Below are 72,089 nucleotides of genomic sequence, written 5' to 3'. Positions count from 1 at the left end.
TGCCTTCTTGAGCAAAGGTTTGGTGGTCAGAGGAGACACATATTGAGCTATTTGGCCAATTTGAAGCTTTTAAACAAAGTAACTTGTATCAGCTATGATGCATGGCAGGGAAATATCATACTGTGGGACTGCTTTGCTGCCAGTGGTACTGGTACATTGCATCAAATGAATTTAATAATACAGGAGGACTGGCTCCAAATTATTCAACTTTTTCTTAAATCACCAGTAGATGGCTAATATCTGGACATAGTTAGGTATTTCAGTTGGATAATGAGCCCTAAACACATCAAAACTCATTTTGAATTAGAGAAAGATGGCCAACAAGACTTTGAGTATTTTTAAGGAATATGCTTAAAAATAGAGCGGGTGCCAGGAAACAGACCAATTTCAATGAACTCGATTTCGCTAAGACGTATGGTCAGATATCGCTGGATCGCAAAAACAAAATAAATAAAAACTGTGTGGTTGAGATACAACTTCCTAATGGACTTTTATTCAAATACTAGTGGAGTTGTGAGTACATATTTTGACCACTGTGTGGATTAGTGATGATTAACAGTAAACACATAAAAACCTGTGAAACCATCTTTTATTCTTAAATTTCTTTGAACATGTGTGTTGTTTCATTATTCCACCCTTTAAAAAAGAAAACAAAAGTCCAAAATGAATGACATCCATAGCCATGATGAGTGTATGTAAACCATTTAGCTCTTTAAAACAAAACTTCGTGTGTGTCCTGATTAATGTCACATGAATGACTTCTTAGTGTCTTATAGATTGAGTATTTTGAGCAGTTGTATAGACATTGTAGCTGATAAACACATCATTCTTAAACTAAATCGTCATCATTAAATTTAAAATGATGATTTATTCATTTAAAGCAGGTAAAACTGTTGAGTTGTGTTAGTATTTTCAAATGCTGTAAATCTAAGCAGCAGACTCTGCTGGCCAAATTTTAATCTATTTGTCCTTTATCTCTCCGTCTAGTACTCGCTGTGTAATGAGCCACTGATTGAGTTGAGCAACCCGGGAGCGAGCGGCTCCATATTCTATGTGACCAGTGACGATGAGTTTATCATCAAAACTGTTCTGCACAAGGAGGCTGAATTTCTGCAGAAATTGCTCCCTGGATATTATATGGTAAGAAAATAAGAATTCTTTAAAAGCATTTTCTGTAGAGGTTTTCTAATATTTGGCTTTGGTACAATGCTTTAAAAAAGTATTTCTCCCCTTGCTGATTTTTTTTGTTCTTCCTGCTTTTTTGTCCCAGTTGAATGTTTATATCATCAAAGACATTTCAATATCAGAAAGTGTAAATATAAAAAGCAGTTTTCAAATGAACAATTCATTTATTTTGGGAAAAAGGTTATTCAGACCAATCTGAAAATATATGAAGATCTACCCCAATGTATGAATTAACTGATCAACCACTTTTTTTGGTTCAATTTCATTAGCCACACCTATGCCTTAATACTTCCTGACTTGTAGAATAAAGGCATGGCTTATAGAGTACCTATCTGACAACATGAAGGAGGTTAAAGATCAACATGCCAGACATCATGCCCCAAATCAAGGTCATTCAAGAACAGATAAGAAATGAAGTCAATGACATTTGTCAGTCTGGAAGGGGTTGTAATCCAATGAACCACAGCAGGAGCCATTATCTACCAATGGAGAAAAAATGAAACAGTGCTGAATATTCCAATGAATGGCCAGCCTACCAAACGTCATCCAAAGGTTCCTCTATGACTTATCTGGAAAGTCATAAAAGAACCCAAATAAATATCTGAAGTACTACAGGCCTCACTTGCCTCAGTTAGGGTCAGTGTTCATAATCCAACAATGAAAAACAGGAACCTTCCAAGACAACAATCACTGCTGGCCATCAATTTGTTACTTTAATTTCAACAACAATTGCAACAGGCATGTCTACCTCTAAATGGTTCTAAAAAAACTCATGGAGGTTTTGGAGATGCCTAGTCCAAGGCTGAACTTTTATTCTGTGGCTTGACCTTAAATAGGCCATTCATGCTCAACAAACATCCAATGTAGCTGAATTACAACAATTTTGCTAAGAGGAGTGGGAACAAATTCCTCCACAGCGATGTAACTCATTGCCAGTTATCACAAATGCATGATGGGAGTTTTTGTCCGCCAAAGGTGGCACATCCAGTTATTCCATTTAGTGGTTGAGTATCTTTTACGTAGGGCCTGGTTGGTTTACATAGATTTTTTCACCTAATAAATGAATTAATCATTTGTAAAGTGCATTTTGCGTTTACTTTGGTTATCTTACTCTGATCTTAAAGTTTGTTTCACGATCCATAACATTTAGGTGTGACAAGCAAGCAAAAAACTGAAGAAATCTGTAACTTGACAAATACTTTTTCAAAGCCCTGTAGAAATTTACCGTTGAATGTTTAAGAGCAGTAGTGATAGTGAGCTGTTTGTGTACATGCCTTATACTTAAGCGGTGCAGTGCAACAGAATCTTCTAGTCATGTTTATCCTCTTATCCACCCCCTGGTGCTGGCCCTCTGTCAGCTGTGACGTGAGAAGGTGACTTTGGGGTAGGTCAAAGCTCACAGACGTGCCCAGTTCTCTGTGAGGATTTCAGCATGCACACAGGCTTGTGGCCTGATGAAGTCATGCTCACTGGCAGGTGCAAACTCCAATGGGACACAAATCCATTTACCACTAATATGCTTTGTCTCCTTTTTTGTCTGTCTGTGTTCTTCAACTCGTCAACCAGAACTTGAACCAGAACCCCCGCACTTTGCTGCCCAAGTTTTTTGGTCTTTACTGTGTCCAATGTGGAGGCAAGAACATTCGAATGATTGTGATGAACAATATATTACCACGCTCGGTTCGCATGCACCTCAAGTTTGACCTGAAGGGCTCAACGTACAAGAGGCAAGCATCCAAGAACGAAAGAGAGAAGTCTAAACCCACGTTTAAAGACTTGGATTTTCTGAGTGACGTTCCTGAGGGCCTCACTCTGGATCAGGAAACGTTCAACGCATTGGTCAAAACACTGCAAAGAGATTGCCTGGTGAGAAAGAATGCAAAGAGGGCAAATGCATAAAGGGTTCCTAGATAAAGTAGAAAAAACAAAAAATGTGAGACAGAGAAGGTTATGTTTAAATTCACGCTGAACATTTTATCTATGTTGTCAGCAAAACATGTTGTAACACAATTTGTTTCATGGTAGGTTCTGGAGAGTTTTAAGATTATGGATTACAGTTTGCTGCTTGGCATCCATAATAAAAGCCTAGCAGAGAAAGAACAGCTATCCCAAGATTCACCACCAGGAGGCGGTGATGAGAAGAAGCCCACAGGACAGAGGGCTTTGTATTCCACTGCTATGGAGTCCATACAAGGGGGGTCCACATGCAGGGACACGCTGGAACATGATGACACGTAGGTCCCTATTTCATAATATTCATTGTCATCCTCATATAGTATTTAAATCTGATAGCAAGTTGTTTTTCCTGTCTAGAATGGGAGGTATCCCAGCAGTGGGAAGTAAGGGAGAGAGCCTCCTGCTGTTCATTGGGATTATTGACATTCTGCAGTCCTACAGGTAGGAAACGATCTTATTTGTTGCATTTTAATTTACTATGCTACTCAAGAAAAGAGAAACAAAATCTACCAGCTAGAATCATACATTGCACTTTGCTTTTTAATCACTCTGCTTACAATACAGAAACAAAACTGGTTTTAAGGGGCAAAATCATGGTCTGGTGTTTATTATGTAACCCAGTTGTGTCTAAAGTAAGTCCTCTAGAACCAGTACCCTGTATGGTTTATTTTTCTCTGGTTCAACACACCTGAATCCAATGAATGAATCATTAGCAGGCAGAACTTGAATTGGTTTTGTTGGAGAAGGAACACATCCAATACATACTGGATACTGATCCTTGAGGACTGGAGTTGAAACCCCCCTGATGTAACCTTTACCTTCACTGCATCATCATTCTGAGGAGTAATATACAGTTTTGACTGTGACCTTCATCTCATCTCCCTAAATGATTAACAAAAAACTATTATGAACAATTATGAAATTAGTTTAAATCTACATCTAAATGTAAATTACCAATTGATCCTTTGTGTATGAGTACTTGAGTTAAAGGGGGCAGTAATTATGGCATGACACATACTCAAACAAATTTAAGAAACTGCTAAAAATGGTCATGATTAACTCTGATACCTCTAAATTAAATCCAGTTTAACTGATTGCCTTTAAAGTTCACCTCTGTATGTTATACAATCTCTGATATATCCAGCTGTTCTGTGAAGGCTTTAGAGGTTCATGAAGACCAAGGAACATAGCAGACATGCCAGGGAAGAAACTAAAAACCATGCATCATTTCTGTTGACCTACAATGAAGTTCTTGGTTGCAACGTGACAAAACAGTGGGAATAATTTTCCAATGCACTGTAAATAGCAATGTGATGATTCAATGAGATGGAAGGGACCAAATAATAAAACCACTCTTTAACTATGATTTAAAATGCACATCAATGCAGCTATGGAAGTCGATGATTAAGTTTAATTGTCTTGTCTGACAGACTGATTAAAAAACTGGAACACTCTTGGAAGTCTCTCATCCATGATGGAGTAAGTAGTTTTCATGTGGCTGCTTTTAATTCTCTTTATTTAAGTACATCAATATAAATTAAGGTGTATATTTATCCAAACTAATTAACTGTGTTAAGTCTATCAATTGTCATTGTTTTTGGAAAGCGGGACTTAATTATAAACACTGTTGTTTTTTATTGAATCACAGGACACAGTGTCGGTCCACAGGCCTAGTTTCTACGCAGAGAGGTTCTTCAAGTTCTGTAGCACAGTTGTCTTCAGGAAAAGCTGCTGTGAGTTCAGCATTTTAAAATATTTAGATATTTTTCTTTTTGATGACTTATATGAGCATCTAACATTCTGAGAAAGTTTCAAGGTAATTCATATTCTTCTTGTCCAGCATTACGACCATCTCCATCCAAGAGAGGTCGAGGGGCTCTCTCTGCATCCAAGTACAGTGCTGGAGCCGGATCAGCTGGACAGCGTCCCTCTCTGACTGATGAAAGGCAGGAAAACCTGGAGAACCTAAGAGGAGCCCTCAGGTTTTCTATACTGGAAGAGAATGGTATGCTATCCTGGAGACTCCTCAGAATCAGAGACAGGAGCCATGACATCATGGCTCCTGTCTCAAAACTCTTGTGGTCAGACGAGACAGACATTGAGGTGTTTGGCCACAATGACCAAAAGTATGTTTGGATGAGTCCAGGTGAGGCTTTAAACTAGTGGGGGCAGAATCATGATGTGTGACTGTTTTAGTCAGAACAAAAAAAAAAAAAAAGAAGGAATGTGAAGAAATATCTTATCTTATCTTGCATGTGCATTAATGTTGTACTTTTGTGGCTTTCAGGTAAAGAACCCCCCTGCACTCCCCCATCATTTGAAGATGCAACGACAGCATCTATTGCAACCACTCTGTCATCTAACAACTCTCTACCAACCACCCCGTTTGATACTCCAGAACATCCACGCTCCAGAAGACCAATGCATTCACCAAACATAGTCAGGTCAGAAATATTGTGCTTACGTGTAATCAGTTGTATGATATGAGATCTGTTCACTGTATATGTGCTCTCATACATTCTGTTTTCTTCTGTCAAAAAAAGATCACAAAAAGAGTTTGTTGAGGTTCATGGTGAACGTCAGGACACTATAACTGTGGAAGTGGAGCTGAGGTATGCACATAACCACAATGATAACATTACAGTGTAAAGCATTCAGTTATGTTTGTAGTATTTCATCTGTTTAATTTGTGTTTTCTTATACAGCAAGATCCCACTGAGCACAGAGCTCACGCAGAGGACAGAAATCACATCTTCTAGCCAACAGTCACTCAGTCATCAGACTTGTACAGTTGCTTCATCCACCCCCAGTTCTACATGTGCGTCCTCTGCATATTCCTCTGCTACCCTTCCTCCTTCCTTTGCGTCATCCTCCTCCTCTGCTCAGCGTGTTGCCCAGTCATCCTCTACACTCTCTTCATGGATCCGTCCATCCACCAAACCACTCACCTCTCCAGGAGCTGCTCAGTCTTTAACTCTCTCCTCTCCAATCTCAAATTCAGCTGCACAATCTGTTCAGCTTTCTGGTTTGTCTCCAAATGCTTCCACTCTCACTCCTTCCTCAGCGTTCACTCCCATTCACCCCGCATCCACTAGCTCCTCTCAGCATCTTCCATCAACACCTCCCTCCTCTGCCCCTTCAAGCCCCCAGTTGCCTCAGGAAGCACCGCATACGTCGCAAAAGCAACTTTCGGTGTCCAGTAGCCACAGCTCATTGGATGGGGAGGTCCAGGTTTCTGACATTTACTTCGTAAGTTCCTATCAGTTATTTCTATTTTTCTCTAACAATGAAAGAGAAACAGATCAGGAAGTAAAGTTATACAAAATTAGCTGACAGATCACAATCATATATAGTTCTAAATAAATTAAGACCATGTAGTGAAGATGACCTGCTCTCTGTTTCTTTATGATCTACTGGATCTTTTGCAGTGGTCCAGTCAGGATAGTGTGGTAGAGTTATGATGGTGAGAAGGTCTCTGTGTGCACGCACAATGGTAGCTGTTCTTCCTGCTTTATTTCTAAAGCCTGATGCTTGAAAAAAGGCGTGTGTCCTACTTTTAACTGATGTCCCCAAAAAATAAGCTGCACAGCATGACCTCTATCCATCAATCTGCTTTTTTTCGTTCAGTCATTATCACTGGCTTGTCTTGACCTGACTTTTTTTCACATTCATTTTGCATTTCCTCCTGTTTTGTCTGTTTAATCTTGTAACCATTTCACATCCCTCATGTGTTCATCTGTGTGTCCAACCATCAGTATGCAGATGGAAGATACTGGGTGTACTCTCCAGTTCTTGGCCGTCGTAAGCTTAACTCTAGTTCAAGTTACAATGTAAGTTACTAGCTAGGTAGCAATAGTAGCCTGAAAAACTGGGAGATGTAGCATTGATGCTAGCCATTCCAGTGAGACTATCATAGTCATTGCTCTTATGATTCTGCAGAAAATATCGTTAAAACAATGCACATTTTCATGAGTTATTTGTGCTGCAATGCATGTGCAAAACTCAATTTCCACCACCAGCAGTAAAAATGTCCATTTATTTTCATGTAAAATAGGCTATATCCACTGAAATCTAGTTGGTTTACTGTGGCTTGTGACTCCTTAGTGACCCCTTAATACCTTTGTTTGTAGCCAAGAGGCTGGAATGATTTCTATGTTGCCAGTGTTGGAAATTGCCTGATTAATAAAGTTGCACTTTGTATATTTTAAAGCCCCTGAAAGTAGGGTTAACAAATATTTAGAAAAATACTATCAATTTAAACAAGTAGTTCAGGATTTTTTAAAGTCAGATTCTGTTAAAAGGTCATAGGCAGTAGATAACTCTTTTGGTGCTTTTGGTCCCAGGGGTTGAAGCTGACCGCTAGTCCAAGACCAAAGTGGACTTCTACCTTTTTAAAACAACTCCAGTCTCATAAACATCATAGATGTTTATGTCCACATTATTTCATGAACCTTTAAACCATCTTTATGTTTGCTGTTTATGTAATCGTAATCATTATTAAGATGGAATATGCAAGTAGGAAGCGGTACGTCACCAGTAATCATCCTGTGTGCAAAGTGTACTCATAAAACACTGCTGGTGAGAGTAACTGTTTATTATAAAAGTACAGAAGTGTAAAACGCATAAAATATAACAGTGGTTTGAGTGAGCAAAATTTTATTGATTTTTACACTGCCTTACCTTTGTGTTAGACAGTTTTTCAGAGCAAAAATGTCTTACATGCTCTTTTCTTAGTTCATGTTTCATACAGGATGGCCCCAATGATTTTCCTGTAAATTAGGATTTATCTTAAATGAAGATACCAAGAGAGAAATTAACCTTTTATCAGAACCTGCCATTAAAAACCCTGAACTATTCTTTTAAAATAATGTTATAGTTTTTAAGTAACTAAACTAATGTAAGTGGACTGATCTGGTTGAATGTCATATGTAAACAAGAAAGTGAAATCACTGTTGACTCCATCTTACAAACTTTCACTGTGCAGCTTTATTGAATTACATGTTGTGTTTTCTGATTGGTTTTTCCCAATAAGTCACCTGTTCTTTTTTTCTTGTTCTGCTGCCACCTGCTGGCTATTTTTATAACCGCAGACTCAGGAGGACCAGAGCTGTGTTTTCTCTCCTTTACACTGCAGCTCAGAGTCCAGAAGAGGCTCAGATGGGGATAGTGAAACAGTAAGTCAACACTCCATTCATGATTTATTGCAAACTCTAAAAATACCGGATTAATTGATTTATGTATCTATTTTCTCACTCCTGTTTCTGAAATTAATCATCTCCATTTCTCCTTCAGTAATTTCAGTCGAAGACAGCAGTAGTGGGTGGAGCCAGAGGCTTTTTCCACACACACAAAGGCTGGGGGGATTTAATGATAAAGGCAGCAGGACACTGATGATTTACTGCGGGCCACTGAAGCTGCATGTAAGAGTCTGCTTTGCTTACAGCAAATCTTATCAGGCATTCAGCTGAAAGAGTGTGGCTTTGCATTATGCATTCAAACCGATGTTCAGAGAGATTTACTGCTAATATGGTGAAAGACTACATTGTAGCCTCAATCAGGACAATTTGTCCATACTGAAGTGAAGAAACATAAATTCTGAGGTACAATCAGATTAGTGGCACTGTAAACGATTTTGGTGTTTGCGATGAAGCTCAGTCTTATAACATTATAATCATGCTCTTGGTTCAATCATCGATTTAACTCCCACAACATAAATACAGTATCAATGAACCTAAATTGAAACCCCATATTTTTGAAAATGCCAAAAATCTGTGCATAAATCACAGTTTGGTTGCAGAGGGAACAGCCTAAGAAAGGTGCATCAAACATTCCTTTTCCCAGCTCTGCCTATGCAATACGTGTTATTGATTCCCCCCTGTTGACTTTCTAGTAATTAGCCCAGACTTATTTGTGCATTTGTTCTTAACTAGAGGGTAGTCTGCTCTGTATAATTTAATTTTAGCACTTTAACAATGAATATGGTTGATAAAAAAAAAAAACACTCAGACGCAGTGTATATCATTTGCATACACAGTGGTCTTACACCTCTTGTGGTTCAGTTAAAAAAATTATCTGAACGCAAATGGTTTTGTTCAAAATGCCTTATCAATTAACTCATCAGCTTATGTTTTTTCTGATGAAATCATGGAAAAATAGGACTTAAAATATAATATATCTATTTATTGGTAAGTAAAAACCAAATATTAGTAGCTGGGTCAAGAAGAAAAATTAAACAAGTCAAAATATCTTTTGTTAATCATCAGTTTTCATGTGCTTAGGTACATGCATGTAAGTGTGTACTTGCTATGTTGTGTTGTGTGTGCATGTGTTTGCATGTCTACAATGTACGACTGGGAGAGATATGTCAGATTTTCCTGTGTTCTCTTTTTGTCAAATTGTCAAAAGGTGTTGTAACAAGTCATGGAGTACAGCAGCATCTAAGTAAATTAGAAAATCGGCAAAAAGTCAACTTATTTCAGGAATTCAGCACTAAAAGTAAAAATCCTAAATATTTAGTGCATTCCGAATAATTTATTTGATCAGTGTTAACTTTGATGACTATGGCTTAAGGCTTATAAAACCTCAAATGATTTTTTTTTTAAAGCTGAATGCTACTTAAGACCAATAGAAATTATTTTTAATAGAAAAATGTCATGTTATGCTTAGACAGTTATGGAGTATCTAGGCCATGGGGGGTAAGCCACAAGCGGTCATTATACCTTACATTATATAAGAATATTTGTGGAAAATTGAGTGGAAGGAAAAGGTTTGGAGAAGCTGAATTTTGGGCTTTCATAGTCATCCATCCATTTTCTATACCCGCTTGTCCATCCAGGGTTGTAGGGGGGCTGGTCACTATCTCAAGTGGTCATTGGGCAAAAGGTGGGCTGTAACTGGCAACCCTCCTGTGATAAACTGATGAACTCTTGCCTGGGCAGGTCGTCATTCCATCACAGGGCAACAAATAATGGTTATTTGTCTGGCACATCAGACAAATAACCATGGATGTGCATATACACTTCTAAGGGCCATTTAGAAGTGTGAGAGAGAGCATTAAACCTAACATCCATGTTTTTTGGTTTGTGAGAGGATGAGAGAAGAGAGAACCCATGTATGCAAAGGAGAACATGTAAACTCCATGCAGAAAGGCTCCCGGTCAAGATTTGAACCGAGGACATTTTTTCTGCTAACTGCACCCACCACCAAGCAGCATGTTTTCATAATCATCAAAATTAAAATAGAAATAGCCAATTTCACTCTGTATGTATAAAATATGAGTTTCACATTTTGAATTGAAATACTGACATGAAACAACTTTACATTCGAATTTACTGAGATCCTCCTACTTTAGCTGTTTGAGTGTTTAATGGAGCATGATAGAGCATAACATATGCAGAAGATCCTCAGTTTTCTGAACAGTTTACTTGGCAATACATCTTTGAACTGTGACCTGCTGAAATAACAGAATTAGTCCCTGTCTGAGATGCTTTTGTACTATATTGTTTTCAAGACTGCTGATGTTAACCTGCCTGTTTGTGGGCAACAGTGTTTGTTGATTATCACTGTGAACAAAAAATAAAATTATGTTGTGTATTTATTGTCGATCAGTTTCTTATTAGTGTGGTGCATTTTTAAAATTGTATTTAAGTTAAATAGATCAATCCACCAGATGGCACTGTAGTGCATAAAAAGAGACGGATTTCAGTGCTGCTGCATCTTAAATATGATACATCTATTCACTGCTTTATCGAAAATTGACCTCTCTTTGTTACCTTTTAAGATTAAATTTCTCAATATAATATACTGAATACAAGCCACCTGTAGGACACATTTCTCTTTATTATGTTTCTGGTAGATCATTAAAATGAGACCTGTATTTAAAGCCCTCAGCCCTCCTTATAACACTGACATTTTAATGTATATAAACACAATGATATGAAATCTTTATTGCTTCAGTGCGTAAGGCATTTTTTATTTTTTATTTTACAGGCACAGGCTGTAATGCCTACAAATAAGATGACAGATACAAAAAGATTCAATAATGCTTTCTCACTACCAGACTATTTGTATTTTCCCTGCAATGCCTTGCAAAATATTCATACGTCTTAAACCTTTTCACATTTTGTCATGTCACCACCAAGTACAAAATATTCTATTGGTATTTTTTGTGACCAACACGAGGTAGTGCACAGTTGTGACATGGACAAGTAAGAAATGGATTTTAAATTAGTCTTCAAAACTGAAATCTGGAAAGTGTGAAATCCATATGTATTCTGAGACGCTATTTTATAGATCAGTTTTTTGCTTTAATTACTGCTTTAGATAAGCACTCCCACAGTACGACGCAGCCACTATCATCTTTCATGAGGGGACATTATGTGTTCACACGTAACGTTTTACATTTAGGAAAAGTCTCATCTGAGCAGCACGTTTCCTGTGTCTCCCCGTATGGCTTACGGCAAAGTGTGGAGGGAAATCATTCTGCTCTCTTTCAGCAATTCAACAATCTGACCACTCTTACTTAATGACTGGATTTTTAGAGTGCATGAATAGTAGTTGTTCTGTCAGCAGATTCCTCCAACTGAGCTGCTGATCTCTGCAGCTCCTACAGAGTTACCATGGATATCTTGGTAATTTTCTGACTATTAATCTCAGTCATCAATCTGCATGTCAGTTTTTTTTTAATGGCCGAGTCTTGACAATCTTTATGTCTTTGGCTGTTGGATTGAATAGTGCTCTGTGTGATATCCAAGTGTTGAATGTTATTTCAAAACTTAACTCTGCTTTAAACTTCTCCACAACTTTCTCCCGGACCTGTGTATTGTGTTCACTGGACTACACAATGCCGTTTGTTCATTAGGGTTCTCAACCAACCCTCTAAGGCCTTCACTCATCAGCTGGATTTAAACCAGGATTTAATTACTCACTGTTGGACTGTATTTGCTAATTACTCAAATTTTATAGACATTTGTTGATTTGAATTTTTTTCAAGAGTAGGAGAGTAAAAGGGGGATGAGTACAAATGCACAACATACTTTATTAGTTTTAATTTAAAAAGGAATTGTAAAGAACTTAGCAACTTTATTTAGTTTTTCTTCCGTTTTGTTATCATGCACTACTTTGTGTTAGTTTAACACATAAAATTACAGTCAATTACAATGAGGTCTGGGGTTGTAACGCAAAAATAATGTGGATAAGTTCGGCAGAATAAGTACTTTTGCAAGTTACTGTAAATCCATGAAAATAGTTTAAATTCACATAAAGGTTCCTTTAAAAAATACTTTCATGGAATACAATCAATTGAGCACATGCCACCTTTAGTATGCCCCGTTTGTGTCCAAACATTTTCATGTGCACATCTATTACTCTGTGGATGTGTGTGCTTTATTTATAAGCTGGAGTGGTGAATGTCTCTCATGGTGACAAGTCAGCCATGTCTGGTTATGATAGAATGTGTGATGGACAAGGATCAGCAGCCACCTGACCAACACACACACACACACACACACACACACGCACGCACACTCATCCCTACAAGCACATAATCCTTTTTCTCCTACCTCTGCCTGTTCAATCACCTCTCCCGGATATCTCTCTGCAGGGGTTTCCTGTTCCACAATTGGAAACTGAGCAGAGATATTGATATTACAAAACTATTCAGCCAGATGATGTCACAAATAACTGGTTAAAAGTTTGGTGTGAAGAGTATTAGTTCTGTTTGTCTAGTTTATCTGATTTTGTTTTTAATGAAAACAATAACCTATTTGTACAACCCAAAATGATTCTTCCTGATGATAAACAAAGACTATTTTAATATACAATAACCACACTAATACATTGTCCCAAAGGCACAGTCTCACTAGATAACAGGAAGGGGTATATATACTCATGAACATATACCTTACAAGAACAGTTTGGGTTGGGAAGTTTCGATGTGAGGTTGTGTTTAAAGGTTATAAGCAGTTAATATCTTACTTGCAGTAACAACTCTCTTGGTGTCTTTATTTAGTACAAATTAGAGATGGACAGAGACCTTATCAGACTTCTACTACCTTCAAACAACTCGAGTCTTATTTCTCAAAATCCATTAGTTTATGCAAAGGCTATTTTATGACAAGTATAAATATTTTAAAAGTATTTTCTTAACATGAGTGTTTGTTTCAACTCTAACACATGAGAAAAATGATAAACACTGGACATACCTTTTCATTCATTGTTTGTCCTAACTGGCTGACAAAATTTGAGAACAGCATATAAGCTGGGCATTATATTTTATTAATATTATTTTTATTTATATCTATGAGCCTGTTTCAGGACTATGTCAAGTTTTCCAGCCTATGTCCCTATTAAGCTAAAAAATATGGTGAAATCTTTATTTATTAGCCCATATATTTGAATTTAGCCTTAAAAAGGTTTTGAAAGTCAGACGTGTTCAGCCCATTTGATCAATCTTAACAATTTCCCAATAAAATTTAAAAACCCACAGTACTGCTTTTAACTTTAATGCAGTTTAAATACAGCTAACATTTTACTTGCTTTTGCTCGCTAACTTTATTAGTGTCTTAAATTATTATGAATCCAGATTAGATGGCTGTAAAGGCAGAAGGCAACGGCTAGTCTGACTGGGGACAAGACCACTTCTACGGAATTAAAGCAACTCCAGTCTCAAAAAGACTATAGCGGCTTCTGGTCACAATATTAAGTTAACCTTTAAGTCCTTGTCACATTTGCATTGAGATGTTATGTAGATTAAAAGTGGAGGTAGGAGGTGGTGCTACAAATAATCTTCTTGTATGAAACATGAACTGAGATTCCAGTCAGAGTAACTGGAATAAAAATAAATTGGGTTTAAAAAGAACAAAAAACGCTGTTGTAGAATTGAATTGAATTGAATTGTTGTGGTATAAATGGTTTTAGATGTTTTTTTTAAAATTGATTTTTAAAGTGCCTATTAGATAGTTACTGTGACTAGAAACACTTTACATGTTTCAATCTCAGTTATCGTTTCTGACAGGAAGCATGCCATGATGGCACACTGTCTCCATGTAAACTGTCATTGGCTTCTCTGCAAATCATCACCCAATGCAAATGTGAATGACCATTGAAAGGTTCCTAAGGCATCAACCTTCTATAAAGCTTTTAAGAATGGAGTTATTTTAAGTCTGTTTTGGTCTTGACCTCTTAGACTAGCTGTTAGCCTGAGCCTCAAGGACCAACCAAACTACTCATAATAGATGAAAACGATGAGAGTTATCTATTGCAAGTTAGATATTATAACCTGTTGGCAGAACCTCGTTTCATCAATTCAGCATTATCCTTTGAACAAATGCCCTATTCACTCTTTCTCGATATTTGTAGCAATGTTATATGTTATAAAACTGATACGTTGTTCTTTTAACATAAAAACTATTCATTCAGTACAAAGGGATTTAACCCATGGAGGAAAAAAAACAGTGCTGTGAAATGATGGTGCAACAGTAGCATCAGACCTTAATGTTGCCTTCACTTGTGGTCGACCTTGTTATCTGCCTAAACCCAATTTCATGCATGTCAGTTGAACTGAAGATAGGATAAATACCTTTCTTTGTCAGCTCTCCTTTGCTCCTCATCTCTGCTGCATGCTCCCGTCCACACATCAGACACCTGTGACTCTGAATGGGAATAATAGGCTTCTGATCATCATGACATCTTCATTACAAAACAGTGACAAATAAACGTAACAATATGAAAAATAATATGTTAAATAAATAAATAAATAAATTGGAGTGGCAGCACCTGTACCAAAGGTGAATGGGTCATCTCAAAGCTGGGCTTTCATCTGCAGGGAACACAGACAAATGCCTTTGTTCCTTCAAAGAAGAGAGGGGCGAAAGCCACAACAAACAGGGTGAGTGTGCACTGCGTGTGTTTGTGCATGTGTGTATGTGTGTGTGCGTCTGCACGTGAAAAGGAAAGAAAGAGAGAGAGAATACATAGACAGATCAAAGCAGGGGGTATGTTTTGAAACCCTGTGTAGGAGGTGAAGCCTCACCTACCCAGAATGCCTTGCCTCACTCCTTCCAGCCCACTCAGGTTTTTAGGAGCATCACTTTTCCTTTTCAGCCTTTGCAGCGTGTTGTGCCACCTCTTCATCAGTCATCTCAAGCTATTCTCAGAGAGTCTTGAAAAGGCGATTAGATGCGAACCAGCAATCACTCTCTGATCTGAGCTGTATAACCTGGATCTCACACAAATACTTTTGCAATTCACTTTCAGTGGCATGAAGTGAGTTTTATGTATAATGCAGACAAAAGCCCACAGAACATCAATACTTGGTGTCTTAGTTGAACATCTCTGTGTAACATACATTCTAAACTGGATCAGAGCCCATCCCCCATTTTCCCAGTATGATGGAGGGATCGAAACATCTCTTTTAACTCAGCGTGAGAAGCTGCAACTAGATGTATATCTGTCCACACAGAGGGGATGTCGTGGCCTCTCTGAAGCATGAAAAGCTGTAAAAGACTCTCCGTTGTGTTGTCAGTATCTTAAGGCGGTGTTTATCTTAGGCAGACCGAAGAAAACAAAGCCATCGATTTCTAATCCTAATCCCCTTCCACTGCTTCTCCCCTATTGATCATCTATCCTTCTTTAATTAGATGGAGGATAGAAGGATACTGAGATGTAGGGCTGGTGAAGGACGAAACTTTCCATGACAGAGTGTGGCTGCCTTTTTGCCTTTATCCATCGTTTTTTACTCTGTCACTCTCAATCAGGAAGCTACCACAAAGTTGATGGTGGACTGGAAGACAAATGCAGCTAGCCTGGTGAGTTTCAAATCAAAGGTCTGCAGAGATGCCCTGCAGATAAGATTTACAGAGATGCTGAAATGCCATGACTGATAAAATCACGCTGAAATGTGTACTTAAGCAGATCAGGGTTGAATTTCAGGCTAAACACCACTAAGTGCATTTCTGTCTCTTTGGTTCGATACATAGGCTATCTTAGAAATAGACACAGTCAGTGTAATGTTACCCTTTAGTTAATGAACTACTCGTCTAAACGAGGTTATCGCCTCTGTTCAAAAAATGTGAACCTCACCGTCTTTGTTTTGTGAGATGAAAGTCTAATCGGATAGAGCTGAAGGGCAAAATGGAGACTATTTGAGGTGCATCCGTTTGGTAGCAGTCTTGGCACAAATGTCTCTGCCATAGGTGCCAAGTTTACATACAATACATGCATCATAAATAGGGTTGAACTTTGGACTTCAACCATTTTGAAAAACAAAAATTGGGTGCACAAGTTTGAATTAATTCTGTATTTTATCTAATGCACATAGGATCAAAATTGTACATACAGATTCAAATATATACATTAATCCAATCTAATTCTGATAAATGTCAGTTACCAAAGTTGCAGAGAAACCACGTGTAATTTTGACTGGATGTATAACTATTTTTATAAAATGTTTGGTAGAGTCCAGATTCTTAATGTTAACTTCTGTTAATTATTGATGGATATTGATGGATTACAGATGGATAAATCAAATGCCATCTTGAAAAGAGTTTTAAGGTCAGAGTTTGATGAGAAAAAGATTTGGCTACTTGGCCACAGTTAAAAACAATATGTGCACAATGAGGCTTTCAAACCTAAGAACTAACTGTCAAGTGTGGTGGTGGCAGCATTTGTGCTGAGGGTCTGTTTTTCTACCAGTGACGCTGGTGCATTTAAAAAGCAAGATGGCCTAATGAAAATAGGTGACTACCTCCAAATTCTTCAGTGTAGATTAACAACAAAATCCTGGTCTTGTCTTGCTCTCAAATACATTTTTAGTAGTCAGTCTTGTCTTGGGATTTGTTTTCTTAAGATCAGTCACGAACACAGCAGTTTAGTGTAAAACTCTTAGCTGCATTGAAATGCACCCAAGCCTTTAACTTTGAAAAGTTTGTGTTTGTTTTTTTCTTTTACATTTGAAGCAACACTAAGTTATTATGATTACAGCAATGGTCTTGAAAATAGCTCGGTCTTGGACTTGATTTCACTTCCTTCAAAGTCTTGATCTCAGGTTTCGGTGGTCTTTACTACAGCACTGAAATAAAGCAGACTAACACTCAGGTTCATCTATTGCACCAACCATAACCCTATTGAAAATTTGTAGACTAAGCTTAATACCTCAGCAGTCAAGAATCGGAAGTGTCTTGTCACAACATGTATACATTATAGTGCCACATAATGTCATGATTTGTAGGTGTTTTTGGGTTCTTCTTCTTCTTATTATTCTTGATAGGTTTTGAATAATGCCTCTGTTATTTTCCTGATCATGCTTTAGTTTTTGTCTTCTAGTTCATGTTTTGTCAAGTTAGGTTTTTGGATCTAGTTATGCTTTAGTTTCATGATTTACTAGTTGTGTTTAAGTTTGTATTCAAGAGTCTCTGTTTTGCTCCAGTCATGTTTTGTTCTCTCCTGTCTTCAATCATCTTCATTCGGTTCACCTGCACTTAGCATTTAGTCTCCTCGATTCACCTGGTTCTTGGTCCATATATACACATCTGTTCTGTTCATTCCTCGCGGAAAGATTTTGGATCACCGTCTCTGTTCATGTCTGTCCTTTTTGATCATGCCAAGCTTGTCTTGCCAGCCTGCCCATGTCTGTTTTTGCCTTCACCGTCTGTAGTACGTTTTGTTAATTAAATAATTTCACTTACGGTCATGCTGCCTGGTCGTCTGCATTCCGGGGTCCTCCGCTACAAAAACCCTTAATTTAAAAAACACATAATTTAAATCTTCCTGTTTGTCTCTCTATCCAACACTGACAAGAACAGTGCTGTGGCTCTAGCTCATGGCATTCCTCCGCGGAACATTACCTGTCAATAAAATAGAATAGAAATATCCTTTACTTTCCCACAGTGGGTAAATTCAGGTGTGTCAGCGGCAAAGTAATAAAAGTGAATGGAAGCATACAGGCGCAAAAATCACTTAAAAACATCACACTAAAAAAATGTTAAAAAGTTATAAAACTAAAAGAATAGTAAAAAGCAGAACAGGAATCAATAGTTAGAATAGACTGTACAATAAAGGAAAAACCGACATCACAAAAAAGAAGTCCAGGTACCAAAATGACACCCTCAGATTACATTAAATTAGATGTGTAACATGGATGTTGTAGCAGAAAAGAGTCAGCTGCTGCAGAGGTTAATCACACAATGAACAATGTAGGTTTACAAATACAGTAGCTTTCCGTTTTCTTCCCCTCTATCTTGTCAGGTTCAAGTTGTTAATTTTAAAGATATTTTGTTGAAAGGTAAGAAACTATGTGGCTTTGTTTTAGTTCACCTTGTAAGAATTATGATTATTGATTAATTAATATTGATCAAGAATTATATTTTAAAATCATAATTTGGAATTCTTTTTATTTCTTAACCAAAAATCATTACTTACGAATCGAAATCAGAGATGACCTCTGGTGTTGTAATTATAGCTCAAGGCCTTTGATAATTACAATTATTAAATTCTCAGTAATAATTGATAACTATTACTAGATGTCACTCTTTAATCAACCGCTTCACCGAGGGTGGGGGAACTTTGTTACGCGTCTGTAACAAACTCAAAGGAAAAACAGTCGGTCTTCATTCTTTCGTCTCCTTTGGTGAAGGGGAAAAATACGACGGACCGTCAGCAGCTGACTGTAACAAAACAAGGATGAAAATTTCGTATCCTTGAAACCTCCGTGGGCTTTTTGGTCACGTGTTAAATCCACGTCTTCAATCGGTAAAGTAAAGTTTCCTGGTCTTCTTATCCCAGGAACTTCTTTCATGAATTTGGCCAGTGGGGAGAATGAATGAAAACCCATGTGTGAGTTTCTTCTCCAGAAGAATGCGTGCCTCAGTTGCGTGGTTAACCGGTCTCGGTTTCCAGCATGAAAAGCAATGGTGGGCGTCTCCGGTGCCCTTATATAGTCCACTGTGACATCAGAGCTGCGACGGCCCTTCCTATCAGCTGCAATCCCTGCTGGGAGTTGTGGTAGCAGACCATACTGGGGTATTTAGTAGCAGATGACACTGGGATGTATAGTAGCGAACAAATGGTCCAACATTCCCCCCTAGGTTCAAAGGGTGAGATGCATTGCAGTCTGTGAAGCTACTGGGACCAGTCTGCCCTTCGCTGAAAAATCAGTTATCCGTGGCGAAGCAAAAACAAACAGCAAAACTGTCTCTGTGTTCCCTGTTGGCAGGAATGGAGGTTCACAGCTTAGTTCGTTCTTTAAAAGTCTATGATTGGGCAGGATAGAAGTTAGCCTGGGCAGGACTAAACTCTGACTAACTCATACCTGTTTATGTCATTCAATGAGAAAATACGAAACAATACATTCACATCATCCTCACATTCTTTGGTCGTTAGCTTTGGTAACCTTGAGGCAAAGTAAAACAACAATAAAAGGAAACCCAAAAAAAATTTAATAAAAACAAGATAACCAAATGATGGGGTCATAGCTTAGCCATCCAATTCCAGTCAGGCATGGGAATCAGCCTGTGTCATTGGCATAGGTGGTGCTATGAATAATGGAAAAATAAATGTGAGGGAGTCAGTCCTGGTTTGTAACCTACTATAGAATGTGTTATCTTCAAACATGCAACTATTTAAACTGGTCCTACGCACTGCTCTCTCCTTTCCTGGACATGGAGACAAGCTCTGTTCTTGGGGAGGAGAGTTCGATGTAGAACTTCATCTGGTTCAGCAAAAGAGCAGCAGCTGGGATGACAGTGTCATTTGGTACTGACTTAATGAAGCTGCATGTCACAGTTAGGAGGAATTTGTTACCTCCTGCTAATTTTGGAGCTGGTTCAACCCAGTTGGTCTGAAGGTGGAACCAAAGTAATGTAACCCCCCTTCGCTGAAGCGGAGGTTGACTGAATGGCTGGGATGGTTGAAACTGGCAGCAGGTTAAGCATCCTTGGATGTAGACTTGAGTGTCGTGTGACGTTGGAGGCCAGTACGCCATCTGTTGGAGGGTGTGGAGTGTGGTTTTGTAGCTCCTATGGCCCCCTACAGGAGAGTAATGGGCATAGGATGATGTGACCCCACACGAAGAGTGAAGACAAAGGAATAGTGAGTATATAGCCCACTGTGACATCAGAGCTGCGACGCCCCTTCCTATCAGCTCCAATCCCTGCTGGGAGTTGTGGTAGGAGACCATACTGGGGTATTTAGTAGCAGATGACACTGGGAGGTATAGTAGCGAACAAATGGTCCAACAACCTTATAGATAAATATGTATACATACAGGGGTTGGACAATGAAACTGAAACACCTGTCTTTTTAGTCTGGAAGGTTTCATGGCTAAATTGGACCAGCCTGGTAGCCAGTCTTCATTGATTGCACATTGCACCAGTAAGAGCAGAGTGTGAAGGTTCAATTAGCAGAGTGAGAGCACAGTTTTGCTCAAAATATCGAAATGCACACAACATTATGGGTGACATACCAGAGTTCAAAAGAGGACAAATTGTTGGTGCGCGTCTTGCTGGCGCATCTGTGACCAAGACAGCAAGTCTTTGTGATGTATCAAGAGCCACGGTATCCGGGGTAATGTCAGCATACCACCAAGAAGGACGAACCACATCCAACAGGATTAACTGTGGATGCAAGAGGAAGCCGTCTGAAAGGGATGTTCGAGTGCTAACCCGGATTGTATCCAAAAAACGTAAAACCACGGCTGAATTAAATGTGCACCTCAACTCTCCTTTTTCCTCCAGAACTGTCCGTCGGGAGCTCCACAGGGTCAATATACACGGCCGGGCTGCTACAGCCAAACCTTTGGTCACTCACGCCAATGCCAAACGTCGGTTTCAATGGTGCAAGGAGCGCAAATCTTGGGCTGTGGACAATGTGAAACATGTATTGTTCTCTGATGAGTCCACCTTTACTGTTTTACCCACATCCAGGAGAGTTACGGTGTGGAGAAGCCCCGGAGAAGCGTACCACCCAGACTGTTGCATGCCCAGAGTGAAGCATGGGGGTGGATCAGTGATGGTTTGGGCTGCCATATCATGGCATTCCCTTGGCCCAATACTTGTGCTAGATGGGCGCATCACTGCCAAAGACTACCGAACCATTCTTGAGGACCATGTGCCTCCAATGGTTCAAACATTGTATCCTGAAGGCGGTGCCTTGTATCAGGATGACAATGCACCAATACACACAGCAAGACTGGTGAAAGATTGGTTTGATGAACATGAAAGTGAAGTTGAACATCTCCCATGGCCTGCACAGTCACCAGATCTTAATATTATTGAGCCACTTTGGGATGTTTTGGAGGAGCGAGTCAGGAAACGTTTTCCTCCACCAGTATCACGTAGTGACCTGGCCACTATCCTGCAAGAAGAATGGCTTAAAATCCCTTTGACCATTGTGCAGGACTTGTATATGTCATTCCCAAGACGAATTGATGCTGTATTGGCCGCAAAAGGAGGCCCTACAACATACTAATAAATTATTGTGGTCTAAAACCAGGTGTTTCAGTTTCATTGTCCAACCCCTGTATATGATCTTCTATATGATCGACTTCTGACATTGCCTGTAAATATCACTTTAAGTTGGGTGTCCTAAATACTATTATGCTACCAAGCAGTATTTTATCAGTCTGTTTGATGATTGTCACTTTACCACTGAAGACTTCAGACAGTGACTTGATTTTGGAGCAAACACAGAAGGATCCCTAAGGCAACTCCTGGCTATCCTACATTGGCTTCAATCTCCTCATGGAAGATTGTGACTTGGTGAGTGTATTTTAATCTTTTAATTTACAATTTTACTTCTTTAAAATGGTAATACACCTTGAATGAATTATGGGTTGATTTAAATATGAGCTGTACAAAACATCGCAATCAGTGTGCAACCACAAAGACTGCTTGAATGCAATATTTATTAAGCCTTTGTAATTTAAATGCTTAAGTCAACAAAAAGGTGACATATAATGGATTTTAGTACCAGAGATGTAAAACCTGTTGAAGAATGTTGGGGACAATGTGATGATGGAAAAGAAACAGTATTCTCTGTCTTGAACATTCATTTGCAAAACCTTTCAGTCACTGTTAAAACAAAAAACATTTAATTCTAACCCATATTGCTTTTAAACCATAAATACCAAAATGGGCGGTGCTGGAGATTAAATTAAACACTAAACAATTCACATAGAAGCAGATTGAAGGGACTGGAACTCCTTGATATTTTTAAATGCTGTTGGTCTTGTTTGAAAACAATTTGTATGAATGAGCTCCATGACAATGATATTCCCTATCTGATAATAGAGGTCCATGAGGCACATAGTCCTGAAGTCCTCCTCTCCAAATCACCTCTGACAGGCAGAAAGTGGAAGACATTTTTGGTCAGTTACCAGTGAATGTCAGTGCTGCAGTGCAGCCTTCACAAAACGAAAATCAAGGCTCGTCAACAAAGGACATTAACAATAATTTCATAGAGTATAATATTTTTCACAGCACAAAAATGTTCCTCTGGGGAAGTTTCCATGTAAATATTTCACAATGGCCTCAAAAAAAGTCATCAATAGCAGGCTAATGTCAATCAGATGCTACATGTCCAGCAGACGCAGCAGAGGCAGAAGGAGGGGAAACTGAGCCAAGACACGAGTGAGTGGCCAGCATAATGAGGGGTACATGGCCTGCCAGCTTGGGCAGCTGCTTCTCTAGTGGGGCTAAAGTGGTGTGTGTTAGTGTGAGTGTGTTTGAGGTCTCAATATTAGCAGGTTGCAGGACACCAAATCTGCTTAAGCATTCACATTATTTGCATGTTTATGTCTTATAGAAACAAAAGCAAATACCCAAATTGCTAATAAAATAAAATAAAATAAAGAAGTTAATGTAAGGTATTATTTTGGAGTTATGGTCAGATAAAAGTCTCAACTAAATGAATGAACTGTCCTTGAACTTCATAAATACACACAGCTGTTTCAAAGATTGTGGACAGATTTGTCTCTGTTTGTTGGCTTGAGCTTCTTCTGCTTCTCTCATCAGAAGCATCTGAAAATATCTCCACACACAACACGCGTACACACAGACATGTGCTCAGCATTCACAGCTATCAAACAGGCACCCTCATCAGACTTACCGTGGGAATGCCTGTGGCATTATATGAGTCATTGAGGTGATGCTTTTAATCCTGAAACAAACCTAGACTTTGTGCAGCGCGCCTCTGTCTGTGTGTGAGTGAATATGGTCCCGTATAAAGCTCAATCTCGCAACCATTAGATTACGGCTGGTCGCACAGCAAAGACACCCCACTGCCACTCCCACATGGAAGCGCTGGCAGGATTAACCAGCTCTATACCCACCCTAATCTGGGAACAAAAACACACAATTGCCTCCCACTGAGAGACGAAGACAGAAAGATCCAATTTGATCTGGCCTCTCTTAATTTAACGAGAGAGGCTTTTAGGGTTAAAATGACTACTGCTCACTCTACCATCAGTCAGTGTGGCTTTTCTGTCCTTTCATGAAAACAATTAATACTTTATATGACACCTTCAGGCAACTCTTTTTGACAGTATATGCATTTGGTTATATTAAGTTGACAATTATATCATTTGTCCTCTACACCAAATTACTTTTGTAGGAATTCTATACAAATCTGCCATAGTATTATTCTGAGGACTGTGGGTTACAGCCAATGAAACCCTAAAACTGTCTTTCTAAAATTTGAGGGTTAGACCAATAATAGTTTGAATACAGAAATATTATATTATGGCCTCCACAATCAAGGACATTGCTGAAGAAGCTGGCTATTCACAGAGTGGTATGTTAAAGTATTTTAATAAAAAGTTAGCAGGAAGGAAAGAAAACTGGTAATGGTAATCCATTCAAGAGTTTAAGGGAGTTTCACAAGGCGTGGACTACAGCTAGAGTCAGTGCCTTAAGAGACATCACATACAGACGTATCTAGGACATGGGCAACAGCATTTGCATTCCTTTCATCACCCTTAACACCTTTTTAGAGCCACGCGCTGATTGCTGTGCCACGCTGCATTGATGCAGTAATTCATGCAAAAGGAGGCAACGTCCAAGTGTTAAGTACAGGGGTTGGACAATTAAACTGAAACACCTGTCATTTTAGTGTGGGAGGTTTCATGGCTAAATTGGACCAGCCTGGTAGTCAGTCTTCATTGATTGCACATTGCACCAGTAAGAGCAGAGTGTGAAGGTTCAATTAGCAGGGTAAGAGCACAGTTTTGCTCATAATATTGAAATGCACACAACATTATGGGTGACATACCAGAGTTCAAAAGAGAACAAATTGTTGGTGCACGTCTTGCTGGCGCATCTGTGACCAAGACAGCAAGTCTTTGTGATGTATCAAGAGCCACGGTATCCAGGGTAATGTCAGCATACCACCAAGAAGGACGAACCACATCCAACAGGATTAACTGTGGACGCAAGAGGAAGCTGTCTGAAAGGGGTGTTCGGATGCTAACCCGGATTGGATCCAAAAAACATAAAACCACGGCTGCCCAAATCACAGCAGAATTAAATGTGCACCTCAACTCTCCTTTTTCCACCAGAAGTGTCCGTCGGGAGCTCCACAGGGTCAATATACACAGCTGGGCTGCTATAGCCAAACCTTTGGTCACTCATGCCAATGCCAAATGTCGGTTTCAATGGTGCAAGGAGCGCAAATCTTGGGCTGTGGACAATGTGAAACATGTATTGTTCTCTGATGAGTCCACTTTTACTGTTTTACCCACATCCGGGAGAGTTACGTGTGGAGAAGCCCCAAAGAAGCGTACCGCCCAGACTGTTGCATGCCCAGAGTGAAGCATGGGGGAGGATCAGGGATGGTTTGGGCTGCCATATCATGGCATTACCTTGGCCCAATACTTGTGGTAGATGGGCCAAGGACTACCGAACCATTCTTGAGGACCATGTGCATCCAATGGTTCAAACATTGTATCCTGAAGGCGGTGCCGTGTATCAGGATGACAATGCACCAATACACACAGCAAGACTGGTGAAAAATTGGTTTGATGAACATGAAAGTGAAGTTGAACATCTCCCATGGCCTGCACAGTCACCAGATCTAAATATTATTGAGCCACTTTGGGGTGTTTTGGAGGAGCGAGTCAGGAAACGTTTTCGTCCACCAGTATCACGTAGTGACCTGGCCACTATCCTGCAAGAAGAATGGCTTAAAATCCCTCTGACCACTGTGCAGGACTTGTATATGTCATTCCCAAGATGAATTGACGCTGTATTGGCTGCAAAAGGAGGCCCTACACCATACTAATAAATTATTGTGGTCTAAAACCAGGTGTTTCAGTTTCATTGTCCAACCCCTGTATATGTACTGTTCAGTACATGGGCATGCTATATATTAGGCCTACATTTCTGCACTAAAAATTATTTTTGTTAAATGCAAATTTTCCAAGGGAGGAATTTGAGGGTTGCATTAGCTGTGAGCCATAACCAAAATTATTAAACAAAATAAATGCCTGAAATACACCATATTGACAAAGGTATTTGTCTACTTTTACATGTACATAAACTTTGACAACATCCTATTCTTAATCCATAAGGTCCAATTTATTGATAGACTCACCACTGCCAGCAATAGCTGCTCTAACTATTCTGTAAACACTCCTACAAGGTTTAGGAGTGTGTGTTCATAGTTAGAAGAAAAAAACAGAATTGCCGCCTCTCCTCTAATTCATATCAAAGATGTTTGATAAGGTTGAGGTCAGGACCGTCTGTTTCTCCACAGCAAACTTTATACACCTGCAGCCATGGAAGTGATTGGAACACCATATTTAATTGATTTCATGGTGTATCCCAAAACGTTTGGTAATACAGTAGACATGTCCTTCTGTGTATAGCACAAAGTGATATATTTATTGTGTTATTTTTTTTATTATTTCTAGTGGACTTTTGGTTTCTGTGTTTTAAATTCCTTTTTGTGTTTGGTTATTTGTGCCTGCTTCCTCAGAGCTGGATTGCAGCATTTAATCTATTGCAGAAAGGATGTTAGCTTGTAAAGTTGTTAGCCTGATCACTGAGCTATTTCCTGTCTGTAAAGGTGCCAGTAAGCCTGTTGTCAACCAGGGTTCAGTGTGTCGCATCACCACATTCAGCTACCTCAATTACAAGATCCAAGATTTTTTTGAAGCTGGAACTAAGACCCAAACAAGTTTGGCTTGATGTCATTCCTAAATGCAAGTTCTGACTTCAGACAATGGAACACAGAAGTAGTAACCAGTATTTCTTCTTCCATTCACTGTTGACCACTGCATCAAAGTTAATTTGTTCCTGTTATTCTTGAAAGTATGAGAAGCGTATGGCTTTAAACTAGATAGACATGTCTGGTCTGATCTGGTCATCAGTGAAAATAGCCTAGCCTCCAGTCTAAGGATTTGCATAGGGTGACTTTAGTGCATCTCCTCAAGCTTACAACTTTTTTTTAAATATCTGAACTAAGGAAGCTAATACAGATGAGCTAATACAACCAACACTATCCATGTTCTCATCATACCAGTTTGGACAAAACTTAGATGAAGTTAGAAACAGCCAATGGGGATAACCTGCTCTACACATACAGCTCTTTACTGTCTGCAAAGGTGCTAATATGCCTGTTTTCAACCAGGGTTCAGTGTGTCATATCACCACATTCAGCTACCTGCATAATGTGGTGTCAGTATCTCATTAAGTGACAGAAGCTTTATGTTTCACAGGCTTGAGGCAAGACTCTATCCCTCCATCTCTCTTCCTCTGTCTCTTACTCAGAGGCTTCTGCCTCATTAACCACCATCAGCATTTCGTTTGCAGAGTGTTATTTGGATGTAAGGGGGAAGCAGGGGTCTGTAAGTGTGTGAGTGTATGTTTGTGTGTGTCCACTTGTGTGGAAGCCAGCAACTCTCATTAGGCTGAAAAAACATTGACAATGTTGCCAGAAACCAGATCGTATCCTCTCACTCTTTAAATATCAAAGACTTCCTCCAATCAACTCCCTGGAGTGTGCATGTGTGTGTATTATATATTTATATGTATGCTGTGAATATATCTGTATGTGGTTGGCAGTGGGAGACAGATGTTTGCTGATTCGACAGGTTTGAACTGCAGACTCAGCCCGATTTAGCTGACAAAAATGTGATGCCATACAGACGTTTGTGGTGACATCTCACTCTTATTTTCCCCCCTTTTCAATTCAAGTTCTTCATTTTTTCTCACTTTTTTCCCTCCTTTTATTTTTCTCTCTTTTCTCTTTGTGTTTGTTGTCTCCTCCTCAAACACCAACCCAACTCTGTGTCATTACACCAGCGGCACCTCAGCAGGGTGTCCTTCCAGGGTGGTTTTCCTCGTTGCAGGAACCTCTTACTCAGTCTCGGCTTTCACAGTGGACATTTATATTGCCAGGATTAAAAATGGAAAGCACCTCAAATTACTATGTGTACAATTCACAGTGCCTGCCTCGTTTGTTGACACCAATAGTGAAGATTTGCAAAAATTAGCTTTTATTGCAGTAGCACCATCTCACAGATTTTGCTGTAAATCCAGCTTTTACTTCGAGTTTATTTATGGAGTGTGAAAAAAAATCCTATATTAAGATATTAAGCACAGTCATTGCTACCCCTAACAATACCCCTAACGATCCCTCTAATATAAATTTAACTGAGGAATGTTTTTAAACAAATAATGTATCCTTTTTTCAGGTTGATCAGACTTTCTTCAAACTCCTAATTATTAATGCAGTTTTCAAATTTAGAGGTTTGCATATACTAAAATGACTACTATTTTAAACTGTTAGGGATGATGTCACGACTTTGTAAGCTTGTAATTTATTATGTTAATTCACAACATTTGAAGTAAATGGACGCACCCATGTGAATGTATTTTAAGGCAACACCTTAAAAACTGGACTGGCGACCTGTCCAGAGTGTACCCCGCCTCTCGCCCATAGACTGCTGGAGATAGGCACCAGCTCCCCCGCGACCCACTATGGAATAAGCGGTAGAAAATGACTGACTGACCTTAAAAACACTGCTTCCCTGTGTGACCTCATTAAAAAATATATAAGGCAAGATATCAAGAAGAGAACTGTGGATCTCTACAAGTCTGGTTGGTACTTAGTACAATTTGTAGATGCCTGAAGATGCAATGTCCATCTATTCCAGAACTATATGCAACTATGAACAGCATCAGAATGTCCAACCATCGCACTGTTCAGGAGGGAGACGGGTTCTGTATCACATAAATGAACATGGCTTGGTGTGATACATGCACATTTATCCCAGAACAAAAGCAAAACACCTTATGAAAATATTGGCTGAAGATGATATGAAAGTGTTATTATCTACAGTGAAACAAGTCCTATAATGACATGGGTGAAAGGCCACTTGGACAGGAAGAGGCCATTACTCCAAAAGCAACATATAAAACTAGATTAAGGTTTGCAAATACTCATATGGAAAAAGAAGACACTTAATTTTTAGAGACAATGAATCTAATGGAACTAAAATCAAAGTGTTGGACCATAATGGCCATCCTTACATTAGGAGGAAGGTTAAGGCTGAGCTGTTCAGCAATAAACACTTCACGGTAGGTTTAGCATGAGTCTAAGGATGAAGATGCTGGAAGAAAGCAGCTCATTCCCACAGCTGATGCTATATGTTGAGGGATGTGTAATGCTGTGGGCCTGTTTCCCTTCCAAAGGTCTTGTGAACTTTGTCAGAATATATGGTACTATAGACCTTCTGGAAGTTCATGTTAAATACAAATCTGGTAGACTCTACCTAAAAAAGGAGTCGACATTGGTCCTTTCAACAGGAAAATTGTACAAATATATGGCCAAATCATTACATAAAAAGTTCACACAGAAAATCAACCATGTTCCATTACCATGTCAGTCCACATGGCTAAATCTTACAGAAAATTGGTGGGCTAAGCTGAAAAAAAGACAGAATAAGAGAATAATCAGAAGAGATTGTGCCAGGGAGAATGGTTAAAGATCCCTCGCTCTATGTGCTCCAACCTTGTGAAATATTATAGATGAAGACCAATGAGAAAATCTATTGACAAAAGGGGGATGTAAAAAGTTCCACTACTGCTTTTGGAAAAAAAAAAAATTCTCAAAATGGTATTTTTTGCTCCCTAACTAAACGTACTTTTACTAGAAGTTGAATTATTCTAAACGTTTTAGTGTGAGAATAGGCTTGTGTAATTAAAGATTAATTTATGAATAAGGCTTTTTGCACTGCATTGTTGTTCAGACAATGAAAATGACATACACCATTGAGTTTGGCATTTATTGCAATGCAATATGGCACTCATTACAATATCTCCTCAGCGTTTCTATTTTACAATGTACAAACTTGATAAAAAAGGACCATAAATAAACAAAATTGTTTAAGTAGCTAATCCTCAGCATCAAAGAAACATATATAGACACAGATGAAGAACATTCTAAGCTAAAGGTCAACAAAAGCAATAGTTCGTAGAATCCGAAATCTTAAAATGATAAAAAAATAACAATCAAGTCAGGCTGTTTGTTAGAACAATCCACTGGTATGAAATCAGTAAGAGCTCGAAGTGATACATTCTGTCTGAGTCCTTTCGCTATCTCTTAAACTTTGCATATTAAGATTACATAAAGACAGCTGATTCATGTTGAATGGTTTCATGCTACACATTGCACAGACACAAACACACACACACACACACACACACACACACACACACACACACACACACACACACATGCATTCATCAGAACAAATAAGAAAAATTAATTTAATTCAAGTGAAGCGCAAAAGAAAATAACTCGGAAGCCATTTTGCTTATGCACATGTCAGCCTTCACCAAAATTACAAGAAAAAAGAGGAGAAATCGGAGCTCAAAAAACAGGATGAGGCATCAGTCTAAGCTCTCCGAAGTTTAGTGCTATCTGTGGCCACATCCAGATCAGGGTTTGTAGAAAGCTCCACAGGATGGAAGTTCACTCAGGTGCTCCTCATTGTAGGTTTCTTCTTACTTGCCTTCACGTCTTGTACTTCCACTGGTGAACAGTTCCTCTAAAGTGCACAAATGAGGTAAATGAAATTCTTCTCAATACAGGTTTGTAACTGATCACCAGCTCAGACCGGGACCATAGAGTGTTGCAAGTGTTGCATTTGGGACAACATTTCCTGCTGCACACTTGCGATTAGTATGTCCTGATGTGACGGTGTGATTATTCCAAGTCTGTCCATCTCCCTGTGGGAAAACAAACAGGCATATTTGCAAAAAGTCCTGTTTGAAATTTGCCACAAAGCATGCAGGGGACACAGCAAACATGTAATAGAAGGTGCTCCGGTCAAATTAGATCAAAACTGAACTCTGTCCAAAATGCAAAACACTATGTGTAATGGAAAATGAATGCTGCTCATCCCCATGGACACACCATCCTGACCATGACACGTGGTGGTGGCAACATCGTGCTGTGAGAATGTTAAATTGTGGTTCGGTAAAGGACCCAAGCGCAGACAGGATCTTCGGAGTGGCATGATGAATTGAAAGATTTAATGAAAACACAAGGCAAATATTTAACAGCATGTCATGAGGATAACAGGACATGGAGCACTGATGCAGAAACAGGCAGTGACACAGGGAAATAACAGGCAAAATACCAGTGATGGAGATAGGCAATCAAACAGAAGAATCCAATGACCTACAGGGAGCTTATATGGGTGAAGGAACAGGTGGAGGCTATGAGAAAAATTAGTTGGGTGTCTACCTGATCTACTTGATTGCATGGTGATTGTGGCTGAGGGTGGGAGACTAATTACTATGAATGGAGCTGAACAGAGATACGAATAATTGACAAAACATGGGGAAAGTCAAACAGAGATCTGTGAGAAATAAATCTGATGGCACCAAAAGGCAGGAAACAAGGATGAGAAAAGCATGACAACACCTTAATAGCAGAAATGAACTCAGAGAAATGCAATGAAAACGGCAAGACCTAATGAACATGACAAGGAAACAATAAAATATAAAAACACAAAAGAATATCAAAACCCAAACACCTTTAGATCATGACAGTTGATGCTTTTCTTCAGCAGGGTCTGGGAATCTGGTCAAATTTCTTTGAAAGATAGACAGAACTAAATGATTTTTGTACTGGGGCAGAGATTTACCCTTCAGCAGCACAATGACACTAAATATACAGCCAGAGCTACAATGGAATGGGTTACATCAAGTCATATTAATTTCTTAGAACAGCCTAGTCAAGTCCAAACCTCACCCTCAAGCCAGGGTTTCTCCACCCTGGTCCTCAAGACACACCGCCCTACGTGTTTAGATATTTCCCTGCTTCAGCACACCTGATGTTAATAGATGGATGATTCCATCAATTAATCAGACAATCGGAATCAGGTTTACTTAAGCAGACAAATTTCTAAAACATGCAGGGCCGGGCAGTGTTGAAAAACACTTCCTTAAGACATAGCCCAAAAGACTTGTGGTTTGACAAGGTATTGATTTTATAGGGATGCGTGCAAATGCATGGCACACTTGTAATCTATATATTAATTTGCTTTCACTTTGCAATTATATCCTAAATTTTGTTGATCCTAATAAAATACAATGAAGTTGTGGTTGTAACGTGACAAAATGTAGTTATATTTCAAGTTGCATAAGGCAAGGCACTGTACCTATAAGATGTATCAGGTTGTTTTGGTTAGGTAGCAGCTCTCACATCAGGACTACATCTTTGTGTAATGCAGATTAAGCAAGTTTACAATAGGCTGCACTCACTTGTGTGTGACAGCCAGAAGGCTGTCATGGCTGGAGTATCCTGCAGCTGCAAGGACGTCTCCGTATCTTTCTAACCCAATGGACTGCAGCCAATCATACAGCGACCACTGTGGCACACACACCTCTGGTACAACAGAGACACACACTTCTGATCCCACACTGGACTCCAGGATCATGCCAGGAGGTCTGTAGAAGGAGAGGGATATTCATATTTTGGGAAGAAACAAAGCATTATTAGTAATAGTGATACATTGCATGTGGGGTTTATGCATAGTTATGCAAGTATCTACCTAAGTGCATGCATATTTACATCTGTGTATCTTGATGTGCACTATGTACCTGTCCCCTCCTGTGCGGCGCAGGGTGCCGGGGTTGCGTATAAGTTTATCCAACATGTTGAGAATCTGGCTGAAGGAGGGTCTGTCTGCTCTCTCTCTCTCCCAACAGTCCAACATGAGTTGGTGGAGCACCACAGGGCAGTCCATTGGGGCAGGCAGTCGGTATCCCTCTTCTATTGCTTTAATCACCTTTATAAAAGAACAGGGATGAGGGATGAAGTTTGTTATCTTATTTCTATTCAATAATTTTAAAACTTAAGCCATCTTTAAAATGATTGAGCCAAACACAAGTAGCCTACTTTGAAAACAGTCACTAAACATACCAACAGTTCTGTTAGGTAGCAGTTTGGTGTAGCTGTGCTTTGAGCTAAATGTTATGCAAAGATCTGCCAAATGGCAATGGAAACATGTAGATGTTTAACATGTTCAGTATGTTCAGCTTTGCTTTAAATGATAAACTAATTGCACAAGTCACCATTGCTTTGACCTTTGGCTGCCACCTAAAAGCTTTCCAGAAATTTCATAAAAAGTGTTGCAGATAAAAGTGAATTAAAGGCGACACATCGTTAGATCACTTAATTTGTATTAAAGCATATACAGGGGTTGGACAATGAAATTGAAACACCTGTCATTTTAGTGTGGGAGGTTTCATGGCTAAATTGGACCAGCCTGGTAGCCAGTCTTCATTGATTGCACATTGCACCAGTAAGAGCAGAGTGTGAAGGTTCAATTAGCAGGGTAAGAGCACAGTTTTGCTCAAAATATTGAAATGCACACAACATTATGGGTGACATACCAGAGTTCAAAAGAGGACAAATTGTTGGTGCACGTCTTGCTGGCGCATCTGTGACCAAGACAGCAAGTCTTTGTGATGTATCAAGAGCCACGGTATCCAGGGTAATGTCAGCATACCACCAAGAAGGACGAACCACATCCAACAGGATTAACTGTGTGGACGCAAGAGGAAGCTGTCTGAAAGGGATGTTCAGGTGCTAACCCGGATTGTATCCAAAGAACATAAAACCATGGCTGCCCAAATCACAGCAGAATTAAATGTGCACCTCAACTCTCCTGTTTCCACCAGAACTGTCTGTCGGGAGCTCCACAGGGTCAATATACACGGCCGGGCTGCTATAGCCAGACTTTTGGTCACTCACGCCAATGCCAAACGTCAGTTTCAATGGTGCAAGGAGCGCAAATCTTGGGCTGTGGACAATATGAAACATGTATTGTTCTCTGATGAGTCCACCTTTACTGTTTTACCCACATCCAGGAGAGTTACGGTGTGGAGAAGCCCCGGAGAAGCGTACCACCCAGACTGTTGCATGCCCAGAGTGAAGCATAGGGGTGGATCAGTGTTGGTTTGGGCTGCCATATCATGGCATTCCCTTGGCCCAATACTTGTGCTAGATGGGCGCGTCACTGCCAAGGACTACCGAACCATTCTTGAGGACCATGTGCCTCCAATGGTTCAAACATTGTATCCTGAAGGCGGTGCCTTGTATCAGGATGACAATGCACCAATACACACAGCAAGACTGGTGAAAGATTGGTTTGATGAACATGAAAGTGAAGTTGAACATCTCCCATGGCCTGCACAGTCACCAGATCTAAATATTATTGAGCCACTTTGGGGTGTTTTGGAGGAGCGAGTCAGGAAACGTTTTCCTCCACTAGTATCACGCAGTGACCTGGCCACTATCCTGCAAGGAGAATGGCTTAAAATCCCTCTGACCACTGTGCAGGACTTGTATATGTCATTCCCAAGATGAATTGATGTTGTATTGGCTGCAAATGGAGGCCCTACACCATACTAATAAATTATTGTGGTCTAAAACCAGGTGTTTCAGTTTCATTGTCCAACCCCTGTACGTGTGCTAGAGACAATAAGACAATTAGACAATAAGATCATGTAGTCCATAACCTACTTTGTGCTTCTTCACACACAAAAGCTGTGTTTCTTGTTGCTGGTTAAGAACAGTGTAAAATAAAAAATACCACATAGAATAGAATACATAAAATAAAATGCAGAAAATGAAGAAACAAACAAATATAAAATAATATCATACAGGCAAAAAAAAAAAAACAGCAATTACTATAAAACAAATATTCAACATAAATTAAAATGAAATGAAAGAAGGACTTAACACACATTTTAGAGAATAGAAAATATAATAAAATACTAAATAAGACAAAATGAAAAATTTGTAACATAAACAAACTAATTACGGTAAATTGAATTATACTGCATTACATCAAAATAAATTACATAAAATTAAATCAAATAAAAAAACCAGGTACTCCAATAAATAATTATTTTAAAGCCATAAAGTTTTTTATTGCTAAGTTTTATTTAGTTGAGCCAAGCAGCAACTAAATTTAAATTTATATGTAATATAGTTCAGTACTTTTTCAATCTTAAACTGCTTCTTAGATCTGAGGAACAATCTTAGTAGCTTTACTATACAGTCAAGTGTTTTCAGTTGGTAAAAAAAAAATCTTTCATGATTTAAAGACATTATATTTACAATGTTGTCTTTTGGGAATGTTCCATAATTCCTTTACACTGTTTGTCCTAAGTGAGACTGCGGCAGAGTTGCTCATTATATCAACTTGTCATGCCTCATCAGTCTCTGATCTGAGAACATGAGCAAACTGTCTGAAATCACCCACTGGGAAGCCACTGAAGAGTTTGTTTGATTCATTGTTCCCTACTGCAGCAGATTTAATGAAGGGAACCTTTATGTGTAATAGTTTGCACTAGAGTATACATTTTTCTTACTAGTAGACGGAAGTCAAGTAGCCTTAGCCCTGTTTGGAGACCATTTCAAAGTAATTTTTTGTAAGTGCAGTGTTCAAAGACAGCGACCATAATGCAGTGGATTGGGTGATAGTTATTTGTCCCTCCAATATGCTAAAGAAGCAGCATCTGTTTAATTTAATTCCCTACTTAAATTGGCTCAGGCTAAATGCCTTTTGATGAGCGAGGATAGGTCAAAATTTAATTGGAATACCACAGAAAGTCACAAGACTTAAATCATGTTTAGAAAATAGTTCATTTCAACATTAATCCTCAAGTGCCCAACGAAGGAGCAATTAACAGTTGCTAAAAAGCAGAAAGTAATAAGTTGTTTTTTTTCCCCAAACTAGCATCATATTTGTATATTTATTGAACATGACACGTAGGTTAATTGTATTTGCATGAGGTCGAATCATACAGTGCTATCTGACCACATCATATAAACGTTTATGTCAGAGCAAAGGTGAAGCTGAGACACTGTAAACAAAAGTCAATGCTTTAAGTAAAACCAGTTCATTGTCTTGTCTCTTAGGTTACTCACATCCTGGTTGTTCATGTCCCAGTAAGGTCTCTCTCCATATGAAACAACCTCCCACATGACTATCCCATAACCCCACACGTCACTGGCCGTGGTGAACTTCCTGTAGCTGATAGCCTCTGGAGCTGTCCATCTGATGGGGATCTTCCCTCCAGGGGACAGATAGGACCCAGTTGCCTCCTAAAACAGTCGTATAAATGATTCACTGAGTGATGGAATTCCTGTGTTTTATAATTTAATTATTATGACTCACTTTTTTGTTTTAATCCACCACAGAATAAATAGATCTATTCCATTAATATAAAATCTATTGTTGCACAGATGTCCATGCATTTGGAAAAATGTAATTGTTAATTAGACATCTTTTGCCACATGCAAGTATGTGTGATCTTGTAAGTGAAAATGTGACAGCAGAGTCTGTAAATATTTGCTCAATAATTAATAGTTGACTTGCAACTAGGTTTATAATGAAAATAAAGATACCGTGTCTTGCAAAAGTATTCCTATCCTTTGAACATTTTTACATTTTGTCATATTTTACCACAACTCTCAATTTGTTATGTAATATTTTGCAATTTTATGTGATAGGCCAACACACAGTATTGCATAATTGCAAAGATGAAGGGAAAGGATGTATTGTTTTCATATTTTTTAAATAAAAAATAGTGTTAACTCACTTTAAAAACAAATCTAGTGCAGCCAGTTGCTGCAGTGAATTCCACCTGTGTCAAGTTAAGGTTTGGGGTAGGACCCAAGAGCAGACAGGAACGTGGAATGAAGCACAAGGATAACATGACATGGAGCATGGGAAGAATAACAAGCAAGATATGTGAGGAAACAGTCAGGCCCATGGAAGGTAACAAGGAACATGGGAGACGAATGGAAGAATCCAAGTAGAATCAACGAGCTTATATACTGAGGGAGGTGGGGAGAATGACGTTGGATACAGGTGTGTCAATCAGGAGATATGTGGGCCAGCTGAGGCAGAAGATAAGCAGGGAGACTGAGGAAAAGAGACTATTTGACACAAAGAAGTTGAACTAACACACAAAGAAGCACTTCACCAGTGAGAAGGACAAATACTAACCTAAGGGGAATAAACTACATACACAGGAATAAACTAAGAAACTAAATACAAAGAAATTGATTAATAAGGCAAAAACTAACTTTACACAGAGAAATTAATAGAATGCAGCAAGACCTTAAATAATAATAAAGAAAAAAAAAGACATGATCAAAACACAAACACAAATGAAAACCAAAACCTAAACCTGTTTCTGTATAAAAGCAGCTGTTCTATAAAGACCTCAGAGTTTTTTAGAGAGCATGGGTATAAAAAAACAGCATCATAAAGAACAATACAAAGCCTTTACACACCCTGAGGACACCATCTTAATTATGAAACACGGAGGTGGTGGCATCATCATGCTGTAGAAATGCTTTTCTTTAACATCTTCAGAGATCCCGGACAGAGTTGATGGTTTTATGGATAAAGCTAAAAACAGGACATTGAGTCTTATAGGAAAACTTGTTATAGATTGCAAAAGAGTTGAGACGGAGGTTCACCAGCATACTAAATATACATCCAGAGCTGCAATGGAATGGTTTAGAACAAAGCATATTTATGTATTGGAATGGTCTAAGTAGAGACCTAAATCCAACTGAGAATCTGTTGCAAGACTTGAAAATTGATGTTCATATAAGCTCTCCATTCAATCATAGATCTATTTTGAAAGAAAGAATGGACAAAAAAATAGCCTTTTGTAGATGGGTTAACCCTCTGTAGTCGAAACAGAAAACACAGGTTCAGATTTGTAAACATTTTTGAAATCCATATAATGATTCCTGTCCACTTCACAATTATATACCACTTTGTGTTGGTCTCTCACATTAAAAGCACACTAAAATACATGGAGGAAAACTACAGTTTGTTGTTGTAATGTAGAAAACATGAAAAAGTTAAAGGGATTTGAATACTTTAGCAAGGCACTGTATTTTTTTGCCTATATTCTAAACAGCTTTGCCTTACGTCTTACCCTTGTAGTGTAAGCGGCTTCGGGGTCGTCCTCCAGAACCCGGCTCAGGCCGAAGTCAGACACTTTACACACCAAGTTGCTGTTGACCAGGATGTTTCGAGCTGCTAGGTCTCTGTGAACGTAGCTCATGTCTGACAGGTACTTCATACCTGAGGCAATGCCGCGCAGCATACCAACCAGCTGAATCACTGTGAATTGGCCGTCGTGTTTCTGAATCATTAATATAAGTTTGGTTAACTCACAGAAGATGACAATAGTTTATTAACCCTTAAAAACTAGGTTTGTATTCATTTTATAGAGGAAAACAGGTCAACATACTCTCAGAAAGGCATCCAGGGATCCATTTTCCATATATTCTGTGATTATCATCAGTGGCTTGCCTGAACAGAGGAAAAAGTTCAAAATATTAGACAAACAAAACTTCACAGTGTCATACAAAACCAGAACAATAGCACAACTTACACCTCGTGACGACACCTTCCAGTCTGATGATGTTGGGGTGCTCAAACTGTCCCATGATGGATGCCTCAGACAGGAAGTCTCTCCTCTGTTTGTCAGAGTATCCCGCCTTCAGGCTCTTGATGGCCACGTAGATCTCCCTCTTCCCCTGCACACGCAGCCGACCGCTGCATACCTCCCCAAACTCTCCTACACGTGCACAGCACACAACAGCATCAGTGCCAAGCAAGCATGTGTGTGTGGGTTTTTGTGTAAGCCTTACCTATGCCAATAACCTTCTCGATATGGATATTACTAACATCTATCTCTTTGGCAAACTCGTGGATGGCCAGATCCGGGTCCTCGTAGGTAAACGGGTCCACGTATATTTTGATTCCTGGAGTGGAGGAGAGGCGGGTGTGGACAGGAGACGAGGGAGGAGATGGATCAATGCAGAGGAGGGTGAGAAAAATTTGTTGTATAACTGCATATGTTACGTAAGAGTCTTTAGGAAAGTGTGCACAAGATGTGTGAAGCAGAAACTGAGAAAATAAGGAAAACAGCATCTGCAGCGCTTTGCAAAGGTATTTACACCACTTGAAGTGGCACTTGAGGGGTAGGCATACTTTTACGAACCACTGTATCTGTTTCTCTGTGTGTTCAGTACCTGGGTTCAGATGTTTCACTTCTTCAGCATCCTGCTTGGCTTTACTGTACTTGGTCCTCCTAAAGAGACAGAAACAACACATAGTCACATAAAGAAGACCAGCAGCTAAGACTAAAACTCTGTTCAATTCCAAAATGACGTTAATTGACAAAAGTATGCATGTATTAGATTTGTTTTTAACTTTGTTCCATTTATCAGGGCTTTTCCTTTGTTGTTGTTTTTTTTTTAAGGATTTACAGCAAACAGAAGGCCACAACAATATAAGGAAGGAGCCACGAGCTGCGTGCAAGCACCAGATGAAAGCATTTCAGGAACGAGGGAGGAGGAGCAATGCCTCAGGTAGCGGCAGATAAAAGATGTTTTCTATTAAACAAAGAAACTGTCAAAACCACCTTTTCCTATGAACAGGTGTGAGTGTGTGTGGAAAACCTGGGTTGTGGGCACTGGTGCAGGCTTGTGAGTGTGCACCACAGCTAACACACAAGCTGTGCAGCTGAAGACATTATTGGCAAACCTGGAACAGAGATTCTCACTGTATCAACTCAAATCCCCTTAAAAAGCTGCAGGTAACACACATTATTTAATCTCACCGTAGAAAAACTAAAAGACTGTTTCTGTGTGTTGTAGCCAATTGGTTATAAGGCCGCATCTAAAAATCATGCTGATGTCAGAGAAGATTACAGAAACTGTTACTAACTTTATTTTTCTGTTACAGTCCTTTGTAAAGCAGGGAATTCAAACTATCCATAACAACCTGAAATAAAAAAATCTCTAACCAGTGCGAACAAATTCTACTGTTACACCTCATTGCCTTTGCATCAGAAACTTGTTTACTTGCTCAGTGTATTATTGTCTGTTTTACAGCATGTAATTGTGTGCATTGATGCTGGGGGTATTCTCAGTAATCTGCTGCAATTAGTTGTTCCAGCAGTCTAATCCCAAAGGAAGGTTAAATTCAGTCAGTCAGTCTCTACTGCTTATTCCATAGTGGGTCATAGTGAGCTGGTGCCTATCTCCAGCAGTCAATGGGCGAGAGGCAGGGTACACCCTGGACAGGTCGCCAGTCCATCACAGGGCAACACACAAACAACCATGCACACACTCATTCATACACCTAAGGGAAATTTAGAGTGACCAATTAACCTAACAGGCATGTCTTTGGACTGTGGGAGGAAGCTGGAGTACCTGGTGAGAACCCACGCATGCACAGGGAGAACATGCAAACTCCATGCAGAAAGACCCCAGGCTGGGAATTGAACCCAGGACCTTCTTGCTGCAAGGCAACAGTGCTACCAACTGCGCCACCGTACAGCCCCGTACAGGTTAAATTCATTGATTGCTAAAGTGTAAAAACATTTTTGTTTATATATATGTACAGTATATATATATACTTCATGACTATGAATATTGTAGCTTCAAACTGAAGGTAACAAAACTATGAATTAACACATGTGGAATTATATACTGAACAAAAAAGTGTGAAACAACTGAAAATATGTCTTATATTCTAGGTTCTTCAAAGTAGCCACCTTTTGCTTTGATTACTGCTACGCACACTCTTGGCATTCTGTTGATGAGCTTCAAGAAGTAGTCACCTGAAATGGTTTTCACTTCACAAGTGTGCCCTGTCAGGTTTAATAAGTGGGATTTCAAGCCTTATTAATGGTTGGGACCATCAGTTGTGTTGTGCAGGAGGTGGATACAGTACACAGCTGATAGTCCTACTGAATAGACTGTTAGAATTTGTATTATGGCAAGAAAAAAGCACCTAAGTAAAGAAAAATGAGTGGCCATCATTACTTTAAGAAATGAAGGTCAGTCAGTCCGAACAATTGGGAAAACTTCGAAAGTATCCCCAAGTGCAGTCGCAAAAACCATCAAGCGCTACAAAGAAACTGGCTCACATGAGGACCGCCCCAGGAAAGGAAGACCAAGAGTCACCTCTGCTGCGGACGATAAGTTCATCCGAGTCACCAGCCTCAGAAATCGCAGGTTAACAGCAGCTCGGATTAGAGAACAGGTCAATGCCACACAGAGTTCTAGCAGCAGACACATCTCTAGAACAACTGTTAAGAGGTGACTGTGTGAATCAGGCCTTCATGGTAAAATAGCTGCTAGGAAACCACTGCTGAGGACAGGCAACAAGCAGAAGAGACTTGTTTGGGCTAAATAACACAAGGAATGGACATTAGACCAGTGGAAATCTGTGCTTTGGTCTGATGAGTCCAAGTTTGAGATCTTTGGTTCCAACCACCGTGTCTTTGTGCGGCGCAGAAGAGGTGAACGGATGGACTCTACATGCCTGGTTCCTACCGTGAAGCATGGAGGAGGAGGTGTGATGGTGTGGGGGTGCTTTGCTGGTGACACAGTTGGGGATTTATTCAAAATTGAAGGCATACTGAACCAGCATGGCTACCACAGCATCTTGCAGCGGCATGCTATTCCATCTGGTTTGCGTTTAGTTGGACCATCATTTATTTTTCAACAGGACAATGACCCCAAACACATCTCCAGGCTGTGTAAGGGCTATTTGACCAAGAAGGAGAGTGATGGGGTGCTGCGCCAGATGACCTGGCCTCCACAGTCACCGGACCTGAACCCAATCGAGATGGTTTGGGGTGAGTTGGACCACAGAGTGAAGGCAAAAGGGCCAACAAGTGCTAAGCATCTCTGGGAACTCCTTCAAGACTGTTGGAAAACCATTTCAGGTGACTACCTCTTGAAGCTCATCAACAGAATACCAAGAGTGTGCGGAGCAGTAATCAAAGCAAAGAGTGGCTACTTTGAAGAACCTAGAATATAAGACATATTTTCAGTTGTTTCACACTTTTTTGTTCAGTATATAATTCCACGTGTTAATTCATAGTTTTGATGCCTTCAGTGTGAAGCTACAATATTTATAGTCATGAAAATAAAGAAAACTCTTTAAATGAGAAGGTGTTTCCAAACTTTTGGTCTGTACTGTGTATATACTGCTCAAAAAAATAAAGGGAACACTCAAATAACACAACCTAGATCTGAATGAATAAAATATTCTCTTTGAATACTTTGTTCTGTACTAAGTTGAATGTGCTGACAACAAAATTACACAAAAATCATCAATGGAAATCAAATTTATTAACCAATGGAGGCCTGGATTTGGAGTCACACACAAACTTAAAGTGAAAAAACACACTACAGGAACGCACTAAGTAACACACAAACACACTACTAGCATTAGGAGGAACCCAGGGCGAACCGCACCAGCATATGGTCTCACAAGGGGTCTGAGGATCTCATCTCGGTACCTAATGGCAGTCAGGCTACCTCTGGCGAGCACATGGAGGGCCATGTGGCCCTCCAAAGAAATACCACCCCACACCATTACTGACCCACTGCCAAACCGGTCATGCTGAAGGATGTTGCAGGCAGCAGATCGCTCTCCACGGTGTCTCCAGACTCTGTCACGTCTGTCACATGTGCTCAGTGTGAACCTGCTTTCATCTGTGAAGAGCACAGGGCGCCAGTGGCGAATTTGCCAATCCTGGTGTTCTCTGGCAAATGCCAAGCGTCCTGCATGGTGTTGGGCTGTGAGCACAACCCCCATTTGTGGACGTTGGGCCCTCATACCATCCTCATTGAGTCGGTTTCTAACCGTTTGTGCAGACACATGCACATTTGTGGCCTGCTGGAGATAATTTTGCAGGGCTCTGGCAGTGCTCCTCCTGTTCCTCCTTGCAGAAAGGTGGAGTCAGCGGTCCTGCTGCTGGGTTGTTGCCCTCCTAAAGCCTTCTCCACGTCTCCTGGTGTACTGGCCTGTCTCCTGGTAGCGCCTCCAGACTCTGGACACTACGCTGACAGACACAGCAAACCTTCTTGCCACCGCTCGCATTGATGTGCCATCCTGGATGAGATGCATTGCTTTAGCCACTTGTGTGGGTTGTAGAGTCCGTCTCATGGTACCAAGAGTGTGAAAGCACCACCAACATTCAAAAGTGACCAAAACTTCAGCCAGAAAGCATAGGTACTGAGAAGTGGTCTGTGGTCTCCAGCTGCAGAACCACTCCTTTATTGAGTGTTTCTTGCTAATCGCCAAAGATTTCTCCCTGTTGTCTATTCCATTTGCACAACAGCTGTGAAATTGATCGTCAATCAGTGTTGCTTCCTAAGTGGACATTTTGATTTCACAGAAGTTTGATTTACTTGGAGTTATATTGTGTATGTATATATATATATATATATATATATATATATACACACATATACATAGACAAGAATGGGAATGAGACAGTTAAGGACAGTAAGCTGCACAGAAGGCAACAGAGTGTGGAAGGAATGAGACAAGGAAAGGAGGAAAAGAAAGACAATGAAGCAATGGTGGAAGGAAGCAATGAAGGACAGAGGGAAGCAAATAATGAAGTAAAGACATAGGTACTGCAGGGCACAAGAAATTAAAAAAGCACAAAAAAAGAAGGCAAGAAATGACTAAATGAAAGAGAAGAGGAAAACAAGGAATGAAGGAGCGACAAGAACAAAATTATGAAACAAAGGAAAGAAAAACACAAGTAGGAAAGTAACTTGGGATGACTGTTAGACAATAGGATAGGGAATACAATCAGGAAATTTTTTTTTTCAGTACTCCATAGTTATTCAGATCTTAATATTATGTAAATGAAATTCTATTATTTTTTCTAAACCTGGTTTAGGAACCCTGCTAACAATGATCTGCGCAGGTGTCGGAAGTTATTTTAGATAATCGTAATTTGCTCCATGATTAGCACTTGTCACAGTAGATGTTAGCCCATTAGAATTTCCCCCTGAATCAATCTGATACTGGTGTAAACTGTTAGTAAGACACTGACTACTCATAACTCCTCCAAATAACACAAAAAGAACACAAACATTTACTTTGATTAACGTTTGACCTTGTATGTTTGTTTACCTGCGACTAATGATGAAAACAGCTGCAGATATGAGCAATAAGACTCCCACCCCGCTGACAGACAGCAGTAGGAAGGTTGAGTTCACACCTTCTCCAATCAATGGAAAGGGATCTAACAAGAAGAGACAAACATGCTATCAACTAAAAGATAAAAAAAATAATATTTTTGTCCTAAACTGCTGGATATTACTGGGTTAATACCTGAATTAGTGGAAAATTCAAACGGAGCACTGTACTCGCCGTATCCCGCGGCCGTGCGAGCGCGCACATGAAACACGTACACAGTGAGCGGATTGAGGCCCGCCACATCCACGCTCCGTAGAAAGGTCCTCATTATGCGGTACGACCTCTCCCTCTGATCCTGATTAGTCGAGACAAAAAGACAAGTCTCTTTCAAATGTTTGACAGCAAGTCCATCTGCACCAAGAGTGAAACACAAACAGCGTCCCAACATATTGACATTCACACAGCTGCCTGGGCTGCATTAACCTATGGGGCAGCTCACCTTTTCGTAGAACTTGACCTCGTACTCCAGGATGACCCCGTTTGGTCGATCAGGCTGTTGCCATGCCAATGACAAACTGTGCCGTGTTACATCAGTGAGTTGGATGGATGAAACTGGAGAGGGAGCTGAGAGGTAGCGAAAGATGAGTAGAGATTAAACAGTGGCAGAGCACAACTACTGAAATGGCAAAATGATAGTTTCGTTCCGGATACAGCTATAAGTGTTTTCACTGAGCTTTTTTATCAGTCTCTTTGAGCCAGTGCATCTCATTCCTTCCTATTCCATCGAGACCTGCCTCATTCTACTCCTATGTCTTTTCATTTCTCTGTCATTTTGTCTGCATTTGTCCTTTTTTTGTGGCTGTTCACATGATATCGGACCATATGGCAGGGCAGGTTGTACTTGACACATCCCAGGCAAGCTCTCATGCTGTGCAGATGCAGCAACTTATTTCCCCAAGGCACCTGAAACTAAGCAGGTGTGCTGGTATCTAAATGCGACCATAAAGACTTGTAGCAATGACGCTTCAGATGTAACAGCATGCAAAAACAAAGAGAATAAAAAAAAGGCTTGTACTAAAAACTAATAGAGAGCATGTGTGAGAGACGCCACACACCAGCTGACTCCTTCACAAGTAAAATGAAACACTTCATAAAATGTGGGTGATTTTTCTAGGACGTCTTCGGTTACATGCTGAGGATAATAAAAGCTTCAGCTCTGCTTGCACCAATGCTGTTGTTAAATTATTTCCTTAGAGTCATGATTTGCTGTTTTTTCTTGTCTACTTTTTCTATTTGTGTCGAAGTCAGTGATTTCCTGAATACTTTGACATCATCTCGAGAGCAACCCTGTAATTAATAATTGTTTAGTGTAGGAGGACAAAGTAATAACTATGAAAGCTGTAATGGTGATAGTATGTACAACAGTTTCCAGTGGAGACAGAGGAGGTAAAAAGTGCAAATTCAATGTGCCGTTCATGTCAATGCAGAAGGCGTTTATCCTCTCTGCTGTCACGCACGCATTGTCAAAACAGTTGAATTGTAGTGAAAATGCGATGCAACATGTTCCCTTAGCAAGACATCTTTGCATTAGCTGGACTTTTATACAGGTGTGGTAAAAATAAAGTACATATTATTGATCGTTTTAGGGATATATTTCATTTTTTACACATGGCCAATTGTAGAGGAGGCAGCAAAGTGGTCGAAACAGACTGGGTGAAGAGGCAATAGAACGTGGTCTTCTCAGACATGGAGACTCTTTAGCCATGCACATCTCAGAGCTGGCTTGCAGGAAACAACTTCAGCTATGCTCTCTTCTTCTATTGTTTGTCCCCCGACAACTTGATGGATTATTTACAGCAGAAACTACACAGTAGGCAGTATTTACTTCATCAAGTAAGAGACTGTCGTGTTTTTGTTTTTAACTGTTTTCATAGCAACGTCTCTAAATCCAGCTGGACATACTATCAATGCTGGCACTTAATGTCTTTCCAGACAGACGATGGACAATTAATCTTTAAACTGTGGTGAATAATGAGTTAAAACTGACATCTAAAACCATACATCCATCTATTGTCCATTTTCTATAGCAGCTTCTTTCATACAGGTTTGAGGGGCCAGCAGCTACAAGTGAGAGGTGGGGAACACCCTGGACAGGGCACCAGACCATTGGAGGGTGACAAAGACACACAGGACAAACAACTATGCATACACATACCTAAGGGCAATTTAAAGAGACATATCAACCTAACAGTCATGTTGTTGAACTGTGGAAGGAAGCTGGAGTACCTGGAGAGAACATGCAAACTCCATGCAGAAAGACCACAGGCTGAGGGTTCGAACCCAGGACCTTCTTGGCAACAGTGCTACCAACTGCGCCACCATGCAGCCCTTGACATCTAAAACTAACCTGCAAAAACTACATTGCCCATTGCAATGGTCCGCAGCTTGTGGAAAGACATTGCTGACAATGGAGTCCTACTAACTTCAACTGCTGCCACGAACTGCTTGGGCATCAAGCCATGGGACAGGTGCTGCTCCCCTCCCAAAAGATGTTCGATCTAAATACTACTTTGTTGATATCCGTCAGACAAGAGAAACACACTATCGTTATATAGTATATCGTTAATATATATATATAACAACAAATTACTTGTTGTTTCTTAAACATTTAACCCATTAATTAAAATAAAAATAAAAATAAAACAACAGACTGTCAAAAATGGCAACCACTTTAAAAATTATTTTAACACATCCTGCATCTATGTTTTTATTTTATATCACCAACTGATTCACGCTGCCACCCAGTCAGCGTAAAGACGTCATACAACGGCCCAGCCAGTTCATTTTAATGAGAACACTTTGGATTTGAAGATACAGATACGGATCAAAAATACAACTGGTCAGTGAAGTCTGCACCACTCATCGACACAACATGTCTACACAACCAAGTGGAATTTAAAGTCAGAGTTATTACAGCAAATACAGAAAAAAACACAAAACCTGGCAGCGTTTTGATATGTGTGTAGAATCTATCAGTAGCTTAGTGCACAAAATGTGAGCAGATTTGTTTGGTTGAAATAACTTGCCTTATTTTGTTCATTTAGAATTTATTTGTCTTTTTAATAGTTTTGTAATAAGATTAGGTGTTTTTTGTATTTGTGTTTTTTAATGTATTTTGTAATTTACTTTCAATTTAGCATTTTGTCCTTAGATTGATAGTATACCATATTGGTAATGTTATTTGTGTTTGTTTTTTTTATAAAATAACCTACAATAAATAAATATTTATTTTAAGAGAAGTTTTAACAAGATAAATTCAGGTATAATTTAATGGACAAGGTAATTAATTACATGAGAAACGCATTATTTTTCCACCTTACTTTTAACTAATTGATTTCAGTTTTCACCAAATTATTCAGATTATAATTTGTTTTCATACAGACAGAGCACAGATCAGCAGTGGCTAAAACAGCACTGCAAAGATGATGTGTTTTCTTAGTTTGGGAAATCTGCAAAAATATTTAACCATTCATATCCTTCATATCATATTGAATATTGTCATATTCACCAGCTGCAGTCTAGTTAGAGGCTTTCAAATGTTTTAGATGTTCAGATGTTTTAGATCACCACTGTATATTAATGTCCATTGCAACCTAGAAAACTATAGTTTCATAGCGTATTGCAGCTCTTACATGAACAAATCATGTCTGGTAGGTTAAATTAATCAGTAATGACTGTTGATGTACTGTTTTTTCCCATTTCATGGAAGAATATTTCAAATGTTGTTTTTGGTGGATGCAATTAAATACCAGTGGGAACAGTTGAAATTCAGGGATGAGCCTAAAGTCAGTTCTTTTGAAGAAGACATAGTAAAAAACAAACTTAAGCTTTAAAATATAATTAGAGCATACTGTTTTTGTTTTGTTTTTAGTGTATCTTGAACAGATTTACCACTCCTAATTAAAAAAAAAAAAAACGCAGAGGCATTCTGCTTTTTAATGGGGGTACAAATCTTGTTCGATTCATGCTTCCACAGCTTTGACCATTACTCATGGGATCTTGCCTCCCCCCGGGCACACGAGCACCGAACAGCAGTCTGTGCTCAGCTGACCCACTTATGGAGCACATCTTTATAAGCAGATTTCATGCTGTTACTGGAGTCGACAATCTGACGCATTTATCACATGCAGCACTTCTTCTCCTCACCTGCTTGGTTGGTGGTGAGGCTGACCGATGCACTCTGTGATGCCTCTGCACCGCTGACCTGGGAAACCCCGTTGTGGGCATAGACGATGAAGGTGTAGTGTGTGTGGGCCCGGAGCTTGCTCACCACCACCCTGGTGGTCTGAAGACCAGTCTGGTCCGGAGAGAAGAGCACGTCTGAGCCGCAGGGGAGACAATGCTGAGTGCCAGAGGCAGAGTCTGTGCCGGGCCAGGGGTATTCCAGTGGTCTGCTCTGAAAAACCCCTCTGCCAAGCTGGACCTCAGGCCCTACAATGCCCTGGTCTGACTGCATCCCCATGCTGCTGCGCTGGACCTCAGGCTGGGAATCTGTGCGATTCCTGGGAAGCTGACTATGGCTGCCGGGTTGACAGATGAGACACTCCAGACTATAACTGATGTCACTTCTTCCTCCCAGCCGCCGAGGGGGGGCCCACTCTAAGACCACTGATGTTTCATTCACCACAGAGATGAGCTGTTGTGGTGCTGAGGGAGGCTCTGGTAAAAATGTAAAAACAGAACCAACCATATATATAGCTACATCACATAAAGAAGGAGGAACAATAAGAAAGTAGAGAGGTACTTCAAAGGACAGTCTTAGCCTTAACATGGAGACATCTGGCATTACGATGAAAATCAAATGGCTCTTGGATGCTTTTGGTGGTTTGGTTGTTTTCTTTTTTGGTATCTAAGGTTGTGTGTGCGTGTGTGTGTGTGTGTGTGAGAGCGAGAGAGAGAGAGAGAGGAAGAGAGAGAGAAACTTGCATACAAGCTTGCGTTCAGTTTTCCCAGGCTGAGGAAACCATGTGCTGTATATAGGCATAATTAAGTTGAAGACAAACAGATCAGCATCTTCAAATCACTAGCACAGAGTCAGATAAAGAGGAGGTACATTTATTCTGTTGTCAATGTCTTCAGTTATCACTACCAGATAGAATGTAGATGGTGCCTTAGTCATAAGTAATAGGATCATGACACAGGGGTAGCATTCACACATGTTTGTATCCCCTTCTGTTTGGAGGAGATAGAGAGTTCAGGGAAACAACGAGCTTGCTCTTTTCTTTTCATTTGCGAGAATTGCATGCCCTCATCTTCAGTGTTTTTGCTACCGTATTAACTGCTTGTGTGTCTGCATTCTTACGGGTACAGGCCATAGAAGGAGGGTCAGTATCTGCACGGAAGAATCCTGTGTGGCAGTCGCATACGTTAGCCCCATCCCGGAGGGAGCGGCTGTGTGGAGGGCACTTGGAGCAGCCAGGATCTGAAGACTTGGACTTGTAGAAACCAGCAGAGCACGCTGCAGAAGAATGGAAGGAGACACAAAGTTTAAATTTGTTCAAGATAAAGCTGATATAGACTGCAAGAGTTTTCCATTACTTATAGAAGTACCATTTTATGGCAGAAAAGTTTGGATTACAATATTACTTTTTATGAACACCAGTGATGCGCCGCAGCAACTGCATCTTGTAACTGGTCCCCCTTGAATGAATATTTCTAGGAACTGGCATAAAGAGGGTGACGTCCTAGAACTAAAACAGTTCCATTTAACTGGACATGTATGGTGCTGTAAAAAGCATCTGCCCCCTAACATATTTCTTCTGTTTTTGGTCTTTCACTGAACAAGCTCCAGTAATTGGACGACAGAGAGTACAGAGCAGCGGTTCTCCTCTAAATTTCGGCGAGGTCCGATCACATACATTTTTCTAGAACAATGGTCAAGAATATCTAAACCTAAAACTTTAATAGTGTTCTAGTTTCACTCTCAAATGAAGTAGTTTTAGCAATGAAAGTAAAATAATGAACTTTTGAAATAGGAATTTAGGAATAAAGGGTCCACCGTTTCTTCTTCAACTTCAAGAAGTCTACAATACTACTGCTACACTACTATCATACTGCTGTTGTGCTACTTTTATATTACTACTGTACTACTTCCATACAAAGTGTGGCACAACATGTGTTTTTCATAAATATCCAGTACCATTTGATTTTGTTCTAAATTAAACCTAATTTGGGTCCAGATCCAAACTGGAGGTATCTGGTGTAGATTATTTTCCAATTCTGTCCTTAACGTGGAGAGCATCTTTCTCTCTGGCACTGACAACCTTGATCCACACCCACAATGTTACTGGTTTTTTTTTTTACATTGGTTTCTTGACTCTGTTGGTGTCCACCCTAATAAAGATCAACCCACAAAACAGGTTTTTATCCAGGCATTTGGTCAATTCAAAGCCATTTTTCAGAAAATGTCCGAAAATAGCAATTTCTTTCATGGGACATAGGAGGCTTTGAGATGGCAGTGGCAGCTATGGAAAGAGTCTTAATTAAAAGAGTCTAAGCCAAAACTGAGAAAGTGAAGAAATATAAAGCCTGGCCATAAAAATTATAATGTGCAATGACAAGGAAAGCTTTTAAAGTTAGGGTTCTTTTATTGGTGTGCTTTTTATTAGAAAGCCAATATGCAGGCTACTTGCAGAATGTCATCAATGACATTCGTTCAAATACAAGTTAACTGTTGATGTAGTCATTGTTTTTGAGATCCTGGTCAATATGTTAATCAGCCTGTGCAGGTTTAGGGTTAAAGTACAGCCATAGAGGAAGATCCTAGGAAAGAAAAAGATACAGTGCGAGTGGGAGGGATCCTTTGATTTCTATTATCTTGACTTTTGATGAGCGAAAAAAGAAACACCTTTTTACTGATCGGCTCCCACTCACGAGGAGAAAAGAAACACTGGAAGTGAATACATCAAAACTGCACAGTCCCAGCAGCCCACACAAACATAACTGACATTTAAATACATGAAAGAGGAGAAATGGAGAAAGAGAGAGGGTGACAGCGAGACGAGGAGGGGTAGTGGAGGGAGGGAATCTTCTCTCTGTATACTGTGGAATTCATGCATTGACAGAGCCACAATGCAATAAATGAGTGCATAATTATACTGCTTGACATCTACTGCTGAAGCAGAAGACATCACAAAGTGGGGTGGGTTCAAGCGATTTTTATTTGCATGTGCAATTTCACAAGGAAAACCTTTGCATGTTACTGCTGCATTTCTTTTCAACACCTCCTTTTTCATCATCAGTTCCTATTCATCCTCCTTTCTGGGTCTCACCGGCTTCCCCAGTTCAATCCTTTGTTTTACAACCCTTCCACATTTCCAAGGCGCTTGAAGACATCCCAGTGGTAGTGGATAGGAATGCGGGAATGATGTGTGTGTTCAGATGTGTCAGCGTGCTTTATGATGCTCGAATCAGTAAATGAGAGGGAGGAAATCTCCCCTGTAATCTACTCAGACCAACCATCCTGCCCCATCTGTGCGAACCTCCACAGATTTGTTCTTTCACACACTCAGCTGCCCATCCTTTTCACATTTCACATTCTCCTCCATTCGCTCTCTCTGCACTTCCTCTTCGACCTCTAACTCTTTGGCCTTCATGTCTCTGATAACTCCCACTTGCATGTTGCATCTTCGTACAACTGCCAAGCACCATTTTAAGGCATCATACATGACTCCAAATTGATAACCGTTAAAACAAGACAGCACATAAACAGACAACCGGAACCTGTAAATTCATAAATAGGTTTACAGCTGATAACAGGGGATTCATCCTGTTGTGTCAGGTTGTACAATCCACTGCGAGAGAAAATGCAGTATTGCCATAGTTCAGCTGTTGCACACATTCCTTTGTTTGGAACCACCAATGTAGGTAAGTATCCATTGTTGGAAATGAAGGTAAAATTAAATGGAGAAAGACTTAGGGAAGCATTTAAACTATTGAGGATCTCTAGGTTGATTACAGGACTCAATGGGAATGCCAGGAGGGGAACACTCTGTCTTTGTCTCTGTCCTTTCCAGTCCTCTCTGCCTTGATGAAAAGAAAGGGAGGTATTTGAAGCCATAAACTTCTGTCAGCACCCTCTCATGTCTCTATTCTTTCTGTTTTCTGTAGCTCTTTGTGTCTTCCTTAGCACTGGTTTTGACAGGAGGGGGAGAGTGCTGGTGACCTGGAATAAGAGCTCATGAGGGTGTCATTAACCCGACATTAACCCTGCGCTACCGAGGGCCAAGGAAGTGTCTGAGTTGTACAATAAATAGGAAGGATAGGGACAAATACACAGGTCCTGATAATACAAGGTGAAAACTAGAGTGGAAGTGTCTGTCTGTGGACACATTAGTATAGTGCCTAATAGAAACATAAAATAATTACACTGAAATCAGCTGTTAGGAAATTGTAAGGGATAGGGAAGGTGGAGTCGAAAGGACAACACGAAAAAAAAGACAGACATGGAGTGACAGATACAGAGGTGAGAAGAAGACAAAATGAGGAGGAGGAGGAGAAGGGAGAGACTCGGAGGGGAAGGTGCCCTTTGATTACTATCAGCATTGTCTGCATTTGCATACACATTCTTCTGGTACCTAACATGCAAATGCGGCTCATTTGGAATCCAAGCAAGAGCCTGGTCGGCACACTGTATTCTGCACATGTGTGGGGGGTGTGAGTGGGGATTCTCCTTGACCCGGTGTTATCTGTCATCATCCCTTGTTCCTCCTCAGCAGAGGGGTGGAGATGGAGGAAGTACCCCTGACTGCTCTGGTCTGACACCTGTCTGTGTGATGGATGGAGGCAGGGATGGATTGATGGATGAAAGGACCGATACACTGCCACAAAAGAAAGAAAAACACTTTGACTGTCAGGGGTCATGCCCCTTTTAATTACAGCCTGTTGAACTGCAGGAGATGATAATTTCCTTGTGTATAAATACAGCATATGAGCTTGCAACTTTCTGTTTGGAAAATCGGGTCAGATTTTAAGTAAATCTGGTGTTTAGATTGAGACACACAGATAAATCAGCTGTTAACAAGAGCTTGCCAATTTCAGCTGCTGACTTGGGAATGGCCAACTAGAAGCTAAAAGATCTGATCTTTTTCACATCAGTCACTATACCCAACCACAACATTCTTCAGTGCGGACATTGTTAATGTAGGAAGAAAACTCCAAGCTCCAACAATTTTTTCAAAATATGTGAAAGTCAGAAGACAGTACAGTGATATAAAAATCTATTTAAAAGGAAACTTTATTTTCAACAACATGTAGAGACATGTCTGTGGTTCATTCAGGCTGCAAGGGAGTGAGCGAGAGCAAGACTTCAGTAGATAAAAGGAAGGCTAAAGAAAGTTCTGCAATGGTGCTTGGCTTTGTCTTTTTGAACTTTCAACCTCTGCCTGTAGTGAAACATGTTGGGTTTGAATGTCTTTACAGTTTTTGGGCTATCTCAGGGTCAAGGTAAGGATCTAAATTCTTTTGGAAAGTGATTATCAGAGAGGGGGTCAGGAAAATACTGGAGGTCCAAATTAAGTGTGGGGAATTGAGACATTTTACAGAAATTAAACAGAATAGCAAAAACTATATTGAGAGTACATATTTTGCTATAAATGTTTGAAGGCTTAAAAACATTAGTTCTGAACATATATAAATAAAATTCCTGCTCCTGTGCTTATTTTGTAGGCTAAGAAACTGAAATGTTTGGGAGCAACATACTTTAGTAAGGGTTTACCAGGACAGATGCCCAGGGCCCCAAGGCTTTGGGGACCCCATTTAAAAAAATAGCAGTTCCAAATAAGTTCAAGCCCATATAACTGTGAGATGCTTTAATTTGTTGTATTTTCATGTAGATATCGTTTACATGCGCAATGTCAACTCTACAATCACTTTGTCTTTGTTTAAACTTGTTTCAAACATGGTGTCATATCACCATTATCCCTAACATAAATATTCAATGACAGCTGACAGGTGGAAGGCTAGACATATTTTCTCAATGCTGATCTTACCTCTTCTTAAGTTATAGTTCTTAAAGAGAAAATCAGCACCTAAATTTCAAATCGGCTTCAGACATTTAGTCACTGCATCTGTGTTTTCAGACCGTCTGTCTGAAGCCTTTAGAGTTCCCACCAAGAGAGTGGTTGCTTTCCATGTTATCGAAATCAAAAATAAATCACAAATCTGGCTTAAAATTTCTGAAGTTTAAAGAGAAATGTGTGTGTGTGTGTGTGTTTGTGTGTGTGTGTGTGTGTGTGTGTCACCTACTCAAATCCAACGGTCCAGACATTAGCATGTGAAAGGGGTTCTACAACAAAATCCCCTCCTCTCTATCGGGCACACATCTACCGCGCCGCCAGCGGCAGCAACCCCCTACTCCTGACTGAGGAACTCAGGAAAGAGTTCAGGAAGAGAAAGGAGGGATAATGAGAGTAAGACAGAAAGAGGCTGAAAAAGCTTGTTCTGATGCCAGAGAGCTATAGACAGACTGGTGGAACTGGCAAAGCTCCTCTACATTTAGACCAACCTGGGAGATGGAGACAATAGCAAACAAACACGTGCAGGCAGAGTAATTCTGGTTGGAAGAATGCAAACCACTCCCCCAACCTGTGTTTGGCTCATTTCAGACAATTACTCGTGGCTCTCCAGCGTCTTTGCTTGAACTGTCACCTGCGGTACACAAACACACCCGCACACACAGAAACACACTGTCTTCCTTCTCCGTTTACCCCTCAACACTACTCTCCAGGCATTCCTGGGCATTCCTCCAAACTGCGAGTATATTGGAGAGAAGGCTTTGTTGGGAAGAAAATCAGAGATATGGCGCACAGGCGCACACTCGATCATACATACACACACACTGTATGCTACAATCCAACATGTCCTGAGTCCAGAAACGCCGTGCAGTAATTAGAGGGGCTGAATGCAGCGATTACGCACTCTTTCTATCATCTGCTTGCTCTTTCTTTCTATCATCTCTCTTTCAGTGTGGCTGCCCAAATGCTTTCTGCTGTTGACAAGACATTGCAGGTGCATTGGAGGGAAGCACAAGCATGAAATCTCTCTGGATGGAAGTGAGCACAGAGGCAGAAACGCTCAAACCCACAGAAACATTCCAAGCCTCCCAGGCAGCAAGTTGGTGAGAATCAAACGACAAAGAAGAAAGGAGGTCGGCAGAGAGGCGGAGAGGCGGAGAGAAACAAAAAGCAGAATGCTCCTCTTTCATTCCACCTCTCCAACCGTTCACATTTCAGATTCTCTCTGTGGTCTTTCCTTCCTCGTTTCAGACCATCTCAGACGGATCCCAGCTGTCAAACTTTTGACGTCTTCATCTGCCTCGGTCATGACCCTGCTCTCTGCAGCTAAACTCCCTGTGTATCAGTGTGCATGTGAGTGGCTGTCACTCAGAGTTTTTGACATCTTCATCAGGCTCAGCCATGACCTCGATCTTAACCAGGGCTATAGAAAAGACAAGGGAGTTCCCTCTCTGTTGTATTTTCTCTGTTCATCCCCTTTGCTCCCGGTGATGGACCCCCACCCACTGGGGGAGGAGCAGCCATGTATTGATGCCTTCTGCTGTCAGTGGCCTTCTTTCAACCCCATCTTGCCCCATTCAGCATCTAATCCCATCTTCCTCTCCAGAGCTACTCCTCTCCATCCTCATTACCCTGCGTCAACACTGCAGATGAACTTTTCACATCAATGCTTTGTCTGAATCCACTCAGATTTCAGCTCATTTTAATAGCATGTATTTGGATGAGCTAAACTGCATTGCGGCAGTTACTCTACATTACACTTTGTCAATACAAACATTGACACGAACAGTTTTCATTCCTACTTGAGCTTTTACTCATTTTGTCACGATACATCCACAAACCTAATATACATATGGTATTTTAAGTGATAGATAAAAAAAAAATTATCCATGGTTTCAAATGTTTTTTTGCAAGTTCAAATCTTAAAAATGTAGAGTGGATTTGTATTCAGCCCCTTTTACCCAATTGCCTTTAAATAAAATCCAGTAATACCCAGTGCCTTTGGAAGTCACCTTTGTTGGAGAACATTAGTGAGCAAACCACATCAGGAAGACCAAGAAACACACCTAATAGGTTAGCTAAAGCTAACAAGTCAGAATTACCTAACATGCATGATGTCAGCTTTGCTTTAACATTTTTTCTTAAAGGATTTACAGCAAAGTCAATGCTGTATTTTAAGCATCTGGGGCTAAATTAAAGCCAGAGCCTGACATCTTGTAAATCTGTATATTCCGTTTCTAGGTGGATATCCTGGTAGGGCTTTCATTCATGTCTTACAGATCCAACTGAAGCCAGACAAAGATTAACTTAGCTTAACATGAAGAATGAAAAAAGGAGGAAACACCCACCCGGTGTCCATTCAAAGGTAACAGAATCTGTCAACCAGCATGTGAAACTCTTCCTCCCTGGAGGCCTGGCTGGGTTTGTTATAAAAACACAAGCGTGGTGCATCCACTCAGGAAGCTGCTTATTACAGTGACTACAATGGATGCAGAGTTTGTAATTCTTGTTTTCTTTTCTGGTAATAAATATTGTGGACCTGTGATAGAGATTTCTGGAACATGTTCAATGCTATTCACTGACACAAGACTTTTATTGTTTACAGTTTTGATAAAGCTGAAGTTGTTTTCCACATCTTACCCTGGAAATAAGAACAAGCAGTCTTACTCTACCATGAGTCCACGGGTCTCTTGTTTTGCCTTAAATGTGTTGAGCTACTGCTAACCGAATTTGGAAATATTTCATTAACACGCCTTATAAATGCAGAACCTTAATTCCTTTCATCATCCTGAGAAGTTCTGCAGCAGAACAACCAAATTCTAAGTTGACATTTTTTTCTTTATTAGTGGTCATCTTTATTTTAAGAAAGTGCCTTCCTCAGTGCAGGAAGAAAACACATGCACCAACATTTCACAAAGCTCAACCAGGACATAGAAGAGATAATGTTAGTTTACAACAAATTGAGCAAGTGAGACTCTGCAACTGCATCACTACCGTGTTCAGTCCCTTGTAAAAGTATTCATAACCCTTAAATTATTTTACATTTTCATCACAATACAAGCACAACACCCTTAAATAAATATCGATTTAGCCATCAGAAGTAATGTAAATAGTAAAACGGGTCCATGTGTGTATAATGTAATCTCAGTATACAGACAGCCGTTCTGTGTGAGTTTTGTTAGAGAACATTAGTGAGTAAACAGTATCAGTAATACCAAGTGACAAACCAGACAGGTCAGGGATAAAGTTGTGGAGAGGTTTAAAGCAAGGTCAGGTTATAGACAATTTCCAAAGCTTTCGAGATCATATGGAGCACTGTTCGGTCCAAAAAATATAACACTGGAAAAAATATAGCACAACTTCAAACCCACCAAGACATGGCCGTCCGACTGAAATGACAAGAAGAGCATTAACCAGAGAAGGAGCAGCCAAGATTCTGATAAGATTTACAGCCCAGGCGGAAGTATCTGTCAAGAACAATTATTAGTTGTGCACTAAATAACTTTGGCCTTTCTGGAAGAGTGACAAGAATAAAACCGTTGTTGAAAGAAAACCATGAGACTTGTCTTGTTTTACTGGACGCAAAATGCTGTGTGGAGGAAAACTAACACTGCACAATAATCTCAATACACCATCCCTAGTGTTAAAAATGGTGGTGGTAGCATCATGCTGTGGGGAAGCTTATCTTCAGCAGCGACAGTGAGTCGATGGGAAGATAAATGGAGCTAAACACAGGCCAATGTCTGAAGAATATCCAGGATTACTATAGATGCAAAAGACTTGAGACTGGGGTTCACCTTCCAGCAGGAAAAGGACTCCTAATGTGGTTTACGTTTGTGTAAAAAATCACAAAGGATATAGATACTTTTGCAAAATACTAAATATAAGAAGGTTTTTTTCTGTTATAGTATTGTTTTAAATGTACTGTGATGTGTAAAGGTCTTGAATCACCCTTCATTTTTCTTTGTTATACATTACTTCCATTAAGCCAGACTCTTTTCTTTTAAAGAGGTCTTACTTCGTATTTCTCCCAGGTTTCCTAAAGGTCTGTCTTTTGTGCCTTTGAAATTTTGCCATTTTTTCCAATAATTTTCATCTTTATTTAGTTTTTCTGGCTACACCCATTTACACCAGCCTAATTATTAGTTAGAAAGACACAATAACTCAATAGATGAATACTTTTGCTTTCCTAAAAAACCAACGTGTCAGTGATTCACTTTTAAATTATATGTGGTGCTTAGTTTGAACTTTTTTAAACCACCCTCTAAAAATAGTTTTTGTTTTCCTTCTTCCTTAAGTGCAATGAAAAAAGACAAGCACATCACCGTTAAGGTTTCACTAGCAAAACTGGGATATCTTGTTACATTGAAATGTTTCATTGAAAGGGGGGACAAAAGAAAAAGTGCCACACCTGAAAAAAAAGACACTACAGCTAATCAACTTCACGTGGAAGGGAGATCATTGAGAAACAGGAAAGAAATTGAGGGAAGACATGACAAAAACCCGAGAGATGCATCATCATCGTTTGATCAGCTAATGTGTGCCACGTTTTCAGCTAACAGTTTTTTGGCAACCATCTTAGTTGTGCTAAACTAACATTTTCTGTCTGTTAAATCCTCTGATCTTCGATAGTTTAAATGGATTCAACTTAAGATGCTGGAATAAAATACTACTCACATTACTAGTAAAAGGGCCAAAAGACTAAAGTAAAATCCTTTGTTTACTACTGTCTGTCATGTGTAGACACAGCACTGGTTCAACTCTTGAGTTTTTTTTATGACTTAATGATTCATAAAGCAGAGTTAAATGGTTTAACATGTAAAAAAATATCCCTCTGAAAATTAGAGATGTGTTTGCCTTGGTGCCAGAACTTGTTTGCCTGAAGAAAGAAGATTTGAGAACCTTTTGACCTCAGTGATGAGAAAACTAAGCTATTTCTCTAACAATTATCCCTTCAACTTTCCATTTTCTCTGTAGATTTTTAACTGAAACCATTGGAAACATTCAGGCCTCTATCTCTGACTGTAGAGACAGGGATTCTCCCAATCAGCACTGTGAATTCATCCGGACTTTGATGGATTTCCACTGACGCAGCTGCTCCCCGCCAACAACCTGACAGGCGGTGGAAGCGGGAGAACGAGAAGAGAGCTGCAGATAGATAGTTGGCACTTCACATCTGCTGGGCGTTCAGCGGAGTCAAGGGGGATCTCCTAAATCTCAGAACATATTTCAGACCTCAAGAACAACCCCGCAGCCCTCCTTCCCATTTCAGAGGGAACAAACAGGGCAGACCGGGTGGAGGTTTCAGTGAGCGTTTGACACACATAGAGGTTTCGCATCATTGTTCTAATTGCATAGAATAAAACGTCTACTTTTTACGCCTCTTTTTTTTATTGCCAGCTGGCACAGAGTTGCAACTTCAGGGTCTCCTCTGTTCTCTTTGAGTTATTGTTCTGTTTGTTATACCAATAGCTTGCCTGGACGGACATCATAAATAAGGCCGAGAGTGTAGCTCAGCAAGTTCCCTCCGGTCCATCTGTGTATGTGTGTATCTGAGCTAACATGTTGTGTGTCTGTTGCATGTGTGACTGAAAAGTCAAATCTTGTCGTAAATAAGGTGTCTCCGATCTGTCCGTTGTCCCTGTGCACGTCATTTTGACACAAAAGCACGCACATTAAATGTCCGCATGACCAAAATCACAATGTAACTCTAAAATATTCCAAGTAAACTGTGCCGCATGAATGAACATGAACGGATATCGTTGACAGATGGTTAAACATGTACTTTAAGCTCACACTTAAATCAAAGAGATTCCAGAGTTCTTTAGGAAAGCTGCTTGAGCACATCCAAAGTGAAAGCATGTAGCATGCTTCCCAACAGAAAGAAGCTCTGTCTCGGAGAGAAACATGCTAACAAGTTTTAACCCATTTGATGAATTTGTTCTGCAGCTAGACTGCGAGTGACACATTATTTCTTTACTGGGCACAGAGTGACTGTGCAAATATCTCATCACTGTGACTTTGTCAAGCAAGCACCAGTGCAAACTCCATAACTCTAATACATTAATTAGTTTGATGCAGAGATGCTGCAAAACAGATTTTGTGACTTCCAAACAAACAAAATATCATCATAGCTGTTTAACAACTTTATACTTGGCCCAGCACCCTCTATAATTATTGGTTTTAGGGATGAGTAAAATGGCTTTCAATTTTATTACTACATTTAGTGGTATTTTTGGGGTGACATTAAAGCAACCATAACTCGTACTCGTACTCGTCATCTTCCGCTTATCCGGGACCGGGTCGCGGGGGCAGCAGACTCAACAGAGACGCCCAGACGTCCCTCTCTCCAGACACCTCCTCCAGTTCCTCCAGGGGGAGCCCAAGGCGTTCCCAGGCCAGCCGAGAGACATAGTCCCTCCAGCGTGTCCTGGGCCGTCCCCTGGGCCTCCTCCCGGTGGGACGTGCCTGGAACACCTCCCACCGGGAGGAAGGTGTCCAGGAGGCATCCGGTATAGATGCCCGAGCCACCTCAACTGGCTCCTCTCGATGTGGAGGAGCAGCGGCTCTACTCCGAGCCCCTCCCGGATGGCCGAGCTCCTCACCCTATCTCTAAGGGAGTGCTCGGCCACCCTACGGAGAAAATTCATTTCAGCCGCTTGTATCCGGGATCTCGTTCTTTCGGTCATGACCCAAAGTTCATGGCCATAGGTGAGGGTAGGAACGTAGACCGACCAGTAAATTGAGAGCTTTGCTTTTCAGCTCAGCTCTCTCTTCACCACAACGGACCGGCACAGTGCCCCCATTACTGTGGCAGCCGCACCGATCCGTCTGTCGATCTCCCGCTCCATTCTTCCCTCACTCGTGAACAAGACCCCGAGATACTTAAACTCCTCCACTTGAGGCAGGAACTCCCCTCCAACCTGAAGAGGACAAGCCACCCTTTTCCGGTCGAGTACCATGACTTCGGACTTGGAGGAGCTGATCCTCATCCCAGCTGCTTCACACTCGGCTGCGAACCGCCACAGCGCATGCTGTAGGTCTTGGCTAGAGGGGGCCAGCAGGACCACGTCATCTGCAAAAAGAAGAGACAAAATCCACTGGTCCCCAAACCCGACCCCCTCCGGCCCTTGGCTGCATCTAGAAATCCTGTCCATAAAAGTTATGAACAGGACCGGTGACAAAGGGCAGCCCTGCCGGAGTCCAACATGCACTGGGAACAGGTCCGACTTAGTGCCGGCAATGCGGACCAAACTCCTGCTCCACGCGTACAGGGACCGGATGGCCCCTAGTAAAGGGCCCCCGATTCCATACTCCAGGAGCACCCCCCACAGGGCATCACGAGGGACACAGTCGAATGCCTTCTCCAGGTCCACAAAACACATGTGAACCGGTTGGGCAAACTCCCATGAACCCTCGAGCACCCTGTAGAGGGTATAGAGCTGGTCCAGTGTTCCACGGCCGGGACGAAAACCACACTGCTCCTCCTGAAGCCGAGGTTCGACTATCGGTCGGACTCTCCTCTCCAATACCCTGGCGTAGGCCTTACCAGGGAGGCTGAGAAGTGTGATCCCCCTGTAGTTGGAACACACCCTCCGGTCCCCCTTCTTATGATGGGGGACCACCACCCCAGTCTGCCAGTCCAGAGGCACTGTCCCCGACCGCCACGCAATGTTGAAGAGATGTGTCAACCATGACAGCCCTACAACATCCAGAGACTTGAGGTACTCAGGGCGGATCTCATCCACCCCCGAAGCCTTGCCACCACGGAGCTTTTTAACCACCTCGGTGACTTCAGCCTGGGTGATGAAAGAGTTCAACCCCGAGTCCCCAGCCTCTGTTTCCACCACGGAATGCGTGATGGCAGGATTGAGGAGATCCTCGAAGTACTCCTTCCACCGCCCGATAATGTCCTCAGTCGAGGTCAGCAGTCTCCCGCCCCCACTATAAACAGTGTTGGCGAAGCACTGCTTCCCCCTCCTGAGGCGACGGACGGTTTGCCAGAATCGCTTCGAGGCCAACCGGTAGTCCTTCTCCATAGCCTCACCGAACTCCTCCCAGGTCCGAGTTTTTGCCTCTGCCACAGCCCGGGCCGCAGCACGCTTGGCCTCACGGTACCCATCAGCCGCCTCAGGAGTCCCACAAGCCAACCACAGCCGATAGGACTCCTTCTTCAGCTTAACAGCATCCCTTACTGCCGGTGTCCACCACCAGGTTCTGGGATTGCCGCCGCGACAGGCACCGCAGACCTTACGGCCACAGCTACGGGCAGCAGCATCGACAATAGATGCGGCAAACATGGTCCACTCGGACTCTATGTCTCCAACATCCCCCGGGATCTGGTCGAAGCTCTCCCGGAGGTGGGAGTTGAATACATCCCTGGCCGAGGGCTCTGCCAGGCGTTCCCAGCAGACCCTCACTATGCGCTTGGGCCTGCCAAGTCTGTCCGACTTTCTCCTCCTCCAGCGGATCCAACTCACCACCAGGTGATGATCAGTGGACAGCTCAGCCCCTCTCTTCACCCGAGTGTCCAAAACATGCTGATGATACGACAACAAAGTCAATCATCGACCTCCTGCCTAGGGTGTCCTGGTGCCAAGTCCACTGATGGACACCCTTATGTTTGAACATGGTGTTCGTTATGGACAATCCGTGACTAGCACAGAAGTCCAATAACTAAACACCACTCGGATTCAGATCGGGGAGGCCATTCCTCCTGATCACGCCTCTCCAGGTGTCACTGTCGTTCCCCACGTGGGCGTTGAAGTCCCCAAGCAGAATAATGGAGTCCCCGGGAGGGGCACTATCCAGCACCCCCGACAGGGACGCCAAGAAGGCCGGGTACTCTGCACTGCCACTCGGCCCGTAGGCTGAAATGATAGTCAGAGACCTCTCCCCAACCCGAAGGCGCAGGGATACGACCCTCTCATCCACTGGGGTAAACCCCAACACGAGACGGCTGAGCTGGGGGGCAACAAGCAAACCCACATCAGCCCGCCGCCTCTCCCCGTGGGCCACTCCAGAGTAGAACAGAGTCCAACCCCTCTCAAGGAGATGTGTTCCAGAGCCCACGCTGTGCGTGGAGGCGAGCCCGACTATTTCTAGTCGATATCTCTCGACCTCCCGCACAAGCTCAGGCTCCTTCCCCCCCAGCGAGGTGACATTCCACGTCCCTAGAGCCAGCCTAAGCATCTGGGGATCGGGCCGCTGAGGTCTTCACCTTCGTCCGCCACCCAATCCTCTTTGCACCGGTCCCCCTGCAGGTGGTGGGCCCACTGGGGGATGGCCTCGCGTCTCTCGTTCGGGCTTGGCCCGGCCTGGTCCCGCGAGGAGCAACCCGGCCACCAGGTGCTCTCTGACGAGTCCCGACCCCAGGCCTGGCTCCAGGGTGGGACCCCGGCTCCGCCGTACCGGGCGACGTCACGTGCCTCGATATTTTATTCTTCATGAGGGATTCTTGAACCACTCTTTGTCTGACCCGTCACCTAGAGCCTGTTTGCCATGGAAGACCCTACCAGGGGCATTTAGGCCCCAGACAACATAGCCTCTAGGATCATTTGAGCACTCAAACCCCTCCACCACGTGGAGGTTGTTCAAGGTGGTTCAAGGACCATAACATGGTCTAAAATTCATCACAATTGTTTAGACAATACACCTTTAACTGCGTACAGTCAGAGCCTTATAAAAACAAGTGCTGCTCTGAAATAAATAACAGCTACATTCAGGAGTACAACTGTTGCTAAACTGTATTTGCTCATCACATCTCATGTATATAACCGATTATAATGAGTCATTTTTGTTGTAAGGGATAATTTCAGTTCTTTCAAATGAGTAACCACTATTGTTTTTCTTATTTAAGTTTGCAACATATTCTTGTTTTGGCCGAACTCTTTTCCTCACCTCATTTGAGCTGGAAAACATCTCCCAAGAATATCAGCAATAATTTAAAAGCTTTTGGATTTAAATGTGTTTTTAAATGCATATTTTCACTGCATCATTACCGATGTGTTGGCAGGACCTAATAGAGTCACAATGGTTTCTAAATGTATTGTTGAAATTCATTTGAAATATATAATAATTAAGTGGAATCAAGGAGAGTCTAATTAATAACCTCGGTCCCACCACTGTTTTTGACCACTTGTCTGTAGCCTAATTGATTGAGTGCTAAATATTGTTATTGATGTTGGAGTGGGCATTCCAAGTGTTAATTTCTGTAGCCCACAGAGTCACACGGTCAACAAGACCAGAAAGAATTACTGAACCCAGCTGCAGGTACCTACCTTTACATGCACTGCCCTGCTCTTCATATCCTGGTTTGCAGAGACATCCACCGATAGGAACCAACCACTCTCCATCTGCCCCACAGTACATTTTCGGCTCCTCTCTCTGTTCTGATTGGTTGACACACGACCCCGTGACCTCCACCAAGGAAGACGTGTCAGCACCAGTGACCGTGTCGGGAAAGGTCGCCAAGTTCCGGACGCTGAGTGGGCAGGTTTTGTAGAAAACCCGGACAGAAACCAAAGCAATGCAGGCGCCCACGTCCTGAAAGGCTAGGTAGAAACCATTCCTTGTGACCTTTACATCTCTAACCTCTGTATTCAGCTTCATGATCCGGTCGCCAACATCCACCTGAGAGGGAAGTGGAAGGAGTTACTTTAATGGAATGCACAGTAAAACATCTCAGCCCTTGATCCAGTTAATCTGTTCAAACTGAATGTAAGAGTTTCAGCTGAACCATTACCGATGTTCCCATTTTCAGGACTTGGCTTTCATTCAGGTGAACCTTTATCGATATCAAAGGTAAAATAAGCTTTAATTATTGCAACACTTAAAGTATACATTTAAGGAGCAGCTAAGCAAAAGCATGCTGCCAATTTTCATAGGACAGCAAAACAGACATGCAAGATAGAAGTGCTTGTAAACCAAGTCAGAAAATCACAGCTAAGTGCCAGAAGGTTTTATTTTCCACATGGCAGCAAATTAAAATGAGAGGAGGTGGGTGGATAAAGAACTGAAAGCCTGACTCAGTTGTTTGGTGCTACCTGGGTGAAACTCTCGTCTGCTGCCACAGTGTCCACCTTAATGAAGCTGCTCTCTTTGATGTAGATCTCTCTGTCTTCATTTGACTCGTGGTAGTACAGATTGAATGTCTCCTGCAAGATCAGAATTGTATTTCAAGAAAAACAGTGACTGAGGGGTCAGTTTAACATCATCTATCAGTCTATTTTTGTCTGAAGATAGTAAGTCAAAGTGGTGTTTGGGCTAATCAGCAAAAGATTCAGTGCCTTGCAATAGTATTCACACCTATTGGACTTTCTCACATTTTACCACGTTATCACCGAAAAAGTTAATTTGTTTCATTGGGATTTTATTTAAAGGGCACACTCAAAGTTACAAATTGTTAGCTATTAATTAGTCAAACTCAGAGGAACGACACAGAGTCTCTGTTATCTTTCTGCAGTAAGAGGTAGCCACACTCTGCAGTGCAACTACAAAGTGTTGACACCCTCTCTCTTTATTTATAGGCTGATACAAACAGTTAGGGTGTGTATGTGTGTGTGTTACAGGAATGGGAGTAGAAACAGGAACAGGGTGCGATTCAGCCAGGCCTTCAGGCTCACATGCTGATTTTACGTGTGCAGGTCAGTACAGAATGTACAAAGTCTTATGAGTGATAAAAACAAGATACAAGTTTTCACACCAACACAAATGATACATGGTTTTCCCGGTTTAATAAAAATGTAAATCTGGAAAACAGATAATTTATATACAGCATCAATTATGGGATCCATACAGTATGCATTCACTCCTCCTTACTCAATACCACAAGCATTTACAGCAAAACATCTTTCGGGGTTTATCTTTTCCTGTTTTGCATGTATAGCAATTTACTTTTGTGTGCATTTTTCTTTGTGAAAAACTTAAAGCGTACTTAGAATGGATGGAGCTCTTCTATGATTGCTGGTTTTCAAGTCTTGGCACAGATTCTCTATTGTATTCAGGTCTGGACATTGGCTGGGCCATTTTAAGACATTCATATGTTTTAATCTAAACTTTTCTATTGTTGCTCTGACTGAATGTTTAGGGTTGATGCCTTCCTGGAAAGTGAACCTCCAACCCTGTTTCCAAGTCTTTTGCAGCCTTCAACAGATATTCATTCAAGGTTTTCCAATATTTTACTTCATTTATATTGCTTTATTGGTTTATAAATTAACCCTGCTATAAACTTCACAACTTTCTTCCTGACCTGTCTGCTGTGTTCCTTGGCCTTCATGAAGCTGTTGGTTCACAAATGTTCTCTAACAAGAAAATCCCTGAGGCCTTCACAGAACATCTGCATTTATACTGAGATTAAATTACATACAGATTTTTTTATGTAAAAATGTTTGAAAACCATGTATCATTTTCCTTCAATGAACTTCAATGTCATGCACTACTTTGTGTTGGTCTGTCACATGAAATATCAATTAAAGACATTAAAGGTTGTGGTTGTAATAAATAAAAAATATTAAAAAGTTTAAGGGGTATGGATATGTTTACAAGGGACTATATGAAAGGTCTTCGGCAGCAGTCTGCAAGTTAACAAGTTAAAGTTAGATAATAATTAAAAGTGTCCATTGTTGACTAGTTTTAGCTTAGAACTTCCCTCTGCTCTTAGATCATGCCGAATGGCCTGTACCTTGCAGGTGCCGGTGACTCCTGGCAGGCTGTTGCAGTCTCTCAAAGTAAACTTGACTTCGACGTAAACCCGCTGAGCGCCGGACCGAGGGATCCAGTCTGTCCACAGCCAGTTGTTCTGACTGGGCTCCAGTACATTACACACCTGGTACGTTCTGATGGGGATGTTCTTCTCATCCATAATGCTCACTTCTTCCCACTTCAAACACACACACAAATCTGTCACGTTACATGAGAGCTGAAAGCTTTACATTCTTTTGGATTAGAGACAAACTGTGTATAATTACAGATTATTGAGTTATTGAAAATGCCATAAATATTTTTGCTGCTTTCCTGCTTTCCAGTGAACAGCTAGAATCTACCCATGCAAACAATGATAAACTGGCTAAAAAGAGAAACCTTCAAGAAGCAGATGCCCATTCATTGTGAACATTCTCAGTGATCATATGGAACAACAAAGAAGGATCCCTGCTGCCAGCTGCAGGTAATTTTGTAATTCTGTCATGAACAAAACCATCTAGGCAGCCATTTTTTTTGGAAAATGACACAATGTTTGGTGGGTTTTTACATAATCTGCTTACATAAACCGAAAGTGGTCACTTGAGGACCTCTTTGTCTCCATAAAGGGTGTAGACCAGGTTCAAACCCATTTCCGATGTATTCTCTAATTCACAGCTGTGATTTAAAGCTCCACCGTCCAACATTCAGTCCTGCATCAATATTCTGCAGCGGCCAGCGGTTCTGATCTGTTGAGAGTCCAAGGCTCTCTGCAGGCACATTTCCATACAAGCTAGGCAGGCTCAACATTCGTTGCACCATCCATCTCAATAGGGCCGATTATTTGCCTTGTACTGTGACCCTCTAAATGACCGCTGAGCCTCCCAGCTTCAAATTGGCTTTTTATTGCCACTGAATAATAATCTGCACTCTCCATACCAGTGAGAGCTGTATACACGCTAAATTCAGCGTGTCCGAAGGAAGAAAAAGAGAAGGCGAACTGGAGGGTGACAGAGTATGTGTTGGTGTGTGTGTGAATTGGGTTATGTTTGTAAAGAGTTTTCTTAACCTGATCAATATGTCATCAGTGGCCCATGCAGGGTTACAGCAAAAATGCTGATAGACTACTAGTGATGTGAATTTCAGCAGATTTGCAAAATGAATCTGCAGTGCAGTAAACGTGAACTGACTGACCTTCAGTTTACAGAAAAAGTTAATTCTTTCATAATTTTTAAATTTCAGGGCAGTTAAAATACTGAAAACATACTGGGCTAGTGTTGTATCTGAGAGTAAAATGTTGTGATGACACAATGACTGATACATATTTTCAATGTTTTATCATCCTGAAATACCAGCCCGCTATCAGCCTCCAAAATCACCATCTGGCTTTTGTTTTAACTGTGCGCTGCTTTCTGCTCTGTTTGTGCATTGCTGTACTGTGTAAAAGCAGACATAAATGCCTTTTTGTGTGAGGCAGACAGAGATCACAGCTGCCTGGGGGAAGAGAGCTTTGTCTTTGCCCCAACCATAAAGAAACTGAGTTTTTCTATATCTGTGTGTGTGTGTGTGTGTGTGTGTGTGTGTGTGTGTGTTTCTAAAGGATGAGGATGATGGGGAGTGTCTCTAATCTAAAGCTCAGTACGTGAAGAGCAGGACCCTGTCAATCAAGCAGCTTGTGACAGAATAAGAGCATGGTGACCCGAAGAATTAGAAGTCAAGTTCACCAATAACTTTTATGTTGCAATTTCAGATCACAGTGACAACAAAACGTACCAAGAAAAGCTGGGAAGTTAAACTATAAAACAGATATCTCCAGGATTTATTCTGGCATTTGCTTGGTAGTACAAATCCCTAAAAAAATGACACCCACCATCAAGCTGGTTTGTGCTTTTGCCTGTGCCAAACGAAACGCCAGCAATCTCATATTAGCACTTAGACTTGGTGAACAACAGCACATAGCAAAATCTGTGGGAAGATTATTTACAGCTTTCCAGACCAAGTGTGCACAAGTGTGTTTGAGTGTGCATGTGCTTAAGATAGAGACTGTGTTTGGAGAAGAGAGAGCAGGTTGTAAACAGTGTATCTGTAAAGAGAGAGAGAAAAAGAAAAAAGTATTCCACTCACCCCTCCCTCTGCAGGATTGGCTGCCCATTTCAGTTCTCCTGGCACTGTCCTGGTATCCAGCAGGGTCACTGGAATTGCATATACACACACAAACACACACACACACACATGCAAATAGTTTAAGAACAAACAGCATACATTGCTTCATAACAACATTATTAAGCCATAAAACTTAAACTGGATAAGTTAGAAAGCTTTGTTCTGGCTAGAGTATGTGCCAGTTGAGATTGGGACGACTACAGAATGAACAAGGGCCATTATGAGATTCTCATGGTCTGATAAATACTATACTTTCATCAATTTCATGGCATTTACACAATAGCTTTAAGCAAAAATGTATGATATAATGAATAATATAATATACTGTTTATTTGGGTGGTGCTTCTTTAGTTTCCACACCATTCCCCCAAACACTGGACATCTGTGGACATCTTTTTTTTGACTATCCGATGATGTTTTTATTTAGCCCAGAAAAATGCATTTGTTCCTGTCCAAATTTAGCTTAAACAAAAGCATTCGAAGTCATGCTTTGCTAGCCCATTTGATTAACGGCAACCACCTTTTTTTTTTCTTTTGCTATTTTTGAATATAAATAGATGTATTTTCCAAAAAGCAGATTTTGTCTTTCTTCAAATTGAGGGAAAAGTGTAGCAGCCTCCTTTCAGCCAGTTGACAAGCAGTGCCCAGAAAAAGGTGGGAGAGGGGGAGGCGCTGTGCTATTATACGCTAATTTTTTTTATTCTCCAGCATCTCATTGAAAGATAGTAGAACCAGCATGACAGAGCGGTTTTAAAATCATAACTTTTTAAATCCTGGTTATACCTTGATGTGGGTTACTGGTCCATGCTTATGGCCAAAATACAAGGGCAAGTCCCGAAAGTTTTATAGGGGGTGGACAGATGGAGACCACATATAATTTTCTACAGTACCATTCCTATTCTATTCTATGTTGATATAGTAGCAGAACTTGAAATATAGATTAAAAAAACATTCCTGGTTTGTCTTGGGATTTGTTTAAACAGCATACAAATCCATGTTGTCAAATGCGTGTGTGCCAGAAGTAAGTGAATTTGATACGTTTAAACAAGCCAGATGTACTGGTTATGGTTTTAAAAATATTGTAACTCTGTGATGATGGTATCATTTGAAGGCGGGGCTAGAAGTGAGGGACATCCATTCAAAAAGGGGCACTATGAAGGACAAAAAAAAGGAAGCACATTAATACAAATGAATAAATAAATAATAGGTTTGTCTTACTTTATTTTAATTAGTAACTTATAGTAGCAGCTTTTCTATTTTGTTGAATTCAATATGATATTAATCAATTGCTTTAAAAAAGTCGTTCTATTTTAATCCAGGACAAATCTTTGAAGCATAAATATTAAGCTGTTAGGTACAAAGATTTGAGCAAAACATGCATAGGGAGCTTTAATGTGCATTTTATGACACTCTAATCCATAACAAAAGGGGTTATTTACAGAGCATACTAGAAAAACTTGCAGCTGTACTCAAATGTGAACCTCAACCATAAATCTTTTATAAAAATCGGAAGGTAGTAATCACTTTTATAATCTAACTTTTTTTCTAACAGTTCACGATTCACGCAGCTCAGCCCTCCTCTCACCAGCGCCCGGATGCGCCCGGAGCGCATGCAGCGCGTCTTCAGCGTGCACCATAGCGGTGTTTTACCCGCGCACGCACACTCACCTTCATTAGGGGGATAAATCCTTGTCCTAGCGCATGAAACCAGCGTTATTATCCAGATGGATGATAAAAATGTTCGCAACAGATTCCCAGCCATGTGTGCTGCGCGTAAGCGTGCGAGCTCTCCGTGGGCTGTGCGCGCTGGCTGAAGCGGCTCCATCCTTGTGGGAAAACTCCGTGTGAATGAAACCAAGTGTGAAAGCGAGTTGGGATGGATGCAGCAGTAGCAGCGACGACGGATTCAGGGGCGGTCTCCCACTCAGAATCTTCCCTTGATGGTAAATGACATGAAGTTAATGGAAAACAGTGCTGCGGCTCTTATTAGCGTCAATCACTTAAGTAATATTTGTTATTGCCTAAAAACATATCAGAAGAAATTTGTTGATAAAATAGACAAGGTTCATCAGGAAACTGGGTGACAGAATGATCAGTAACATCAAAAATCTATAAAACGGAAAAATGGCAAATAAAATATAATAAACTTTCAACTATAAAACTAACTTAAAAACTCAACTGAAATGCTTCCCTTAGGATATCCTCTATTCTAAAAGGACAACCAGTGAACAAAAGCGTCTGCCTGAGTGCTTTAATCTGAAGCAGGCTGTGGGCTTGGGGTTGTAAACCTCACAACAGCCACGCTTCAGAAAAAAAAACCACGCAGTGCGCTGCATAATTTTAATAATATGAACGTTTCACAAGTTCCCCACTTGTCTGTATGAATTTGGTTGGAATTGTTGAAAGCTCTTTGTCCTTAGGAGCAGACAACATAATGCTGCAGAGTGAGACTGTAGCGCCACCTGTTGATGGGCGTTGAATGCAGGTGAGGAGGACCCCAGTGAGTAGTCAGGGGCTATTTAGGCTTTTGGATGTTGTGGTGCTAATGACAAGTGGACAGGGAGCCATCTTCCAGCTGCTAATATCATATAGACATAATAAAGAAAATAAATCGAGCTGACTCATGCTCCTTGCCAAGCATTTCTGTAAAAATAGTCAAACTCAATTTAAACAGTTTTTAACCTCTACAACAACAGTTTTTGTTAGGTTTTCTGTTTATTTTGTTATGCTGTTGTGATTTGTTATTTAATCAAAATAAATTTAATCTTCCCAAAAACAAACCCCCGTGAGCACATCCTGATGAGGATTAAAACAGTTGATGGATTCTTTCAAGTTTTTATTTTGCTTTATTTATTAATTTGAATATCCAATTCCTCCTATTCTGTGCAGCTGCAGCATGATTGAAGAAATGAATGAAGTGCAACTGAGAACACTGCATTGACTTCAGGAAAATCTGTTCACAAGAAAACACATGGGAAGAGGACGGAAGACTGGAAAAGACAAACTTCATCAATATTTTATCCTGTATTTATTCAATTAAAAATCTTTTTGGGGGACGCGGCAGGTAGCGCGGCGGTGGAGCGTGCAACATATGTAAGGAGGCCCCAGTCCTCGACTCAGCTGTCCTGGGTTCGAGTCCCGGCCCAATGACGTTTGCCAGATGTATTCCCCCTCTTTCCCCCCCATTTCTTGTCTGCCTGTTTTCAGAAAAACAGAAAAATAACAGCCACTAGTACCGCAAAATAAATATATATATATATATATATATATATATATATGTCTTATTGATATTAAAATCTCATTTTAAAGTGAGACCCACAAAATAGTAGAAATACAACAATATCTTAAAAACACGAAGTAACTGAAGTAATATTCAGTAAGTCACAACCAAAACATACGCAAAGTAGCAATATCATTATCAAAAACAGTGACTGATTATGTATAATATTTACACCTATAAACACACAGTAAGAAGGTAAAAGCTCAATCAGAGATTTATATGTATAAACCCTCTGAGTCAGTAG

At 40.7% G+C, this 72,089-nt stretch overlaps 2 protein-coding genes across 5 annotated transcripts in view; one reads left to right on the top strand and one right to left on the bottom strand.

Annotated features, from left to right (window-relative positions):
- LOC124869951 (phosphatidylinositol 4-phosphate 5-kinase type-1 gamma-like) overlaps positions 1-10,734 on the top strand; it is a 16,998-nt gene extending 6,264 nt beyond the window's left edge. For 2 of the 4 annotated variants that reach the window (XM_047368233.1, XM_047368235.1), the window contains exons 6-18: positions 988-1,140; positions 2,752-3,051; positions 3,211-3,419; positions 3,499-3,582; positions 4,572-4,620; positions 4,790-4,874; positions 4,982-5,146; positions 5,429-5,585; positions 5,685-5,753; positions 5,847-6,390; positions 6,897-6,971; positions 8,232-8,315; positions 8,434-10,734. In XM_047368233.1, the coding sequence (XP_047224189.1) occupies positions 988-1,140; positions 2,752-3,051; positions 3,211-3,419; positions 3,499-3,582; positions 4,572-4,620; positions 4,790-4,874; positions 4,982-5,146; positions 5,429-5,585; positions 5,685-5,753; positions 5,847-6,390; positions 6,897-6,971; positions 8,232-8,315; positions 8,434-8,436 (1,977 nt within the window). In that variant the 3' untranslated portion in view covers positions 8,437-10,734. Of the gene's footprint in view, positions 1-987; positions 1,141-2,751; positions 3,052-3,210; positions 3,420-3,498; positions 3,583-4,571; positions 4,621-4,789; positions 4,875-4,981; positions 5,147-5,428; positions 5,586-5,684; positions 5,754-5,846; positions 6,391-6,569; positions 6,605-6,896; positions 6,972-8,231; positions 8,316-8,433 lie in introns of all 4 variants that reach the window. The other 2 variants (XR_007038696.1, XM_047368234.1) reach the window with 2 other exon arrangements.
- Positions 10,735-29,405: 18,671 nt separating this feature from the next.
- On the bottom strand, positions 29,406-70,509 carry LOC124870331 (ephrin type-A receptor 4-A-like). The gene is made up of 19 exons (XM_047368951.1): positions 70,234-70,509; positions 68,527-68,594; positions 66,407-66,604; positions 64,770-64,880; positions 64,005-64,356; positions 49,014-49,169; positions 47,858-48,370; positions 44,151-44,275; positions 43,847-44,006; positions 43,646-43,757; positions 38,725-38,783; positions 38,341-38,454; positions 38,082-38,267; positions 37,938-37,999; positions 37,620-37,829; positions 35,587-35,763; positions 32,247-32,434; positions 31,908-32,093; positions 29,406-30,365 (listed from the first exon to the last, which is right to left on the bottom strand). Exons 1-19 carry the CDS (start codon positions 70,388-70,390, stop codon positions 30,248-30,250), a joined length of 3,252 nt encoding a protein of 1,083 aa, XP_047224907.1. The 5' UTR covers positions 70,391-70,509; the 3' UTR covers positions 29,406-30,247.
- Between the last annotated feature and the right edge of the window lie 1,580 nt (positions 70,510-72,089).

Source organism: Girardinichthys multiradiatus, chromosome 6, assembly GCF_021462225.1.
Source record: "Girardinichthys multiradiatus isolate DD_20200921_A chromosome 6, DD_fGirMul_XY1, whole genome shotgun sequence".
NCBI classification, from domain to species: Eukaryota; Metazoa; Chordata; class Actinopteri; order Cyprinodontiformes; family Goodeidae; genus Girardinichthys; species Girardinichthys multiradiatus.
The sequence above is the reverse complement of the archived record's forward strand: the minus strand, read 5'-3'. Positions and strand labels throughout refer to the sequence as shown.

Bases quoted from the DNA above. Each gene is read 5' to 3' on its own strand.
- LOC124870331 (XM_047368951.1), bottom strand. From the start codon at position 70,390: ATGGAGCCGCTTCAGCCAGCGCGCACAGCCCACGGAGAGCTCGCACGC. The intron at 68,595-70,233 runs GTGAGTGTGCGT...ATGCAATTCCAG, and splicing joins GATTTATCCCCCTAATGAAG to TGACCCTGCTGGATACCAGG. The intron at 38,000-38,081 runs GTAAGTTGTGCT...TCCTCTGTTCAG, and splicing joins GGAAGGTGTCGTCACGAGGT to GCAAGCCACTGATGATAATC.